Genomic DNA, 72,089 nt, shown 5'->3' with positions numbered 1-72,089 from the left:
TCTTCTTATTTTTAATCTCTCAAAATTTTTAGGCATATTATTTCTACATTGCCATAGTTTTTAATACTCATATTCTCTGCTTAAAGTTGTTTCACCTTGATTCTGTAGTTAAACTTATTCAATGATCAGAATAAGATTTAATTGGTTGGGACTCACCTTCAAGTCATTCTTTTCCCCTGACTATGTGTATGGGTCCTATATTACCTCAGTTTTGGACTATAGGCAGATTTATATCTTTGACCTTTCCAGTTTCACAATATCTTGGCCAAGTATAACATTACTGACTCACACTTTCTTTCTCTCAGAAACTTCTAGACAGTTTAGCACTGTCTTCTAGCATTGAGTGTGGCTATAGGCAACCAGAGGTTAACCTGATAGTTTTTCATGCTCGTAGTTGATTTGATGTTCTTGACATAATGCCTGCAGGAGTCTGATAACTTAATCAGGACTTGTCTGCTTTGTTAATACAGTATCATCCCTCTTTGAACATCATGTATTCTTCTAATCTATAGATTTTGGTCCTGTTTTATTTCTGGAGCATTTTCTTCTCTTAGACCATTGAAAAAAGTTATTTCAGTTTCAGATTTTCTAATCTCTTCAAACAAACACCATTTATATATGTTGGATCTCTGTCTTCCAAATTTGTTATTTTCTGTCTAAATTCCAGCTTAATGATCCCCATGTTACTTTCCATTTCATTTTGCTTCATTTTCCTTATTTTCTCATTGATTGTTCTCTATGTTCTTACTCTTTTTAGCAGGATTCCTTGAAAGTTTGAAGGAATTTGCTTGCAAACTTTTTGAGCTTTTATTTTGCTTTTAGTAGTCACTGCATTTTGGTGTCTACTTAGTACCATGTGAATCTATGAAAGGGGGGAGAAAACACCTGAAATGCTTGGCTCTGCTATTTCCTCCATTTAGAGTTTATTCTTTACAAACATCTCTGCTTTCCACGGTGGCTCAGGTGGTAAAGACTCTGCCTGCAATGCAGGAGACCTGGGTTCGATCCCTGGCTGGAGAAGATCCCCTGGAGTAGAACATGGCGAGCCCAGTATTCTTGCCTAGAGAATCTCAGGGACGGAGGAGCCTGGTGAGCTACAGTTCATGGGGTTGCAAAGAGTCGAACATGACTGAGTGATAAGCACACCGCTTTCCATGAGCATCTGTTAAATTTCAGGAAAGTCTTAAATATATATTTGATGAAAATGGTCAGTGATTTCTTTTTTCTGTACTCGGATATAGAAAATTTCTGTTTCATTTTATAGTAATGAAAGGAGGTTTATATTCTGCCTATTCTAAATGACTAAACATTAATTAAAAATGGCCAATTTAGTAGTTCGGGTTCTCATTTACTCTTCAGTAGGTAACACAAGGGGAAGTGTGTCTCTTCTTGCCATTACCTTTATATGCCATTTAATAGAATTTACAATAATTCAGTTCCTTTGAAAGTTGTTATATTTTGTTATGTTTAGCAATTCTTGTCCTTGTTTATATTATCAGCTTAAAGAAAAGCTGTAAATTTTTATAAGAAATGATTCTTTTTTTTTTTTCTTATTAAAAATAAGCCTTCTCAAAAAAAAAAAAAAATAAGCCTTCTCAAGAATGCTGAAGTTCATCTAGGTGGCAGATTTCACATACAGCTTTTGATTTTACAAGTGGTATTTGCACTATTTATCAGCATAATTTTTTCACTATTAAGTTAATCAACAAGTGTCACTGAATGACTATTTTGTGTCATGCAACATAACTGCAACTTGTTTTCCAGGGTATATCATCTCTGTCCCTGAAAGGGGTCATCAGCTTATTTTCAAACAATTGATTGGTTGTGTGCTTGATGTAATTTAGTCAATAAGGCAACAGAAAAGTCAAGCAATGACATCTGAATGAATCAGGCTCATACAATCTCCCCAAGATTCTAGCTAGGTTTTGCAATACCTAGCAATCTTGGATTGCTTTCTTTTCCTTTGAACTAATTTCAGAAGTGCTTCTATCCTTACTTCTTCCATCTCTCCCTTCTTTTCTTCCTCTCTTGTTTTTATATGGTTTGTGTACAATTCTAGGTTGTGTGTTACAATGTTTACGCATCAGTAAAATACATAAATGAATACTATGTTCAAAAGTTCAGTAAGACTTATGAGTTAATTTCACTAACAGAAAAAATACGCGTGTAGGTGTGTTTTTTATTTAGTGAGATTATGATCTTTATGTGGTCTTTTTCTGCTGAACTCCATGCCTGTCAAGTGTATTTTATCAAGTTACTTTCAATGGCGAGCTGGGAGTCAAGGGGCCATATAACTCACTGTTGAATATATTCTGGCTTGGGTTTGACTGAAATCTGTGGGTCTGGTTTGATACGACCAAATTCTGAAGACATTGGTGTTAGATATAGCATTCTGGTCAGTTTTAAGGTCTTTCTTGAGACTTAGGCTTTGACCCAATGTTCCTAGGGTTACAGCAGGGCTGCTGGTGGCGTCAAACCCTCAGAGATTCTGTGAGGGACTCATTTGCATTTAGCACCAGGAATGTCTTGGAACATGGAGAAAACTCCAAGAGCGATTGCTGCCAGTGGAAACACTCTTCCTGGGATCCAGGATTGAACCTTTTTTAAATAAAGCAAATTTTTGGATGTGACCAAATCACGTATAGGCTACATTTAGCTTTCCTAAATTGACTTTATATTTGCATCCCTTCTGGACCATGCTGAAGAAGGTAATTATATACACACAAATTAAATATGAACCATAAATAGACATAGAAGTGAGACTGAAGCCAAGCAATAACATAGGTAACAGAAACTGGTATTTTACTCATCTGTCTTCCCTTGTTCTATCCCTTATTTATCCTTTTGTTCTCATTCTTCTTTTTGCCAAATACTTTGTTAATTAAGTCTATTTTCAATAAATTGATAAAAAGGTAGAAGTTATTTTTAAGACTATGAATGCAGACTTGTGTATTCTTGCTCTGCTTTAACGTTATAAAATAAATTTTGACATTAGCAAGTAACATTTATTTATTTTATAGAAGAAGTTTCTCTTCTCCTTCTTATCTACAGAAATTGCTCAATTTTGGCAGGTCTGCCTCTAACCATGTGTGTGGTAGATTATGAAGAGAAAATATCCTCTCAAATCACTAGATGCAGAGAATACACTGTATCAGCAAGTATTTCTTACATGTTCATTCTGTAGGAGATACTGTAGCAAATGCTTTATGTTGATTATTTCACTTAATCTTAACCATTGTGAAATATAGGTACTATTAATAACCCTATATAATAGATGAAGAAACTGGGACACAGAGAGCTTAGGTGACTTGACCAAAATCACACAGCTAGTGATTGATGGAGGTGAGATTGAATGTAGGCCATCTGATAGGAGAATCATGCTCTTAAGTACCACAACTCCTCTCTCATCACAAAACCACTATGTATAATGGCCTCTAACTACCTCCTAGGAAAAAGGGCAAACATTTGAGAATGATGATAGAGTCTGAAGGTCAGAGTGGAAAAGACCTCAATTATTATATAATCCAGTCCTGTAAAGGAAGCAAAAGAGGATCAGGAATGCTCATTTATCTGTTCAAGTCCACCCAGCTTTCATGGGTGACTAGACGCTGTTCCTGCAAATCTCTTTCTACTCTAAGAGTTATAGGATGAAGGCTCATTAAAGATTCATGTTCTATAGATAAATTTCCCTGCAGTCCTTTATTTAATTTGGCTTAGTGCATCTAAGGAATTGACTAATGTCACTGTAAACATTAGAAGGCTTAGGACGCCAGTTATGGGAAAGAAGGAAATCATTATTGATGAGAATTTGGAAGAACTGAGCCCCTAATTGCATAGTGACATCCCATTGTCTCCAACTTCTATATTTCAGGTGAATTTGTGATATTCTTTCAAAGCAGAGGCATTCTGGAAGAAGATGCAGATTTTTTGAGTTGAGTTATAGAAACAGTTAATATTCTAGATGACAGAATACAGCCACTGATGTGAACATTGCAGTTCACTTGAGCTCCAGAGGCTTGTCTCTTCTCTGAAATCTCTTGTGTTGCACAGAAGAGGGCTTCCTTTTTTTCCTTTTTCCTCCCCAAAGGCTTTTATGATGGGCATTTTTAATTAGGACACTTCTGATGCACAAACAGGATCTACCCCTGACAGCTTCCATCTCAACACATGTTTTCCCTCTCATTCATCCATCTTACTTGTCAGCCTCCTTTTCCCTCTGTGACTATGTTTGAAATGCTGTCCCACACATCCTTCCATTACAGAAAGGAAATTTGACACCTGGGGAGGCAATATTTCCTCTTACTGTCTAACTGTGCAGAGGGCATACTGGCTATTTCTCAAAATACCACAGTCAGCAGTATTGAAAACATTAGTGCTTTGTAGAGGAAACCAACGAATTTTTTTTTTTTTCTGATGAGATGCAAATTGTACATTCCATATCTCCCATCAGTGAGAACATCATTTTGCCTTGAATAGTTACGCAAGCACCTTCAAATCAATTAAGGGGCCCTGACTGCTTTGACATCCCATTAGCCCTTGCCTTTAGTTATGTGTCTATTAAAGGCAGGAATAAAAGTGATTTTGCCAGTCAGAGGTGGAGTTTCAAATATTCTGGTGTTCCAACTCTGATGAAGAAGCATGAATTTAGCTGCCCTGCTTGTTCCATGGATGTTTATCTTATTATACGGCACCCTGTAATGGGCAAATATCAAAAAGATGTGGTTTCTGGTTTCAAGGGTCTTCTAGTATAGTGGAAGAAACTGAGTTTCAGAAATGTCCAGTGTCATGCCTAAAGTTACATCATTTGGGTCTTCTTACTCAAATACTTAGTGCTCATTTGAAACAGCATTATAGAAACATGTGACTGGAAGGTCATCCTCCTCATCTGGGATTCAAATTCTTCAACAATTGAGGTAATACTTATTTGTCAAATTGAATATTCATGGTGTATTGGGCAAGGGATAGAGTGGTTCAGTTTGTGCTTATAAACATCAGATGAATTGCTCTTAATTTTCTGCTTACTAAAGAGAATCAGACCTATTTTAGTGTGGTTTAAGTATAGGAGAGATCGGAAGTAATGGCAAAATCAGATGGTTTATGTGGTGTAATTTGAGAGGTATGGAATGGTCCTCTGAGTCTGAAAAAAAAAATATTCTTAGTGCTATGTTCATGTGCCTAAATTTCAACCACTATGATATTACTTTAGGTTTTCAGCTTGAGAAGGATGGGGCTGAAGGTAAGCTTTGATGTCGAGGGAGTAGGAAGGGAAAAGATAGTAGAGAAAGGTTAGATATTGCCCACATTTAGAACACACTAAGTACTCTATGATTGAGTGATTGAGAATTTTAAGTGTAAGTCAAGCTGCAAAGTACTACAGAAACACGAAAGAGGAAAGAATTCTTACTAGAGATAGAGGAAGGTCATTAACAAGTGACACTTTGAACATTGATGGTTTGGGTTGGGTTTTAATAAAAGGAAATTAAGGGAGAAAGAGCATCTAAAAAGAAGAAATATCATAACTCTAGAGTGAACTGATTTAAAAGCAAGGTGAAATTTACTTAAACCAGTGGTTCTCAAAGTGTGGTCCAGGAACTCTGGGGGTTCCCATGATCTTTTCATGATAATATTAAAGTGACATTTGCCTTTTTCACTTCCATTCTCTTGTGAACATACAATGGAGTTTTCTGGAAGCTATATTTTGTGTGATATTTCAAAAGATTGGATATGAATGCAAATATAAGAATTTACTTGTTCTCCATTCAACCGGCTATTAGAGATCTGTAAAACTGTAGAATACCACTCTTTTCACTTAATATATTTTTATTTCAGAAAATATGATTTTACAAATAATATGATATTTATATCAGCATATAGTGAATTTATTTTTATTTAAAATTTAATGCTATAATGTTTAAAAATTTTGTTTAATTTTTAATGTAAGAATTCACTCAGTGATATAAGAACCACTAAGTCTGGGAAGAGTGTGCTGGCTGTTTCTCAAAATAGCACTATCAATAGGACTGAAACAATACTTTGTTTAGGGAAAGGGCAGTTTGGGAATGTTTAATAGTTTTTACATGCTAGGAGGGGTCCCAAGGAGCTTTCTTGGTGGCTCAGTGGTAAAGAATTCACATACAAAGCAGGATTCAATCCTTGGGTGGAGAAGATCCCTGGAGAAGGAAATGGCCTGGGAAGGAGGAGCCTGGCAGGCAACAGTCTATGGGGTCACAAAAGGGTCTGACATCACTTAGCTACTAAACAACAAAGGGATCCTGAAATAAAAATGTTTAAGAACCATTGATCTAGTCTGAGTGTAGCGTAAAGTGTGTAGTGTAGCTGGACAAACCTAAAGAGAGTGGTTTGAGTCTTGAATGCCATTAGCAAAGCATGGCTTTTATTTTGTAAGCAAAGAGGAGCTGAAGAAGGTTTGTGTGGAAGAGATTGGATTGATCAGAATTGTGCTTTGGAAGAGAATTTTGGTAAGAATATGAAGAATGGATTGAAGGAGGGAAGGAAATGAAGACAAAAAATACCCAAGAAGAAGCTTTGGCAGTGTCTAGATAAAGACCTGACCTGGAACAGGAGCCATGGGAATGTAAAGAAGGTAATATATATATATATATATATATATATATATATAATATAATATATATATAAACACAAGACATTAGTGAAAATGGTCATTGCTTGAATGGAAGGCTGATGCATGCATGCTAAGTCACTAAGCCTACCAGGCTCCTCTGTCCATGGAATTCTTCAGGCAAGAATACTGGTATGGGTTGCCATTTCCTTCTCCAGGGGGTCTTCCCAACACAGGGATGCTCTGCTCCTTTACCTGCTCTTTACCACTGTGCCATAGGGGAAGCCCATATAAGGCTGAAGGAGGGATCAAAGGTAACTCCAGATTTTCTTGCTCTATCAACAAAATGATCAAACACATTATTTGAGGTCTTAAGGGCAAAGCTTTGAGCTAGATGCTATTGTTATAATGCCAGGCTGCCTGATGTAAAACCCCATCTCTAGTGGTTACTAGCTATGTTAGGCAAGTCACCTCATTTATACTTTACTCTCCTCACCTGTAACATGGTGATGACATTAGTACCTATCTTATAAGGTTGATGTGAATAGCATCATCAGTAATCAAATGCTCAGAAAGGTGCCTGACTCATAGTAAGTTCTTTGTAAATGTTTTTCAAGGAAAAGATGGGGTGTAGGAGAAAGGGTGATACAGAGCTGAGCATAAGAGGAGCCTTGCCTGGATGTGAGAGCACAGGAAGGCAAGTGATTTTATTGATTTGTATCATTAAACATAGGTGGGGTCCCCTAAATCAATCTTCAGCTCTAATGCTTAGTTTATCTGACTTAAGGCAGAGTTGGCTGTTGGAAATCTTAGGTAAATTTTCCAGAAGTTTGTTTTTGTTGATTTGAGCTTTTGCTGGCAGTTTGTGCTGTCATTCAGCCATGTCTGACTCTTTGAGACCCCATGGACTGTAGCCCTCCAGGCTCCTCTGTCCATGGGGACTCCCCAGGCAAGAATACTGGAGAGGGTTGCCTTGCCGTCCTCCAGGGAATCTTCCCAACCCAGGGATCGAACCAAGGTCCCCTGCATTGCAGGCAGATTCTTTACTATCTGAGCCACCAGGGAAGCCCAAGAATACTGAAGTGGGCAGCCTCTCCCTTCTCCAGGGGATCTTCCCAATCCAGGAATAGAACCGGGGTCTCCTGCATTGCAGGTGGATTCTTTGCCAGCCAAGTTACCTTTAGCCAGATGTTTCAATTAAGCTAGAATTTCAAAGAGTAGAGGATTGTGGTAATTCATGCACTTGGGAGGCCAATAGGAAGTGGTAGGAATGATAGAGGATACTGACTGGTGGTTTACTTAAAATGGTCTTATGTCCTATCTTTAAATTTATGTGGATTTTGCATTTTATTGACTTAAAGTGGCTTTCTTAAAGTGGTCTATGTTCTATCTTTAAATTTATGAGAATTTTCATTTTATTCTGTAATACATATGAGTTTATTTTGGTATGTAAACATGTTCTAAATTACCCATCATTAAGGAAAAAAGATGCTTCAGAAAGAGGCTCCATGTTTATTGAGTACCCCCAGCACACTGCCACATACCCTCAGCGGTACACTGATTCGAGAAGCTCTGATTTAACCCAATTATACAGCCCTGTAGGGAAAAAAGAATCAACTCTGTATATGCTTTAGTTCTTTGCAGGAAAAACAATGAATCATAAAGATTAATCGTGTCTTTTCTTGTGAGTTTAATAAATAATATCGGTTTACAGGAAGGATGAAAAGTTGATATATGTAATTAATGCTGAGTGAAAAATGCTACGGTCAAAGATTTGTACAAAATGCTGTCTTTTAAAATATATGGAGGGGGTGCTTTTATTTTAAAATTCATGAAGAGCTGATTTTAAGCTAAGCAACATTTTCTGCAAAGGTAATTGAAGACACCCCCTTCCCCAATGCAGTCATTCTCCTTCCAAAAGGAAAGGAATAAAGTTCTACAAATAAGCCAGCTTTCTGAATAGTGTTCAGTCCCAGAGAAAGGAATTTAAATTGGATTTCAATTATAAATAAATTTTCAATTATTATTATGAGTTCCTGCTAATACAAAGGGGAAAATGCACCAATATATAACAGATCAGGTGGTCAATCTTGATTATGTGGTTAATAGTGGCACTCCAAATTGTGAAGGAAATGACCTGTGTGCCTTCTGATAGAATGCAGTCAGAGAACACAGTTAACCTTAATCTAATCAAACTTTTAAGCCTAACTTCTAGTTTCCATCCATCCTAAAGGAGATCAGTCCTGGGTGTTCATTGGAAGGACTGATGCTGAAGCTGAAACTCCAATACTTTGGCCATCTCATGCGAAGAGTTGACTCATTGGAAAAGACCCTGATGCTGGGAGGGATTAGGGGCAGGAGGAAAGGGGGACGACAGAGGATGAGACGGCTGGATGGTATCACCGACTCGATGGACATGAGTTTGAGTAAACTCCGGGAGTTTGTGATGGACAGGGAGGCCTGGTGTGCTGCGATTCATGGGGTCGCAAAGATTTAGACATGACTGAGAGACTGAACTGAACTGAACTCTAGTTTCCAGATATTTGGGAACTAGAGGAACAAGTCAAATGATACCATAAGGAAATAAGCACACAAATCCATAATATAGAACCTTCTAGAAAACAATTGAATTGGTTATTCAAAACCTCAATGCAGAAAATTTTAACTGTGTATGTGTGTCTGTGTGTACTGGGAAGTGTTTTGAAAATCTTGATTAGATACTAGTTAATAAAAATAAAAGAACTTGAAATGCCAATTGGGGAAAATTGAAGGTGGTCTAGATATTGAAGAAGAGTAGGGAATTATCACTCATTTTCTTAGGCTGGCTAATGGTATTAAGATTATACAGGACGTATACCTTATTTTTAGGATATGTGTGCTGAAATATTTAAGCAATAAAGTATCATGAGATCAACCACTCACTTTAAAATGATTTAGGAATAGAATTAGAGAGATAAATGAAAAAGAAAGAGTGAGAGAGAGAGATATCTTTCCAAAAATTGGAAAAAATACTAACAATTGAATTTAGGTAGTATTTATATGGTTGTTTCTAGCACAATTTTTAATTCTTTTGTATATTTGGGTTTACCCATCCAATATGTGTTAATCATTGTGTTAAATGGGGGGAGATAATGGTGACAAGAACAAACAGGACCTTCTTGCTCTCATGGAATTTCAAATTGGTTGAGAATAGTTCAATAGTGAGATATGCATGTAAACGACTAATCATGTGTTGCAATATGTTACGAAGAAAAAAAAAAGAGTGAAATGTCATGAGAGTGAGTGATAGAGGGACACAAAATGGATAAGGATGGGGTAAGTGACCAGGAAGGACTTTCTGGGGAAGGAGGTTCTTTCAAAGAGGCTCCTTTGCAACATCTCTGACCCACAGGCGACTCTTGTTTTCACACTGTTCCTTCACTTCCCTGGGAAGCCTAGTAGCATTTCACTGGCCTTTGCATTAATTTTGGCATCTGAATTAGATGGTGAGCAATTTGAGGGCAGGCATTTGATTTATTCATCTCCAGATTCCTCAAAGCCTCATGTGACAGAGAAGTTTAATATTTATTAAAAATAATAATAATATTTGTGCAGCTCTTTATATATTTGAACTCCCTTTCCTATGGATGACTTCATTTGATGTGAACTTTAAAGTAGCTCTATGATGGTTAATTTTGGCTACTTATGGTGTCCAATTGTTTAGTCAAACACTAACCCAGATGTTGCTGTGAAGGTATTTGTGGATAAGGTTGATATATAATCAGTTAGAGCAGATTATTTTCCACATTCTGGGTGGCCATCATCCAATCAGTTGAAGGGAGCACGTTGACCTGAGGTTTTCCAAAGAAGTAATTCTGCCTTAAGACTGCAGCATAGACATTCAGCCTGAGTTTCCAGCTTGTTGCACTATGGAATTTGGACTGAATATTGAAACATCAATTCTTGCTTGAATTTCTAAATTGCTGACTTCCTGTACGGACTTGACTTGCCAAGCCTCACAATTGTCAATTCCTTAATCTCTCTCTTTCTCTCTCTCTATAGGTAGATGATAGATAGATAGATATTATCCTACTAGTTTTATTTTTCTGGAGAACTCTTGCAAACATAAACCTTGAGAAATAAGGACAGCCACCATTCTCACTTTACAGACAGCTAAAGAGAGGCACAGAGAAGTTTGGCTATGATTTCAAGCCCCATAGAGAGTATGTAAGACTAGAAAGAAGCCAAACCCCAGGCCTTTTAAATCAAGACTTAAAATGGAAGCAGTTTCTGGGTAAACGTCCATTCAACAGTCAAGAGCTCAAACATCCAAGACTGACATTTTAACAATATTGCCTCTCTGTGGCACTATATCACGTCTGGAGGTGACACTGAAGGGCTGCAGAGATCCACACACATATCTAACAAGCAATGTTTCGGTGGACTTGCTTTAGAGGTGATATAAACCTTCACCTGAATAAAGCAGTTACCTCACTGTAAATGTGTGTGGGGATACCAAGCCCTCAGCAAACTGAAAGATTTTTACCGTTTGCAATCAGTACTGAAAACCTGGAAAGGATTTCTCCTGAGATATTCCATTTTTGATGGATTTTCTTTGTTTACCATGAACTTAAATTTTGCAGTCTAGACTTCCTCAGCTGAACTAACTGAACCACAATATCTGGAACAATAACTTGAGTGTTATTTGAAGTATGTTGGTCCAAACCTTGACTCTGTTCACATGAGGTGAAAAATCACAGAAGAGACAGTTACAGGCTGGTGGCCCCCTTTATGGGAAGGGAGTTGGAATCTAACAGACACTGGGGGGAGGGGATTTGCTCCACCACACCCTTGGGTGGGAAAGCCCACTATTGGTGGTTTGGGGAAAGACTTAGTCTTCTCCTATTTCTCTTTGATGCCTGGGCTGAGCTGTCCCCTCCTGCCAAGGGTAGAGTTAGGTTCCATAGGCCAAGAGTAGATTTAGATGTAACTGAATCACTTTTCTGCTCATTTATCCAAAAAAAATCATAGGAGTCTGAGATTCACTGGAGAAGCTGCTACCTATAAGGGAGATAGTGTGCCAGAAATAACAAAGCTTATGTGGTCTTGTACAAGCTTCCTTTCAGTCTGTGCTTCATTTTGCCCATCTGTGAGATGATAATAATGCTCTTTTCCCAGGATTGTTAAGAAGATTAAAGGACACAATGCTATTCATTGACATATACTGAATGTGAAACTTGAGTCAGCACTGGATCAATCCTTATCTTGCTTATATGTCCCAACAATTCCATACAAGGAAGAGAAGTTTTTGGTCCTGTTTTAAAGATGAGGACTTTGGCGTTCAGCTCAGCTGGTTAAACCTCTTTCCTTGGTCACTAAATGAGTTGCCATCAGATAGTACCCTACACTCAATCACTGGAGAAGCTTGCCAGCCATTGGGTGCTCAGGACAGGATGATTTTCTCCTCCTTGTCTTTCGTCCCCACCTTCCTTTTCTTTTCTTTCTTTTTTTTTTTTTTTTTTTGGCTCTTCTTAGTGTCTCTAAAGTGGAATTCTAACCAGAAATAGCAGAAGGAGTGCAGTGATTTGCTCCAGCTAATGGGCCCTTCCTGAGGTTGGATCGAAAGCAACTGAGGACCCTACAATGCCAGATATGGGGTGGGGGAGGCTATGTCTAATGCAAAGAGAAATAAAATCTTCGAGTTCTGCAAGTGCCACCCTTGTTCTGTGCTTCTAAGAAATTGTATATTCTTAAGAAATTATGTATATGCTGGAGGTAAGGAAGTGGGTCTGTTAGCTTGCAGTAGACCTCAAGGTTTCATGTTAAATGATTTTTGATGAAGAAGTTGCCATTTCCTCTGACAATAATCTGCTATGTTCATTGCTCATCTCTTTGTCCAACTCAGCTTGTAGGACTTTGTTAGTCCTCATGAAAAGCTTTCTTTCCAGGCAGTGAGAAAGTTGAAGGTCAGAAGAAAGACACAGTGCTGAGAAAGTAGAAGCTCATGGAATTTGTTCTGTGATGAGACCCTCTCTAGTTCAGAGAAAAATGAAAAGCCCTTTCTTGCCATCAAATTTACACAGGAAAACTTTACACAGGAAAACAAACACAGGAAAAATTCTTCAGAAAGAATTATGCTTTCAGCCTTCTGATTCCTTTGAAAACCTCCATCAGAAGGGGCAGGGGAAGATGAATTCTGCAGCAAATGGAATGGGAAAGAAGGAACCACCCAGCATACATAGGAGAGGATTGAACCAGAATGTAAACTGGAGGCACTGGGTATTGATGTTGATGTTGTCCTTATAAACCCACTGGGTTGAAGAGGTGGTGCTCCAGCTTTCAACCAATGACTAGTGAGTGTCTACATAATGAGCAGCAACCCCTACTCTGTATCTAGAGATCACATATGTGGAGTAACAGCCTCTGCTGGGCATAGATGGCTAATTGTCTGAAGCCTGGATGAAGAGAGAGGATTATATTACATGCTCCAGCATATTACATTAAGCTGAGTCCTGATTCAGAGCCAATATTTTTGTTCAGTGATGCTTGGTGCTTTAGATCTCTCCCTGGTGGAGTTTATCTCCCTGAGGAAAAACAGTGATAGCTGTAAAGAGCAGTCCATAAACTATTTTTTTTTCTTTTTTTATTGGAAGATAATTGCTTTACAATATTGTGTTGGCCTGTGCCATACATCAACATGCACCAGCCACAGGTATACACATGTTCCCTCCCTCTGGGACCCCCCTCCCATCTCCCATCTCATCCTACCTCTCTAGGTGGTCACAGAGCAGTGGGCTGAGCTCCCTGTGTTACACAGAAAATTCCCACTTGCTGTCTATTTCACATATGGCAATGTGTATGTTTCCACGCTATTCTCGCAATTCATTCCACCTTCTCCTTCCCCTACCTACTGAAATAGGCTAATCAGTACCATCTCTCTAAATTCCGTACTCATGTATTAATATACAATATTTGTCTTTCTCTTTCTGACTTATTTCACTGTGTATAATAGGCTGTAGGTTCATCCACCCCATTAGGGCTGACTCAAATGCATTCTTTTTTTAACAGTTGAGTAATATTTCACTGTATATATGTGCCACATTTCTATATCCATTTGTCTGTTGATGGACTAGTTGCTTCCATATCTCTTGTAAAAAGTGCTGCAACGAACATTGAGGTACGTGCATCTCTTTCAATTATGGTTTTCTCAGGGTATATGGACAGTAGTGGGAATGTTGGGTAACACTGGAGCACTTTTCTACCTCAGGATAGAGACTTCTTCTAGAAAAAGGAGCACTGGGCTGAGAGTCATTTGTGCTAGACTGGGATACTCTAGACCTGGCACTGCCATTGGGCGGCGGGTGTTTGACTCAAGGTAAACCAGTTGTCATCACAGAATTGCCACTTTCTCATCCATAAACTGAGAGAGAATGAGAACTTTCTTCAAATTACAACCTGTCAGAAAACCCAATGTGTACAATAGGTAAACTCAGAGAAGCTTTGGTTGGATAACAGATGAGGAATGAAGAACCCATTGCTTACCGTTCCTCTGCTCCTTCCCACTTTGCCTTCAAGTGGCTTCACCAAACCTTTAGACATCCATAGTTCCCAAAATAGCCTCCCATGCTAATCCCCCTAGAGATCACATAGTAGAAATGTTAGTCTTTTATTACTGTGGTTTTAGACTTGTGTGTGTTCTAAAATTTCAGTAGGAGAATCACCCTGAAGGTGATTTTACAAAGAAAATAGAAACATGCAAGAGGATGTCTATGTCCTGCAATTCCCAAGTTTGTTGTTGTTGTTATTGTTTTTTAAGTTCAGTCCTTCTATACTATGTAAAAATCTGTAGTGATTTTGGTTCAAATTAAACCACATTGATACTATGCTACTGTGTGGGTTATGGTTGTATATTGTTGGTTAAGGAAAAATTCTCCATGTTGGTCAGTCTCAAAAGGAACAGTATGATGACAAAGGGATTCCCAGGTGGCTCAGCCATAAAGAATCCTGCCAGTGTAGGAGATACAGAAGATGCTGGTTGGATCCCTGGGTCAGGAGGATCCCTTGGAGGAGGAAATGGCAACCCACTCCAGTATTCTTGCCTGGAAAATCCTATGGACAGAGGAGCCTGATGGGTTAGTCCATGGAGTTACAAAGAGTCAGACACAACTGAGTGACTATGTACACACGCATGTGATGACAAAAGCTTATCTGTTAGGTGTTTTATCCTGACTAGGAGAAAGAAAGAGGCAGTGCAAATAAATAAATAAATAAAACAGAGGCTTATGGAAGGAGTTGTATGATATCTGGCTTTTGAGTTAGAGTTCTCACTAGACCAAACTGTCAGGTTAAAAAAAGAAAAAAACAAACAAACAAAAACAAAAACAGGAAGCAGAGATGTAGGCACATTTGACCTGTTGGTTTTTCATTTAAAGAATGTGTTTAAGTTAGGAAGAGATTTTATAGAATCATAAAGCATTGAAAATTTTAAGCTTGAAGGGATCAAAATGATTTTTATCCTAAGAGTGGCTTTAGTTTTTGAGAGGAGCTTTTCTTTTTCTTAAAACGAATGTTCATATATAAGCAAAGGATTTTGATCTTTTGACTAGCCACTTAGGGAATGTTCTTCTTTACAATATGTATGGGGTTTTGGAATGACTGGTAAAGCCTTTCTGGGAAAGAAAATGTAATAGTATGTTAGGTAAATTGAGAAATTGAAATAATTACCCTAAGTTTATTAAGGTAATTTCATTAACACTAGTATTATCAAATATTGTTGCTGAGATCACTAAAACAGTCCTCAGTTGAAATGGAATCACTTATGTGCTTTAGTGATGGTGTTTTTATTACATTTTTTTAAATTTGAAAAACAGAATGCAATCAATTAAGCCACATGTCTGCAGGAAAAAGGTCACATTTTTGCAATTATTTTAACATAAAGAAGTGTTATATATAGAGTCACTGTCAATTACTAGAAATAATTGTGTATTTTCTTGGGTAATTTCTTGGTAATTAAAGTGTCAGTGAAGCATAAGATGCTTTGTTAATGAAAAGATTAAAAAACCATACAAGAGTTTATCATATTTTGTTGAAATGTGGCTCAGTGTTTATTATCATAATTTCTGATTGTTATTGTATAACCTTGAATCATATTAATGCACAAGTCATGAGTGTAAGCCAAATAATAGCTCATGAAGTAAAAGGTACATCATATGAGGTGATTCAATAGCAATCAGAATTATGATAATAAACATTAAACTGTGTTTCAACAAAGAAACAACAACACTCTAAAAATATTTTTTCTTTTGATTTTGAAAGAATCCATGACACTAATCACACAAAAAATTACTGAAGAGGAAAAAAAGAAAAAACAAATTTTGCCCTATTTGTTTCCAAGTATTCTATACTGAATAGTATAAACACACAAAACTGCAAACAGAATTTTTATGAATAAAATAATTTCTAAAATCTTGAAAAAGACATTTTGAGTGAATTTTTCACATTGCATGTTGTATGTTTTTTGAAACTAATAATGCTAACCCATCCTTAGCTAGGCAAGACTTAACCTGTTACTTTAGAAGAAGGAGGTGGATTTAAATTGATTCATTCTTTTATTCCTATCCTTTTGGTGACCAGTAAAGATGTGACATGAGAGAGTAAACAGGTCAATGTGCCCTTCTTCTTTCCAGATGTTTCCTGGGAGGAGCAAGAGAAACACGAGAAATCTCACAGGGACACAGGCAAGACTGGGATGCTCCTGGATTCTGAACCTAAGAAGATAGGACATAAAACAAATACATTTCAAAGATGGACAATTAGGAGCTGTTGTAATGGTGTGCTAGATCTGGCTCTTAGAGTAGATTTTTTGAGAGTAGATTTTGTGCTATTAATGTGTATGTGCTGTAGGTGCTCAGTTGGTAAGTCGTGTCTGATTCTTTGCAACCCCAGGGACTATAGCACCAGGGTCCTTTGTCCATGGGAATTTCCAGGAAAAAGCACTGGAGTGGTTTGCCACTTCCTCCTCCAGGGGATCTTTCTGACCTATGGATCAAACCCACATCTGTATCTCCTGCAGTAGGAGGATTCTTTACCACTGTGCCACTGGGGAAGCCCAGAAAGGAGAGCTGAAATGAGATTTTGGGCATTTCTTTTCAACTCTCCTTTCAGTGACTTTCCATTTGGAAGATTGAAGTCAGCCTTGGTAGGGTTATTTACACAATGGAAATTGGCAAATGCTACCAATCAGAGCATTTTCTTTTCAGAAAGCCAATTTTTTAGCAAACTAGAAATGATGGGAAGAGAAATGGGCTGTGGATTTGAAAGTCACATTGATCAAAACAGTGACCACTATAGAGCTCAATTAGATACTCTTCAAGTAGAGGCAAAGATTTACATTTATTCACCTTGTTAAAAATGACCCCTTGTCTGATCTATAAGCCTGAATACATTTGGAAAATCTGGTCCAATGCTTTTGATCTGACTCTTTACCATTCACATAAAGCTTCTAATATTGACATGACCTTTGTTCCCTTCTGCCCCAACAGACTCCCATTAATCTTTTCTTCAAAGAACAAATGAAGTGGAGGCTCTACTAAGGGACTTTTGTAGGACAGGACCTGTGCTCCTTGTGACCTGATAGTCCTCTGATTTTCCAAGGAGCTTTCATTTAGTGAAAGCTCAAGCACCTTATGCCATATCAGACCTCCCGTATCTGGACCCCCAGGTTCTCTTTGCATTCCTATTCCCGAGTCTTCATCACACTACTCTCTTACTCTCTTGTGCATGTTGGATGTGTGCCTCTGCCAAGAGTTCTCTTCCTCTGCCTCACCATCTGTCTAATCCCCCAATTCAACTGGAATTATAGAAAAACTGTTACCTGCAACACCTCGTCTTATCCACAACAGTCATTGCATGACATATCTCCAAGAACAGGGGCTCTTTATTTTGCAAATATTTTTGAACAATTTGGAAAGTGCAGTTCCAAGCACACTGTGCACATTGAGCCAAGAGTTTCTGTTAACCTTGGAACAAGTCCGGGAGCTACTGTTTACATAACTGAAGGGACGAGGGGGGAAGTGAAAAGGAAAAGGCATCTTTTCAGGATGAGGTTGTACTCAAAGATCCTAGAACTCAAAGCTTGGGGATTAATATTTGCGCCTAGATTAGTTTACCTTAGAGCTTTCTACTATAGAGATGCGGGTCTAAGATCATGAACAGATTTTCTGGTTTATGGACAAGAACTGAAATTTGGGGAGCCAGATTAACATTTTTGTCTAATTGTCATGGGATGGAAGGCTGAAAGGACCAGCTGGGGGAATGCATCAAAAGCATGTAGATATATTTGCGATCCTAGTTCTTTAGTTTCAAGCTTTCCTGTTTTTCATCTTCCTATGACCACATTATGATTTATTAATAAACAATTACATTTTTCAAGTGGGGATATTTAAATAAAACTTTCATTGACATATCATTTTTATAAAATTGTCTGTTGGATTGAACCTAGGTCTCCCACATTGCAGGTGGATTCTGTACCAGCTGAGCCACCAGGGAAGCCTGAGAATACTGGAGTGGGTAGCCTATCCCTTCTACAGCAGATCTTCCCGACCCAGGAATAGAACTGGGGTCTCCTACATTGCAGACAGATTTTTTACCAGCTGAGTTACCAGGGAAGCCCTTTTCAAATGGGAATATTTAAATAAAACTTTCATTGAAATGTCATTTTTGTGAAGCTGTCTGTTTTGTTAATTTTTTTCCTTGAGAAATTAAGAGTGATTTTTTTTTTGTTTTTTTTTGTTGTTACTTCAAATTTTAAAATAAAATTATCTAACTCCAGACAGGGGGTTTTAGAGAGATTTACATGGGGTTTTGAAGTTGCTAGACCCACATCTGAACACCTAATCACTTTCCTCTCATCTTCTTGTGTTGTCAAAAGCCAATTTGTGTTCCTAGATAAAGTCTTGTTTTCATTTTGCTGGGGGATGGGATTGGGGGTAGCATGATTTTAAACATTTCTGACTCCTCTTTTTGCACAAAGGTGTTTCTCTTGGCAGGAATCCTAACTTGGCTGGATTCACTTTGGTGTGGGTGTGACACTAGTTTTCCTCCAGCCAATATTTTGCGTGGCCATGCCAGTTGGGAGAGCCAAACTCTCTCTCCTGACCAAAGATCATAAAAAGGCAAAGACAAGTGCTCAAGGCACTTTTCTGAGATGATGATTTAAATTATCATGCTCTCCTGGGGTCCTTGAGAAATAGGCCACTCTCTGATCATTTTTGAGCACTTGCCAGCATGCCTGAAATATGAGGAGAGGGAGAAGATGTGTCTGCTTTTCTAATTAGTTTTTTCTTCCACTAAGTCATATCCCCTTCCTTTTAAGTGACGGAAAACATTAGAGTTCTTAAGAGATGTCTATTTTCCACTGGGGTTTACATCATCATTTTATCTAATTATTTCCCAATTACGAATAATAATTAAACCAAATGGTGATGCAAACTGGCGTAGTAACAATCTATCTTTTTAGAAGAGCTTCCCAAAGGAGTTATAGAACACCAGGGTTGATCATTCTTTGTTCAGTCTCAAAAGTCAGCCTTGAAGAAAGCAAAAGTTACAAATCTTGATTTTTAAACCATGTCTGATGCCTTTTGTCCCTAATCTGAGAGAGAAGACTGATAAATTCAGTCTTCAACTCTTTTTGACACCCCAAGAGTGTTTTAATAGTTGCAATAAACATAGGCATGCTACAGAAGGAGATTTTGTTGACTGAGTAACTATTAATTAACCTGGAGTCAGGAGACCTGGATCTAGAGTGACTACGTGTCTGAGTTTGTCAGAAAGACCCTTGGTGAATGCCTCTTGTTTTTAGTATTATTGCGGCTGGTGGCTCCTTCCACTGTCAGAAGTGTCCTACTACAAATTCTTATATAACTTGCTAGATGGATAGGCAAAATGTCGACTTAGACATTATTGATATCTTATTGCAAGACTCTAAGACTTAAGTCAAATTGTCTAAGTGGTATTTCTCAACCTCAAACATCCTATTTAAGATCAAATAAGAAACTAATAGATGAAAATATACACTTTTCATGACAGCCCTGTACATGCAAGCTAAATTTATAAAATTTCTAGAAGAAAGAAGGAAATGTCTTTAAGATCTCGTATAGACAAAGATTTTTTAAATGAGACTTCATAAAAATTAAAAACTTTCTGCTCTTCAAAGAAAAAAAAACTGAAAAGCCACAGACAGGGAGAAAATAGTCACAATATATCTAAGAAAGGACTCAGAATAGCATTGAAACAGAAACAGATCACCAGCCCAGGTTGGATGCATGAGACACGTGATCAGGGCTGGTGCACTGGGAAGACCCAGAGAATGGGATGGAGAGGGAGGCGGGAGGGGGGATCGGGATGGGGAACACATGTAAATCCATGGCTGATTCATGTCAGTGTATGGCAAAAACCACTACAATATTGTAATTAGCCTCCAACTAATAAAAATAAGTGAAAAAAAAAAGGCCTCTTATTTGAAATATATAAAACTAATGAAACAAAGACAAATCATCATTTTTTTAAAAAAGTGAGCAAAAACTTGAACAAATACTCAAAAATATATTAGAATGACAATCATGTACATGAAAAGATGTTTAACATCAAAGAAGTGCAAATTAAAACCACAAGATATTTTAAGCCCATTAAAATTGTTAAAATTTAAAACTGACAGCACTAAATGTTAGTGAACGACTGAAAGTTTCATACTTAGCTAATGGGAATATAAAAGGGTAAATTGGTTGACAATGTATTGTAAAGTTAGACAGGCACTTACACTCTAACCTATCTATTCTACTCAAAGTATTTTTCCAGGAGAAAAGAAAACAGACGACCACAGAGGGACTTGAATAAGAATTCTGATAGCAGGTATATTCATAGTAGCTCCAAACTGGAAACAGCTCTGTGGATTGTCAACATGTGAATAGACAAACAAATTGTGACCTGTTCATAATGGAAATCTATGCAACAATGAAAAAAATAATTTCAGTTACATCTAACAACATGGGTGAATCTCATAGATGATATGTTGTGAGGAAGAATCTGGGCACAAAAGAGTATATGCTAGGTGATTCCATTCATATAAAGCTTTAGAAGAGGTGAAAGTGATCAGTGGTGATAGAAATCCAATCAGTGGTTATCAGAGTGTCTCTGTGTGTGTGAAAGGGGGCATGTTGAGTGCAAAGTGGACTGAAGGAACTTTCTGGATGAAGGAAATGCTAATTCTCTTTATCTGATTGATATATGCATGAGTGTTTACACATATTAAAATCATCACTGATGAGGTGTGTCCATGTCCTTTGTGCAAATTATACTCAATATAATACTGTAAAATAAGTCACACTATTTCTCAGTTTATCAAATGCATTCTCACACAATAATGTTTTCCAAATATTTCTAAGCATCACAATTCTTTCTTTAGACAAAATGTTACACAGAATTTCAATATACAAAATAGCAAAAGCCGAATTTCTGGAGTTGGGATGAGGAAGGGGTTCTGATCAATGGAAAGTATTAATAACTACAGGTGAGAAACCACTTCTAATTAGCACATAGGTGACCTTTCTGGTCATTTTAATAAATCAGGCAACCAGGTGGGTGCTGTCTTTTGCTCTTCTGATGGCTTGATTTTTGTGGATTCTTAGTAGTGGATGGAAATAGAGAGCTGATCAAGATTATCCTACGTTTTTTTTCACTGTCAGGTTTTAGGGAATCATCTACATGAAACTTTTTTTCATTTTTTTTTTTTTAAGTTTTCATTTTGATATGACCATCACTCTCACTGTTGCTTAAAAAAAAATCCCCTTTTCCCCAGAGGGAAAAGATGAGGGCCACATCAAAAACTTGGATGTTTTTGGCTTTTCCAGTTATCACAGCATGAGGAACCATGAGCAGCAAAGTCTCCTGCGACACATGCTATGAAGTGATGGGGGAAGTCCTGGAACCAGCACAAGTGTCTGCAGTGTTTGGAGATGGTGGCGCTTCAGATCAGCCTGAAGGCCTATGACCCTCAGAAGGACAAACACTTCTTGGGCACCGTCAGGCTTCAGTCTACTCCCCGCCACAAATTCTCCATGGGTGTCCTGTGGGGCCAGCAGCATTGTGAAGAAGTCAAGGCTGTGGCTATCCCCCACATGGGTATTGAGGTATTGAGGAAACTCAAGAAGAATAAGGAACTGGTCAAGAAGCTGGCCAAGAAGTATGATGCCTTTTTGGCTTCAGAGTCTCTGATCAAGCAGATCCCATGAATCCTGGGCCCAGGCCTGAGCAAGTCTGGCAAGTTCCCTTCCTTGCTGACCCACAATGAGAACATCAGGGCCAAAGTTGATGAAGTGAAGTCCACCATCAGGTTCCAGATGAAGAAGGTGCCGTGTCTGGCAGTGACTGTTGGCCACCTGACGACGACAGATGATGAGGTTGTGTACCGTATCGTCTTAGCTCTCAACTTCCTGGTGTCCTTGCTCAAGGAAAATTGGCAGAATGTCAGGGCCTTGTGCCCTAAAAGCACCTGTACTAAGGCACAGCTTAATAAATCATACTCCACTATCAAAAAAAAAGGAAAACTTGGATGTTTTTGGATCAGTTGATGCTGAGGTTTTCATTCTCATCAATGTCCTACTCACACATTTTTGGGTTTCCCATCCTATAGCAGCTGGTTTGATTCATTTATTTATTTTAAAGTTCAATTTGTGATACAGTTAGAAGAGACTGTCAGCAAGGGAGAGTCAAATGGAAAGTTTATTTTTTTTTCTCCAGAGGGTAAATGGTGGACAAGTAGGGGACTGCTGGCATGGGGCTTATTGGATTTATTTGGTTTATTTTTTTCTAAAATCCTTCCCTCCAAGAGGACAAAGTTCTTCTTTTCTCTTTAAGTGCAAAGCCCAAAGTGAGAAAAATTTGAAATTTGATTAAAATTTTTTTTGATGTGGAACAGACTAAAGAAAACACTGAGGCTGACTGAATTTTCTTTAATTTAAATAGGAGAGAGATTGGAATTCCCACAAGAGGACTGATTGTTGAAATTCATATTTATTTTTTTTAAATCTGTCATTGGGGATATGCTGATTTTGAAGGATAAAACAGAGAGTTAGGAGCTCCAGAAATATGTGTGAGACTGGGCCATGAAAGGGTGAGACAGAGCTGAAGCCAGTGATAGCCGACAGCCCCACCAACAGAGTGAGACTGGCTTGTGAAGCCACCTGCAAATCCCCCGTCTCAACTATTGCCCTGTTAGGCTTTATATTTCCACCACTAGAAATATTTTATGATTTGAGTATGAGTTATACAAAGACAAAAAAGAAACAATAAGAGCCCCGAACCAAAAAACAATTAAGGAAAATTCTTGAGGTAAAAAATGCTTAGCAAACTGGAATAAACAAAGGAAACTGTTGTCTTTATTGTAGGATTTCTCTGGACCTATAATATTCTCATGTGCATTTTGAGTCTCCAAGAACAGCTATAGGATTAGCCATGTAAGAAGTCTTAACTTCAAATGAGAGGAAAATTTTACCCGTTTACCTCCCATCAACATCAACATTTTAGGAGGCTGACCTCAAAATTAAAAAAAAAAAAATGTTTTGAGGAAAGCATTGAAAAATTACTGTTAAAATGCAAATCATAACATAATATTTGAAAGCATTATTAACCAACTTAACTCCTCAGTTTAGTTTATCAAATTAACTGCAAGTGCCTTGTAAAACTCTTGTCGGAAGGAGATTGGACTGAATTAAAGCATGACAGGGGACAGAGGATATCAATAATCTAACCAGAAGGCCAGGAATACATAGCAGATTGACCAAAGTGACAATGTTTCTGAATTTTAAATAATTATCAGCTTCAATCTGTGTAGCAAACATCAGTCAAGGACCATGTAAGAGAAAAGAGACGTTCAATTTATTTAAACACAAGAATCATACAAATCAGATTCTAGCATTTCTATATTAATTTAAAACATAAAATAAATGATTGCCAGCAACAAATGGAAATGTTTACAGTTTTCTCTGGATGCAAATTTGTTTTTTGGTGTATGGAAAACTGACATTGAAACTCAAGGTTTAGCTGGTTTATGTTGACACTACCAGTGGCACCAAATCTATTTCTTTTCATTTCCTTTTCATTTTTTTAAAAAAAACTTTTTGTTTTTTGGCCGCGTAATGAGGCATGTGGGATCTTAGTCTCATGCCTCTTGAAGTGGAAGCATGGAGTCCTAACCACTGGACCACCAGGGAATTCTCTCCTTTCCTTTCTGTATGCTCACTTAAGTGAGATTTCCCTGTCTTTCCTCCAAGTGAATCTACCTGATTGGGTTCTGGCCAGTGCAATGTGGGCAGAAGTGGTAAACTCTGCCTCTAGTCTTGGTGTTTACAGAAAGTCTTGCTGATCCTCATTTTCTGAACTCTCCTATCTGCTACGTATGTGATACCAAGGCAACAAGAAGGCAGAGTCATGCGATGATAACAACATGGGTTCCTGAATCACCATCTGGAGGACAGTCACACAAGCATTCATACTGAATTTTGTATAGGTTATAATTAAAGTTTTATTTTGTTAGGTCACACGGGTTGCTAGAGTCGGACATGACTGAGCATGCAAGTACCCACTGAGATTTTGATTTTGTTTTGGTTAGCAAATTTCACCTTAATTGCCCTGGCCAACACAAATTCAGGGAATAAGAGCATGTTTACTTGTGAAAGCTGAATCTAGAAAGTTACTGGTCATAACTCATTCTTTTCATAGTGGCTGTACCAACATGTATTTTGTGCTGCTCCTGCCTCATCCCATGGAAATTGCTTTAAAGTCAGGTTATATAAGATTAGCTTTAAAGTGTTCCAGTTTTTTAATATCTTCCACTGGTATCCCTCTCTTCTCTCCCATCTGCTGCATTGACAGTGACCACCCTGAACTGAAGTGCTCCAATTCCACTGTGGTGTGTCTTGGGTCATATACAGCATATGTGGCTGTAGAAGTCACTTTCCCCAGCCATGAAGAGTAGAACTGCCCCACAGAGGATGCAGACCAAGCCCAGGCAGAGGACCCAACCAGGATCTGCTGACCTGGTAACCTTCCTCGTATTTACACACTTTGGCCCTTAACCCAGCGCAGCACAGCTGGCTGAAACAGTCCTCAAGACTTTAGGAACTCCTCCCAAGAGAGTTTCAGGAAAGTATGAACCAGTCAGAAAACAAAGATGAAATTGATGTAAACCTTGCTTAGGAATTAAATAAATTTTCTGGAACAGGAACTTCAACAAGCACGATAAGAATCAATCTCTAAACAGTCAGAGTGAAGAGGTTAAGGGATATTTGTAATGCAGATTTACATCTGGCGAAAGTCTCATTTGATAAAAATATATGTATTTGTTCAAGTCTGAGTGTGAATGACTCCTTTTGGGGAGTAAATACTATGGCTTTTACCCAGAGGAACTCATAAATCCATGTCCCTTTTTATAGCCAAAGACGAATTTCAATTGACAAGTCAGCTATTTTGAAGTCTGTAAGATGTAACCCTATAAACAGGGATAGATCTAGGTTTTGTGAGTCTGGAAGGCTATACAGTTTTTAAGACCTTCTTTCAAAAGTGAACACAATTTAGATATGGAGGCAAATATTTATTTAGAGTGGGAAATGAAATCACAGTGAGTTACACATTTTAGAGTTGACTGCCATAAAAGTCATGGTGTGATGCATGTGTGCTTAGTCATGTCTGACTCTTTGTGACCCCATGGGCTCCTCTGTCCTTGGAGTTTTCCAAGCAAGAAAACTGGAGCAGGTTGCTGTTTCCTTCTCTGGGGGATCTTCCTCACCCAGGTATCAAACTCTCATATCTGGTGTCTCCTGCAGTAGTAGGCAGATTCTTATCTGGTGAGCTACCAGATAAGCCCAGAGAAGTCACAGAATTCAGCAACATTATAGGTCTATTAGTAGACATGCTAGCATACCTCTATAGCACTTTTTCTTACATTTTTAGTTGCACACTCTGGTCATCTTGTTTTGTGATAATGTATGTAATATTTTCTCTATAGAAAATAAAAAGATAACTCAGTCTCTTTTTTAGCAATTTTAGTATTAATGGTTTAGAAGCTCCTTTGGCCTCACACTTTTTTTTAACTAGCTATTTTATGTGAATTATTAAGATCATTAAATTTAGGAAAAATTCTCTATCAATATTCCTTTCATACATGAGCTATTATGATTGAAAAAACTTTTTCATAGACTAAGTTCTGGCCCCCTGATTTTGAACCTTGCTTCTTGCCACTGCACACTGTCCACATTCTTCTGGTGCAAGTGTCATATCATGACACGACCTCTGGCCCTACACCTTTGTATCATGTTCTGGGTAAGTTAACACAGCAGATATTAGGAATATTCCTGAAAGCTGTTTCTGCATTGGGATGACTGGAATAATTTGAATACACATGGAAGTAATGGCAAACCAAATAAATATATTTCAACAAACCCTAACTACATATATCTTGTAAGTCAACATCCTTTGAACTACACATTAAAAATGCCATGACTAGTATTACCTATTGACTCTAGTGAGCCAGGCTGCCACACTCGATGCTGCGCCTCAGGGGACCCTGCACTTTTGAGTTCCTTCCTCCAAATTGCCCAATTTCTCTTAAGACTGGCTGGGACTGGCAGTGTCAAATGGATGGTATCCATGGGTCATATGGGTCATCTGTATGGACCTTGACCCTCCTTTAAACTATTGGGATGCTCTCTCACCTTCTACCTCATGTATGGGGTTGATTAGATGCCCTAATGATCTATAAGCCTCAGATTTAGAGTGTCTTTGTGGGTGAATTATACACATTAATAAGTGCAGCGTTTCCTTCATGAAAACTTGTGAAACTGGGCCACCAAAATAGTGCTAAAAGACTGATTTGAGGTGACTTTCACTCATGTCTGAAGAGTCTGGCACTCTGAGCTGCTGACAGTCCACTCTCAACCCTTAAACTTCAGCTATGGAGGTAGATCTATATATTGGCTCTCACCAGAGCTTGTTATAGCTGTCCTAAATGTATCTCACATAGGCCCTTGACTTTTCTAATATATTTTAATAAAACTGTTTATATACATAGAGGCCCAACAGAAAAAAATTTTGTCTGGGTCCCTGCATATCCAGTAAGAAGGCATGCTTATGGCCACTCCTGCACAACCTAACAACAACAAAAAAAAAGCAAAATGTGAAAGAGGGGAAGTTTGATGGAATGAGATGACAGTCTAGGCTGATTGAGGAAATAATTTTTTTGGTTTATTTTATAAAAACATATGGCCATTGAATATCATGTGGTGTGTGGAGCCCATGCAAGTGAGGGGCTTGGATTAGTAAATAAATCTACTTCTGCTAATGGACTTGATTTTGCAAAATGGTGGTATTCTTCTAAACTGTTAATGATACCTCATAAAGACAATGAGTTTAGAGTTTATTTAAAGCTTAAATAATTTAAAGAATTGTTGCTTTTGCATAATCCTCTCTGCTGCATCCTATTCCAAACCCTGCAGAAAGTGGCTTTTTTTTTCCCCCATACAACTGACCCTAATAGCAAATACAGTGGAATTTGATTAATTCATCTTATATGTCCATAATTAATGTAAAACGGCCTACACTCTCTCAACTCATTTCTCAGAAAATATCTAATAATGAAGTTCAAATGCAGTTTAATATGACCTAAATTTAAGAAATATATTGGCTGGAGAATTACTTTGAAAAGTTAGAAGTGCTATGCAAATGTAAAGTATCCTCATTAGTACTACTATTATTAGTGAAGTATCTATAAGCTAACATTCAGTTATTTTCTGCATTACAAAATTTAAAAGTAAAATAGTCTCTTGACATCTATCTCTCTGGGCTCCTTGAGAGACCATATTGGCCTTATTATCTTTAGTGTCTCTTGCATCTAACTGTGTTCTAGTACTTAGTGGGCACTTATAAGTATTTGTTGAATAAATGAATAAATAATTTCCAGTTGTATGTTTAGTTTTATGCTTACTTTCTTTTTTTCAGATTTTATGTTATAAATAAGCAGTTCTTTAAATACTAAATTTTACTCATACAAAGTATCTTTAAGGATAAATTTCCAGAGGTTAAATTTTGAGATCATAGACTTCATACATTTTTTTAAAGCTTTTGATACACATTTCCAAATGGCCTTCCAGGAATGTTTGTTCATTTAACAAGTATTTATTAAGAACTGATTAAGGTCCAGAAACTGTTATAAGTGTTGGGGATACAATAATAAATAAGACATCCAGTCCTCATTGAGCTTATAGATTAATCAAGAAGACAGATGATAAAAGGTAACTGAATAAATAAATAAATATATGATATAATTTCAAATAGTGATGAGAGCTATGAAGAAAAATAGAGGCACGAGGGTTTGGCAAATTTTTGTTACTATTTTCAAACACTCACTTAATTTTTCAGTTTACTGGAGTGACTATGAGAAAGGAGATGAGAAGAGGGAAATGCTGGAGAAAGGGAAAATACTTGTAAAGTAAGGGGTTGACATATACTATCTTTAAATTGAGGGCTAATTCCTAGGGGACCCAAAACAATTCTAAGGCCAGCCAGTCAACTGGGGGCCTGTGGTCTCAAGCAATAAATGAAATTTTGCCCAAGTATTTTTCACAGTTGGGTGCTATAGGTCAATGACACCTCATGTGGTTATTTTTCAGCAGCCTAAAATATAACTGGACTAGATATACTCAGTCATGTGGGCCCATCACCTGTGAAGTAAGGACTATGATGCTAAGTAGTGAGATTGATAATAGCTTCGACATCAAATATATCACCTACTCCACCACTCAGAAGCAACTGACCTGCTAGAATGGTATAATGACCAACTGAAAATTAAATTAATTTTTCAGTGAGGAGACAACACTCTGGGGTTCTATCTCATAGGGTAAAATCAGTGATGAGTATATGGTGCTGTTTGTCCCCAAGGCAAAATGCATGGGTCATAAATCAAGGATAGAAGCAGGAATAGTTCTTCAATCTTTTTTTTTTTTTTTTGATAAACTTCTTGCAGAATTTTTACTTTTTGTTTCCAGAATGTTGAGGTCTGCAGTCTTGATGGCCTTGGTCCTCAAGGGAGACTTCCACAAGGGGATATGTTGGTTTTGCTGAATTGGAAGGTAAGATTGGTCATTTTGGTGAAAAAAATGGGGTATCCTATTGGCTGGGGAAATTGATCCCAACTACCAAGGGAAATTGAGTTGCTTCTATATGATGGAGGCAGGGAACAACAGCCTCGAGTCCAAAGTCTTGGGCACTTTTAGTGTTTCCATGTCCTCTAGTAAAAGTCAAGGGAAAAACCATAGCAACCAAAACAAAAGTGAGACCGCTGAGAATCAGGCCCTCTCTAGGAAGGAGGGTCTGGGTCACTCTACCAACTAAAGAACCCCAACCACCTGTGGTGCTGGCTAAGGGCAAAGAAATGGAGAAGGGGTAATAAAAGGAGGAAGTAAGAGTAAAGTGAGTGTTTGAAAACAGTAACATAAACTTACCAAACTCTCCTTTATTTTCCTTCATAGCTTTCATTACTACCTGAAATTATATATTTATTTGGTTACCTTTTATCATCTATCTTCTTGATTAATTTATAAGCTCCATGAGGACTGGATGTCTTATTCTATTACTGTATTTCCAATACCCATATAATCTTGTGATCAATTTCAAATGAGGAAATGAGGACTGTAGTATATCTTCCAGATTCTTGGGAACTGTCCTGTTTTCTCTGAGAGAGCCTCTCCTCTTTCAAGCTTCTAACTCCTTCTAATCGACCTCTTCCCTTTTTACCCAAACCTGGGGGTGGTAGCTGCTCCCTCTCTGGTTTCTTAGTCTTCAAGAATTATTTTAGCATCATAATTCACTATGTTAAATCATCCTTTGTGAAAAACCTGATGTGATTTCTGTTTTCCACATGGGATCCTGACTGTTATGTAAGCTGTACATCTCATCCATGGCCATGTGGTTTGCTTGGCCTCCCATGGGTAGGTATATTTCTCTGTCTGTCCATATGATTTGTGTTGGTCAATGGAGTGTGATTAGATGTGATATGTGCCACATCTGATAAGTCAGATACTTTTCAAATACTACACTTTTAATTTTGAGATGGGTGGAGGTTTATATGCAGTTGTAAGAAATAAAGCAGAGTGACCCCATGGCCTTTTTATCATTTCCCCCCAATAGTAACATCTTGTAAAATATCATATAATACACAACCAAGACATTGACATTGATAAAATCGAGCATTCTTACTCAGATTTCCCTAGCTTGGGGCAGAAAGTTTTACAATGATCATGAGTTTTAGCTATTCTCCCCCTCCGTCATGTGAACAAGACGGTGGACCATATCCACAGATCTGAGCAAAGACACAGCTACTCTGCAGCCAGCCAGGGACATACATCCATATGAGCAAGAGAAATCTTTAGTTGTTAAGAACTGAGAATTTGAGGTTTGTGTTATCTTAGCCTGACTGCTTAGTAAAGAGAGAGATGAAAGAGGGGGATTCATTCTAGATAGAAGGGTTAGAAGGGACATTTGAGCAGGGACCTGCCTGGAGTAAGGATGCCACTCAGGGAAATGGCTTGGGATGATCATTCACACTGAGGTGGCAGCAGGTATGAAACCCTTCCGTGGAATAAGTACATGTATCAGAGAAAGAACAGAGCGAGCATGATGGGCAGAGGATGCCATGAGTGAGGATAAGGATGGGCAGAGAAACAGAGGGGCTGATATCATCTAGTCCATGGTCAAAGAATGGATTTTATTTTCAATGCCCTTTTGATAATAATTTTCAGAGCTTCATATTAATATCATGGATAGTTCTATTAAGGATGTCTTCCTCACACAAAGTTGAAATCTGCCTCTTAGCCACATCTTCCCTTTTACACTATTTCTGTCTTTTGTTTTTTGTAGAAACTGCCTTCTCCTGTGACCGGCCTCACATATTTGAGAATGGCAATGATGCCTTCCCAAGTCTCTTTACTTGAGTTAAACAGTTCTGTTTAGTTAAATTAGGTAACTTTGTGTTTCACATAGTTTTTTTTTAAGAGAACATTTTAGACTTAATTCTGTTCATTGGTTATTCAGATAATAATTATTTTTGTGATTCATAAGGTGAGAATATCTAGAATCTTAGAGATACCACATGTACTTGTGGGAGTATATCATTTATGTATGCTGTCTCATTCACTACATTATTCGGAAGATATGTCTCCAAGACTGGTATTTGTCAGTGGTTGTTTGACTGACTTAACATGAATTTCCCATTTAACGAAGGAATGGAAGGGAGAAAAGTGTTATAAGCCAAAGAAAGCAGTCCTCTAAAATAGTGTTAGCTACCCACACATTAATGTGTATACAAAACACTTGGGGATCTTGTTAAAATTCAGATTCTTAATTGGTAGGTCTGGGGCAGGACCCCAGATACTAGATTTTAGTGGATGCTGCTACTGTGTGGACCATTCTTCTGAGCAGCAAGGTTCTAAAGAACTCACCTGAGTAGAGAATTACTCTACGTGCCAAGGCAGGTGTAGTCACACCAGTCCATTGGCTGTGTAATATAAGCAGAGCTCTTTGATCATTTCCGGGTGTTCTCAGATGCCAGCAGAACCATATAGGGCACGTCAGAAATATCTTTAAGCCATTTCTAGACTAATACTTCAAGGACAGAGACTTTAAAGAAAGTGATTGGTTCTCAAATTGCTGTTGCTCAATATCCTGTGTAACTGAATGAGTGTTTCCATGGGACAGTGATGCGACTGATGGTAAGAGGCCTGTAGACATAGTTATAGAATATAGTGTATCTTTAATGGCAAAGGATAAGGAAACTGAAGCTTGCTACAAAAGCGGGAGACAATAAGGTATGTTCCCAGATGAAGGCATCTCAGGTCTCTTAGTCTCCATAGGAAAATAGATCAGCTGCTGATACCACCTGCATGGAGTTAGAGTTCTTGCATTGGTGACAACCTCCCACTTTCCATTGCTGGAATGCAGGTGTATTCTCATGTACTTTGCTAATGGTATTGAGACAGTCTACCTGTGTGCCAGCTCATGGTACAAGCACACCCTGAGAACCTTTCTGAGGGTCCTCTGTAAGACCAACCAAATCAAAGATCAGTTTCTCAGATGTGGCATCTCTCAGCACTTACACATTAGATCTGCCCAAGGTTCATTCCTGCACTTAACATGAGGAAAAATACAGGTAGATCATAGGATATGGTGAAAAATATCTTCCCCTAAGATAGCAAAAGACAGCAAAGTCAGTGTCTTGTTTCCCCTTTATTCCCTTATAAACAACCAATATGGCAACTGCTGTAAATTAATTATGATTTACCAGAAAAATTCTGGTATATAGAAATATTTCCCTAGGAATGGTTTTCCTCAGAGAAATGTTAATAACATTGAAATAATTCATAAGGTCATAGATTGCCAGAACTAGAAGTTAACTTAGAGATGTTCTAATTCATAAAGTTTATGAGGAAATCATTATGGCTTATAACTATTCAGAAGAAACAATATAAAAATTGGTCTCTCTGTAGGCTTCACCTGCAGCCATTTCTAAGCCAAAGAATGCTCAAACTACCGCACAGTTGCACTCATCTCACATGCTAGTAAAGTAATGCTCAAAATTTTCCAAGCCAGGCTTCAACAATACATGAACTGTGAACTTCCAGATGTTCAAGCTGGTTTTAGAAAAGGCAGAGGAACCAGAGATCAAATTGCCAACATCTGCTGGATCATCAAAAAAGTAAGAAAGTTCCAGAAAAACATCTACTTCTGCTTTATTGACTATGCCAAAGCCTTTGACTGTGTGGATCACAACAAACTATGGAAAATTCTGAAGGAGATGGGAATACCAGACCACCTGACCTGCTACTTGAGAAACCTGTATGCAGTTCGGGAATCAACAGTTAGAATTGGACATGGAACAACAGATTGGTTCCAAATAGGAAAAGGAGTACGTCAAGGCTGTATATTGTCACCCTGCTTATTTAACTTATATGCAGAGTACATCATGAGAAATGCTGGGCTAGAGGAAGCACAAGCTGGAATTAAGAAAGCTGGGAGAAATATCAATAACCTCAGATATGCAGATGACACCACCCTTGTGGCAGAAAGTGAAGAACTAAAGAGCCTCTTGATGAAAGTGAAAGAGGAGACTGAAAATGTTGGCTTAAAGCTCAACATTCAGAAAACTAAGATCACGGCATCTGGTCCCATCACTTCATGGCAAATAGATGGGGAAACAGTGGAAACAATGGCTGACTTTATTTTTCTGGGCTCCAGAATCACTGCAGATGGTGATTGCAGCCATGAAATTAAAAGACACTCCTTGGAAGGAAAGTTATGACCAACCTAGACAGCATATTAAAAAGCAGAGACATTACTTTACCAACAAAGGTCCATCTATTCAAGGCTATGGTTTTTCCAGTGGTCATGTATGGATGTTAGAGTTGGACTATAAAGAAAGCTGAGCACTGAAGAATTTATGCTTTTGAAGTGTGGTGTTGGAGAAGACTCTTGAGAGTCCCTTGGACTGCAAGGAGATCCAACCAGCCCATCCTAAAGGAGATCAGTCCTGGGTGTTCATTGGAAGGACTGATGTTGAAGCTGCAACTCCAATACTTTGTCCACCTGATGAGAAGAGCTGACTCATTTGAAAAGACCCTGATGCTGGGAAAGATTGAAGGCAGGAGAAGAAGGGGACAACAGTGGATGAGATGGTTGGATGGCATCACCAACTCAGTGGACATGGGTTGGGTGGACTCCAGAAGTTGGTGATGGACAGGGAGTCCTAGCGTGCTGCAGTCCATGGGGTTGCAAAGAGTCACACATGACTGAGCGACTGAACTGAACTGAACTGAAGCCAACAAACTGTAGTGAACTAACTGACTAACTCTTGAAATATTTTTTCCATGCCAGATCACTCTCAGTTTTGGTCTAGAATTGGATATGAGTCCTAAGTTGGCCTGGTTAGCCTGGACTGGAGGACAGTATTATAATGAGTATTGAAAGCCAGGTTTTATGCCTCTTCTCTTTTTCCAAATACAAACAAGGACAACCTGTGTCCACAAAGGAACCTTCTTATGGTGAAACCAACAATGCGTATGGCAGAACAGATAGATCAAATGAACTTAGGTCCTTTTGAATTAAAAACATTGATCACTGATTATAGTACCCTTAGCAATCATTCTGCTCTTGAACTTCCAATATTTTTCTCCATTATTTAAGCGAAGTTGTAGTTAAGTTTTCAGAAACTATAGGGGTTATAGGAAGGCCTCTGGAACTAGACTCAGTTCAATTTATTCGCTCACGTGTATTTGACTCTTTGCGACCTCATGGACTGCAGCACACCAGGCTTCCCTGTCCATCACCAACTCCTGGAGCTTGCTCAAACTCATGTCCATTGAGTTGGTGATGCCATCCAACCATCTTTCGTCCTCTGTTGTCCCTTCTTCTCCTGCCTTCGTTCTTCCCCAGCATCAGGGTCTTTTCCAATGAGTCAGTTCTTTGCATCCAGTGGCCAAAGTATCGGAGTTTCAGTTTCAGCATCAGTCTGTCCAAAGAATATTCAGGACTGATTTCCTTTAGGATGGACTGGTTGGATCTCCTTGCAGTCCAAGGGACTCTCAAGAGTCTTCTTCAAAACTGCAGCTCAAAAGCATCAATTCTTCAGTGCTCAGCTTTCTTTATGGTCGAACACTCACATCCATACACGACTACTAGAAAAACCATAGCTTTGACTAGACAGACCTTTGTCAGTAAAGTGATGTCTCTCCTTTTTAATATGCTGTCTACATTTGTCATAGCTTTTCTTCCAAGGAGTAAACATCTTTTAATTTCATGGCTGCACTCTCCATCTGCAGTGATTTTGGAGCCCAAGGAAATAAAGTTTGTCACTGTTTCCATTGTTTCCCCATCTATTTGTCATGAAGTGATGGAACCAGATGCCGTGATTTTAATTTTTTGAATGTTGAGTTTCAAGCCAGCTTTCTCACTCTCCTCTTCCATTTTCATCAAGAGGCTCTTGATAAGGGTAGTGTCATCTGCGTATCTGAGGTTATTGAATTCCTCCCGGCAATCTTGATTCCAGCTTGTGCTTCATCCAGTCTGGCATTTTGCGTGATGTGCTCTGCATATAAGTTAAAAAAGCAAGGTGACATATACATCCTGACATACTCCTTTCCCAATTTGGAGCCAGTCTGTTGTTCCATGTCTGGTTCTAACTGTTGCTTCTTGACCTGGATACAGGTTTTTCAGGAGGCACTTAAGGTGGTCTGGTATCCCCATCTCTTGAAGAATTTTCCACATTTTGCTGTGGTCCACACAGCATAGCATAGCAAATAAAGCATAAGTAGATGTTTCTAGATGGAACTAGACTGCCTGGGTCTGAATTATGACTCTGTAACCATATAGTCATGTAGTCTTGGGGAAGTTACTTAGAAACCTCATACCTCAGTTTTCTTGTTTATAAAACGAAGGTGTAAATGGTACCCAATGTCCTAGGGTTACTCTGAGATTAACTGAGTTAATGCATGTAAAGTGCTTGGAACAAGGCCTGGCTAATGCATAAACTAAAAAAGTGTTTGTTATTAACACTACTACTGCTATTACTACTAATATTTGCTGATAACAATCTAAAACTTTTCATTTATTTACTCATTCATTGGTTAAATATATATTGAGTGACCACAGTATACATAGTTTTGGATTGAGTTGAGATTGGGATACATTTATGACCACAATGTCAGCTTTTAAACTTCCTTCCTTCCTCCTTCCTCCCTCCGTCTCATCCTTCTTTCCTTCCTTTCTTCTCCTCCTTCTCATTTTATTCCTCTTTCTCTTCTCCTTCTTCCTATTCCTCTTCCTCCTTGTCTTCTTTTCTCTTTTCTCTCTCTCATTCTCTGTTCCTTCACTTTGGGATTATGAGGTTAAAATAATTTTTTTTTGGCAATCAATATATGAAAACATTGTAGGAAACTTATGGTTGATTTTAGCTTTTGTTTATTTTCCAGAAGTATGTTTTTTGTTTTCCGTTTTCCTGGGCCAAATAGTGTTTTTCTGTTGCTGCTGTTGCTAATTCGCTTCAGTCGTGTCTGACTCTGTGCGACCCCATAGACGGCAGCCCATCAGGCTCCCCCACTCCCTGGGATTCTCCAGGCAAGAACACTGGAGTGGGTTGCCATTTCCTTCTCCAATGCATGAAAGTGAAAAGTGAAAGTGAAGTCACTCAGTCGTGTCTGACTCGTAGGGACCCCATGGACTGCAGCCTACCAGGCCCCTCCATCCATCGGATTTTCCAGGCAAGAGTACTGGAGTGGGGTGCCATTGCCTTCTCTGAGTGTTCTTCTAGTTGGGATTAATAAAGACTTAGCTAGTGTGTGTGTGCTGTTCTGTGCGCTAAATTACTTCAGTCATGTCCTACTCTTTGTGACCCTGTGAACCGTAACCTGCCAGGCTCCTCTGTTAATGGGATTCTTTAGGCAAGAATACTGGAGCGGGTTGCTGTGTCCTCTTCCAGGGGTATTCTGAACCCAGGGATCAAACTGGAGTCTCCTTCATCTCCTGCATTGGCAGATGGGTTCTTTACCACTAGCGCCAGCAGGGAGGCCCTTAGCTAATGTGATTCACTCCCAAATTGATCATTTGAAAATGCATTACTTACCATCTAGAACACTTTGGATATGAAATTAGTAGGTGAAACTTCAAGAATGAAAATGCAGACAGCCTGGGTCCAGAGAACCTTAAAAGGAACAGCACAGGGAATTTTGATTAATGAAATACCTTTTATACTGATCTAATGTGTTATAAATGAAGATAAGTTCACTGTCTTTTTTTCTCAGTCTGTTGGTAGGTGTTCTTCAAAATGTATTAGTACATCCTAGTAGAGTCCCACCAAGCATGGTGGTTTTGTGGATCTGTGGCATCATCAAAGTGTTTACTCTGGAGGTCTAGTGACTGACTCTCTTAGATGAAGCAGAGAAACTCCATGAAGTGGAGCTCCTAGAATTTTGGACATAAAACTCACTCCTCCAGGAAATTAAAACATTTTAACAAAAGTGGTGCTAGGTAGCTTACCTCCAGTTCCTATCAGATGACATGCCAAATTTCCCTAGATTTAGAGAAAATAATATGAGTTTGTAAAGAAACTTCCTCTGGATTCCCATAGGAAATGTGGAAAGTCATTCTTGGACTGAGATCTTTTGGCTGTAGGTGTGTTTCTTTTTAAGGACTGTGACGGAGCCATGAGTCCAGCATACATGGCTTATACACCCTCTGCTTTCGTGAACAAGCTGTTTGAACTAAATTTTCTCATACTGTAGCAGTAAGAAAATGTTATTTTGAGTGTGGGAAAGTACTGAGTTGGAATCTGGAAGTCACGAACTCCTAAATTCAGTATTGTTCATTATTCCTAGATGTCTGCTTTTAGGTACTAAAGTAGATGTGACAAAGGTAGGTGCTGCAGTGTTTGAATTTCTCCTTTATTTCTTGTGGTGATGAAGCAATGGGAACAACTACTGGAGTCTAAATGAGATACCATATGTCACAGTGGCTGGTACTGTGGAACAGGGACTTGATAGTAAGAATCAACAAATCCTCACTTTTTAATTTTCCTTTATCATGGAATTTCCTGTCTTGGAGTAAAAATCTCAGATGTAATTTTCTTGCATTTCATGCCAGAGAAATCTTCTCAGTGAAAATTCATTTTTCTCTTTTGTCCTTGCCGGGGAACACATGCTATAGTTGTTCATTTGCTGAGTTATGCCTGACTCTTTGCGAACCTGTGGACTGTAGCCTACTAGCTTCTTCTGTCCATGGGGTTCTCCTAGAAAGAATACTGGAGTGGGTTGCCATTTCCTTCAGCAGGGGATCTTCTCGGACCAGAGATCAGATCCGCGTCTCCTGCATTGGCAGTTGCATTCTTTACCACTGAGCCACCAGGGAAGCCCATAAATTCTCCATTTCTCACCTTACATGAAAATGATTGAAGTTGACCTCTGGGCTTCACAGGTGGCACTAGTGGTAAAGAACTTGCCTGCCAAGAGACATGAGCTTGATAGCTGGGTCGGGAAGATCCCCTGGAGAAGGAAATGGCAACCCACTCCAGTATTCTTGCCCGGAGAATCCCAAGGACAGAGGAAACTGGCAGACTGCAGTCCATGGGGCTCACAGAGTTGGACATGGCTGAAGTGACTTAGCATGCTTGCACCCGTAAAAATGAAGTTGACCTCTAGGAAAGCATGTAACTGTTGTGGTTCTTTACACTCTGATATTTTTTGGAAGCACAGATAATGTTTAGCACTACTGATAATTTTTGCTGCTGATCTTTCTTTGCCTGTGAATAACTTGAAGACTTTAAAAATGGCTTGGAGGAATCAGGGAACAATGCTGCAACTGATTAAATAATTCAGTTGAGAGGAGACCAAGTTTAGGATCTTTTATTCACATTCTGGAGATGAAAGAACATATAAAATAATACTTTATGTAACTATTTAGTGCTTCCTATTTCTCCTTCATTGTGCTAAGCTTATAACATATAATATTTCATTCATGCTTCAAATGACTATATGAGTTTTACTATTATTAACTCTCATTACTACCATTATTATTAACATTTCAGAGATGAGGGAATTGAGATCTTGTGAGACTATGTGACTCACCCAACTCTCACAGCTAATAAATGCTAGAGTCAGAATTTCCAAAATCTATGATGTTCTTAAGCAGTATGACATACTGCTCCCCACTGCAGACACAACTGGTAATTTCTCTACCCAGTGTAAAAATCACTAAGGAAATCCACACATATAGCACTTTTCCTTTGTTATACTACTTGAATCTTATTATTATTATTATTTTTCAGTAACTGAAACAAACAAACAAAAAAAGGAATCTTTAGTACCTGTCTCCAATGAGGATGTGAAAAATTAATAACATTATATTACTAGGTCTATCTGCTTTGAAATTTTCAGTCTGCCTGATAAATGTTTTGGAGATATACTTGGTCTCATTCTGCTAAAAGTAACTCTAAGTCAAGTCAGTGTTTCAATCATGTAATCAGCACATTTTATCTGCAGATAAAACAAATGGTTAAACACAGCTGAAGCTGAAGCTCTAAAACTTTGGTCACCTGATGCAAAGAGCTGACTCATTGGAAAAGACTCTGGTGCTGGGAAAGATTGAGGGCAAGGGGAGAAGGGGAAGACAGAGGGTGAGATGGCTGGATGGCATCACTGATTCAATGGACATGAGTTTGAGTAAACTCCAGGAGATAGTGAAGGGCAAGGAAGCTGGGAATGCTGCAGTTCATGGGTTTGCAAAGAGTCAGACCCATCACAGAGACTGAACAACAACAAAGCATAGCAGAGAAGAGTTGAAATGGAGTTGAGGAGAGTAGTTATAGCTTTGAATTTGTTATGGGACTGTATATGTGAGTAGGGGGGTGTAAGAATGTACTAAGTAATGATGGAAAAGAAAAAAATTTAAATCATAACTGAGTTTAAATCATGACTACTACTGACTCACAAGGATGTGGGCATGTACCCTAATATCCGTAAGTCTTCATGTCTCTGTCTAGAACGACAATAACTAGTACTAACTAGATTGGATTATTCTGAGTGCTAGAGAAGATGCCAAAGGCATGGTGGCCAAGACTGGGCAATTGGGCTGAATTAATAATGTTGAAATCTATACTCTGTACTTTGGCATTTTTATAATATCATGGGGACATAAATGATAACTCTTCTTCTTGAAAGACCATTTCTAGTCATTGGATTGATTTTGTTTATTTCTGTACTGAGGTAGATAAACTATGAAATAGGTAAAAGATGGCCTTGGTTGTTATTGTTGTTCAGTCACTTAGTCATGTCCGACTTTTGTGACCCCATGAATTACAGCATGCCTGGCTTCTCTGTCTTTTATTATCTCCCAGAGTTTCCTCAAACTCATGTCCACTGAGTCAGTGATGCCATCCAACCATCTTGTCCTCTATCTCCTCTCCTTCCGCCATCAGTCTTTCCCAGCATCAGGGTATTTTCCAATCAGTCAGCTCCTTGCATCAGGTGGACAAAGTATTGGAGCATCGACTTGAGCATTAGTCCTTCCAAAGAATATTCAGGGTTGATTTCTTTCAGGATTGACCGGTTTGATCTCCTTGCTGTCCAAGGTACTCTCAAGAGTTATCTCCAGAACCACAGTTTGAAAGAATCAATTCAGCCTTCTTTATGGTCCAACTCTCACATCCAAACATGACTGCGGGAAAAACCATAGATTTGACTAGATGGACCTCTGTTGGCAAAAAGATGTCTCTGCTTCATAATGAACTGTCTAGGTTTTTCATAGCTTTTCTTCCAAGGAGCAAGCATCTTTTATTTCATGGCTGCAATCACCATCTGCAGTGATTTTGGACCTTAACAAAATGCAGTCTGCCACCATTTCCATTTTTTTCCCATTTATTTGTCATGAAGAGATGGGACTGGATGCCATGATCTTTAGTTCAATTCCGTTGCTCAGTCATGTCCAACTCTTTGCAACCCCATGGACTGCAGCATGCCAGGATTCCCTGTCCGTCACCAACTCCCAGAGCTTGCTCAAATTCATGTCCACCGAGTTGGTGATGCCTTCCAACCATCTCATCCTCCTCTGTCATCCCTTTCTCCTCCTGCCTTCATTCTTTCCCAGCATCAGGGTGTTTTCCAATGAGTCAGTTCTTTGCATCAGGTGGGCGAAGTATTGCAGTTTCAGCTTCAACATCAGTCCTTCCAAAGAATATTCAGGTTGATTTACTTTAGGATGGACTGGTTGGATCTCCTTGCAGTCCAAGGGACTCTCAAGAGTCTTCTCCAACACCACAGTTCAAAAGCATCAATTCTTTATAGTCCAACTTTCACATCCATACATGACTGCTGGAAAAATCATAGCTTTGACTAGATGGACTTTTGTTGGCAAAGTAATGTCTCTACTTTTTAATATGCTGTCTAGGTTGGTCATAGCTTTCCTTCCAAGGAGCAAGCATCTTTTAATTTCATGGCTGCAGTCTCCATCTGCAGAGATTTTGGAGCCCCCCAAAATAAAGTCTCTCACTGTTTCCATTGTTTCCCCATCTGTTTGCCATGAAGTGATGCAGCCAATTGCCGTGATCTCAGTTTTCTGAATGTTGAGTTTTAAGCCAACTTTTTCTCTCTCCTCTTTCACTTTCATCAGGAGACTCTTTAGTTTTCTTCGCTTTCTGCCATAAGGGTGGTGTCACCCGTGTATCTGAGGTTATTGATGTTTCTCCTGGCAATCTTGATTCCAGCTTGTGCTTCATTCAGCCTGGCATTTCACATGATGTACTCTGCATATAAGTTAAATAAGCAGGGTGACGGTATACAGCTTTGACATACTCCTTTCCCGATTTGGAACCAGTCTGTTCCATGTCTGGTACTAACTGTTGTTTCTTGACCTGCATACAGATTTCTCAAGAGGCAGGTCAAGTGGTCTGGTATTCCCATCTTTTGAAGAATTTCCCACAGTTTTTTGTGATCCACACAGTCAGAGGCTTTGGTGTAGTCAATAAAGCAGAAATAGATGTTTTTCTGGAACTTTCTTCATTTTTGACGATCCACAGGATGTTGGCAATTTGATATCTGGTTCCTCTGCCTTTTCTAAATCCAGCTTGAACATCTCGAAGTTCACAGTTCACATACTTTTGAAACCTCGCTTGGAGGATTTTGAGCATTACTTTGCTAGTGTGTGAGATGAGTGCAATTGTGCTGCAGTTTGAACATTCTTTGGCATTGCCTTTCTTTGGGATTGGAATGAAAACTGACCTTTTCCATTCCTGGGGTCACTGCTGACTTTTCCAAATTTGCTGGCATATTGAGTGCAGCACTTTCAGAGCATCATCTTTTATGATTTGAAATAGCTCAACTGGAATTCCATCACCTCCACTAACTATGTTTGTATGATGCTTCCTAAGGCCCACTTGACTTTGCATTCCAGGATGTCTGGCTCTAGGTGATTGATCACACCGTCTGATTATCTGGGTTGTGAAGATCCTTTTTGTATAGTTCTTCTGTGTGTCCTTGCCACCTCTTCTTAATACCTTCTGCTTCTGTTAGGTCCATACCATTTCTGTCCTTTATTGTGCCCATCTTTGCATGAAATTTTCCCTTGGTATCTCTAACTCTCTTGAAGAGATCTCCAGTCTTTCCCATTCTATTGTTTTCCTCTATTTCTTTGCACTGATCACTGAAGAAGTCTTTCTTATCTCTCCTTGCTATTCTTCAGAACTCTGCATTCACATGAGTATATCTTTTCTTTTCTCCTTTACCTTTAGCTTCTCTTCTTTCTCAGCTATTTGTAAGGCCTCCTCAGACAACCATTTTGCCTTTTTGCATTTCTTTTTCTTGGGGACGGTCTTTATCTCTGCCTCCTTACAATGTCGCAAACCTCCATCCATAGTTCTTCAGGTACTCTGTCTGTCAGATCTAAACCCTTGAATCTATATGTCACTTCCACTGCATAATCATAAGGGATTTGATTTAGGTCATACCTCAATGATCTAGTGGTTTTCCCTGCTTTCTTCAATTTAAGTCTGAATTTGGATAAGGAGTTCTTGATCTGAGCCACAGTCAGCTCCCCCATCACAGAACTTCCCCATCTTTGGCTGCAAGGAATATAATCAATCTGGTGATGTCCATGTGTAGAGTCTTCTCTTGTGTTTTTGGATGAGGGTGTTTTCTATTGCCAGTGTGTTCTCTTGGCAAAACTCTTTTAGCCTTTGACATGCTTCATTTTGTACTTCAAGGCCAAATTTGCCTGTTATTCCAGGTATCTCTTGACTTCCTACTTTTGAATTTCAGTCCCCTATAATGAAATGGACATCTTTTTTGGTTGTTAGTTCTAGAAGGTCTTGTGGGTGTTCATAGCACTGTTCAAATTCAGCTTCTTCGACATTACTGGTTGGGGAGTAGACTTGGATTACTATGATACTGAATGGTCTTAGTTAGCCGTGATCTTGGTTTTATGAATTTTGAGTTTTAAGCCAGCCTTTTCACTCTCTTCTTTCACCATCATCAAGAGGCACTTTAGTTCCTCTTTGCTTTCTACCTTTAGTGTGATATCATCTGCTTATCTGAGGTTGTTGGTATTTCTCCCAGGAATCTTGATTCTAGCTTGTGCTTCATCCAGTCCAGCATTTTGCAGTATATATTCTGCATATAAGTCAAATAAGCAGGGTAACAATATATAACCTTGGCATACTGCTTTCCCAGTTTTAAACCAGTCTGTTTTCCCATGCCCAGTTCTAACTGTTGCTTCTTGACCTGCATACAGGTTTCTCAGGAGGCAGTTAAGGTGGTCTGGTATTCCCATCTCTTTTTAATTTTCCACTGTTTGTTGTGATCCACATAGTCAAAGACTTTGGCATGGAGGTAGATTGTAGTTGGTTGTATTAAGTTCATATTCCAGAAAATAATTCTTGGCTGGGCAGAATGCTTAACAACAAAAGCAAAAAATAATAATAAAGCCTAGGGTGATACATTTTAGAAAGTGATAGTTCCTTCTTAAGATTTTGACTGAACACAATTTTCTCTAAGTAAGAAAGAGAGGTAGCTTTGCATGAGTTAAGAAGATGAGGAGGTCAGGGAACTGTGACTATGAAATTCTGTTTGCATAATTCTCCATTCTGTTAGATGCTTACTGGGTGCTTGGTGATGATGGTAGACAACTCGTCCCTTTGTATGTGAGACATCAATGGTGAGAGAGGAGCCTCATCTGCCACTTTCAAAGTATACCATGTCTCAGGGTTGATCAGGACTGGTCTGTTTCGTTTTCAAAAGTGGGAGCTAATGTTATTTTCTAAACTTTTTTTCCCTTAAAAATTAAACTAGAAGGTTACACCTCAAGAAATTGAGTTTGATTCATTCCAGAACAAAGAAAATTAGAAAACAAATCCTGCTGGGCTAAAAATATTTCATTAATTCAACAAGAGGTGAATTCCTTTAACTTGGAGAACTTAAGTCTATACTCCAGCATTGAGAGGCCAGTTCGTTGTCAGTGCACTCATATCCTTCACTCACAACCCAGTGGATTACTTTTGAGTCCATGAACTGAAACTTCAAATCTTTTTAATTAAATGAGATGCATGGGAAAGCACTCAGCATGATCTTGGGAGACAGCAGAGCAAATGAACTCTTAGTCTCTTTTATTTTCATTTCCCCTCTTCTTTGCTTCTAATCATGATTTAAAACTTTGATGTTAATGCATAACTGTTTTCCAAGATGATGTTTTACAACAATACTTCGAACAAACATGGAAGCAAAAACAACAGTCTTTCACTCTGAGCTGTTTTTGTAAACCCATACGATGCCTTGGGTCATTTATAGCTTCCTGGTGAGTTCTTCTTAATTGGATCCCAATGAGGCTTCATTTTTTTCAATTAACACCTTAGAGAGAAAATTATTTGTATCAATTTGTGACTTATTTTTCCTGTTTGTTTTGATAATCATGAACTATTTACAATTTGAAAATGTGTCATTGATTGATGGTGAACATTCATAAAAAGCAAAAAATTAATTATACAACACAGCAAAACATACTTTAATTTTTCTTCTCTTGGGAAGAATTTGACAAGATGTTTTTCTTTCATATTCATATTGGCAGGATATTTTAGAATGGTATAATAGAAAATACTACTTAAAATTGATAAATTTGTTCAAATCTCTTTCTTTCTTTCCCTTCCTCCCTTCCTTCATTTTTCCTTTCTTCCTTCTCTTCACCTGGCTCACTGCATGCTTAGAATCTAGTATAAAAAAATTAAAAAAACATACATTAACTACTCTTAATATATTGGCAAAGACAAGGCAAGTTCCCAACATAGCAATGATTAAAGAATGAATGTGTTAAAGGCCATAATGAAGGAATAGAGGGACTAATTGTTAAAGATTTAATGAGTGCTATTGTGTGCCAGACACATTATCTTGGGCATTATATACATACAAATTGTAATTTATTTCTTCCAACAACCCTATGATGCAAGCATTTTCCCTATATTTTATAGATAAGAAAACTGAGGTACAAAAATATAACCAAAACGAAAATAATGTTCAGTATCACATTGTTAGTCAGTGACAGATCTGGGATATAAATTCAGGTAATATTTACTACAAATATGCTCTTTCTATCACAGTATGATGCCTCGTGTATTCGTTTCTTACTGCTGCTATAACAAATTGCCATACACTTAATGTTATAAGACAACACAGATTTATTTTCTTTTTTATTGAAATATAGTTGATTTATAATATCATATATTTAAGGTGTCTAGGATAATGATTTACAATTTTTAAGGTTATACTCTGCTTATAATTGCTATAAACTATTGACTATATTCCCTGTGCTGTATGACATATCCCTATAGCTTATTTATTTTATACATAATAGTCTGTATCTCTTAATCCCCTACAAATTTATTATCTTACTCTTCTAAAGATTTGAAGTCTGAAAGGGGTCTCATTGGGCTAAAATCAAGGGGTCAGCAAAGCTGTGTTCCTTTGTGAAGGCTCAAGGGGAGAATGTGTTTTCTTGTCTTTTCTACCTTCCAGAGGTTGCCTGCAGTCCTTGGCTTGTGGGCCGCTTTCAGCTTCAAAGCCATCAATATGTTAAAATGTTTTTCTCATTGCATTGCTCTGACACAGACTTTTCTTCCTCCTTCTTCCACATTTAAAGACTCTTTTTAAAAAAAATTTTCCAGCCAAGTTGTGAATCATGTGGGTTATTACTTCCCTGACCAGGGACTGACCCACCTCCCCTGCATTAGAAGCACAGAATTGAGCTGCTGGACCACCAGGGAAGTCCCTTAAAGACTCTTGTGATTACTCTGGGCCCACCTGATAATCCAGGATACTCTCCCTATTTTAAGGTCAGCTGACTAGCAACCTATAATTTTATCTGCAACCTAAATCCCCCTTGCCATGTAACATAACATACTCCCAGGATCTGGGGATTAGACTGTGAGTGTCTTCATAGGGAGAGCATTACTCTGCCAACCACATCTCCCTCCCAAAAATGAGGGTATAGGAGAGTTTAGAGGAAAGGGAGATGTTGGGGCTAGGAGCATAGGAAGGTTCATGGAGAAAATGATATTGAGCTGAATCCTAAAAAACAGAGGAAAGAGGATTCCTAAGGGATCCCATAGCTAAAGGAAGCCATAGAAGCAAATACAGTATATGTAGGTATATACTGAATTTGAAATACCAGCCAGGTGGATATTAATAAGCAGAGGAATAACTGATTTTTTCATTTTTATCATGAAGTTTAAGTGAAGGTAGATAGAGCTTTGGGGAGTGAATGATGTGATTTAAAAACCTGTACACTGCTGATGGGGCTGTAAGATGATTTAGATCTTATGGGGAGTAGTTCAGCAATGCATATTAAGAGCTTTGGACTTTTACCAGTTCTGTGATCCTCTAATTCCACATGGCTATTTATAATAACTGGAAAGTTATAAACAACCTAAATATGCTATAAACGGAATTGTTAAAAAACTTGTCATCAGTGCAAATGATGGCATATTCTACAGATATTTAGAAGTTATGTATAACTTATGTATATGTATAAGTTATGTATATTTAGAAGTTATATTTAGAAGGATAACATTTATTAATATGGACAAGTGATCACTATATGTAACATCCAAAAAAAGAGACTACATACAGAGTAGTGGTTCTCATTTGGAGAATAAGAATTCATTGAGCCTCTTCTGTGTGGCAGGCCTTATACTGGACATGTTTATGAATATTCATTTAGTTCTCACAATAAGCTCATAAGATAGGCAATCTTATTAGCTGTTCTAGTGATGAGAAAACAAATAACTATTTTGGTCAAGATCACACCAACATGATAGGGTTAGATTTTTTTTTTTCATTTATTTTTATTAGTTGGAGGTTAATTACTTTACAATATTGTAGTGGTTTTTGTCATACATTGACATGAATCAGCCATGGGTTTACATGTATTCCCCATCCCGATCCCCCCTCCCACCTCCCTCTCTACTCGATCCCTCTGGGTCTAGATTTGAACTCAGGAAATAAAACTCATAGCCACTCATAGCCACTGTGCCAGATTTCCACCCACTATTTTACATTATTTCTGTGTCTCAGATTTGAGAAATGGATGCCATTGTTATGGGAATTGTGAATAAACCAAAGGCTATTTTTTTCAAGTTGCAGATCAATTGTCAAAATCTGGGAAAGCCCATGGGAATGTATTACCTGTAAAAATGTGGGTCACAGAAGGAAAGAATAAATGTCAAAATCATGGGCCAGATGAAATAAAAATGGAAATAGTGGATATCTTTGAGCAATAGATTTGGGGCAATTGTTATTTTATTTTTTTACTTACGTGAGTTTTCTAAACTCTGTAAGTGAAATTTCTAAACCCTTAGTAAATACATATTACCTTTTAAATAAGGGAATAGTTACTAGAAATAAACACCAGGAAAGGTTAAGAAGAGTATCTTAGAATGGAGTGCTGCCTATTTAATGAGGAATATCCACAAAGTCTAAAATGTCATAGCTGTAGTACTTCAATTTAGGGCCCCCCTTCTCATATATCAGGGCTTCCCTGGTGGCTCAGATGGTAAAAAATCTGCCTGCAATGCAGGAGATCTGAGTTTGATCCTGAGTCAGGAAGATGCCCTGGAGAAGGAAATGGCAGTCCACTCCAGTATTCTTGCCTGGAGAATTCCATGGACAGAGGAGCCTGGCGGGCTACAGTCCATGGGTCACCAAGAGTTGGACATGACTGAGTAACTAACACTTTCACTTTCTCATATATCAGTTACAGCTTTAGGACCATATAGACAGTGACTGAGATAAACTGTAATCCAATAAGGAGGTAAATGCCTATAAGTTAAACAAGTCCCCAAAAGTGCTTACTCTTCTCCAGGTGATGGGCTAATTTCCAATTGAGAAATCTGAAAAACATTCATGAAGTGAAGCTCTTATAGACAGAATCAATTAGAAGGGATATGGAAGTCCATGAACCATAGCCTTCTTTTAACAAGGGCCCAGCCAAAAGAGATTATTGCATTTTCAGTTTTACAAAGTTATCAACTGAAATCCTATTTTAACTTTGACTGTCCCAAGCATTATCTTTACTTTAGCAGAATTTCCACTCTAAATAAATGGAAAATATCAGGTCACCTCCATAAGGTTACCCTTAACGTAGGATCACCCCAGGTAATTTTTCAAGGAGGTCTTACCTTTCAACCTTGTGTGTTTTATGCCCCTCCCTCCACAACCTCCTGAAACTTTTACACTTCCTCCAAAACTAAGGAAAAGAATTACTGAGCCTAATTTAGAAAAATTGATGCTTTTGATCTGTGGTGTTGGAGAAGACTCTTGAGAGTACCTTGGACTGCAAGGAGATCCAACCAGTCCATCCTAAAGGAGATCGGTCCTGGGTGTTTATTGGCAGGACTGATGCTGAAGCTGAAACTCCAATTTTTGGCCACCTGATGCGGAGAGTTGACTCATTGGAAAAGACCCTGATGCTGGGAGGGATTGGGGGCAGGAAGAGAAGGGGACGACAGAGGATGAGATGGCTGGATGGCATCACCAACTCGATGGGCATGAGTTTCAGTAAACTCCAGGAGTTGGTGATGGACAGGGGGAGGCCTGGAGTGCTGCAATTCATGGGGTCGCAAAGAGTCAGACTTGACTGAGCAACTGAACTGAACTGAACTGTTTAGTAAAATATATTCCATTATTTAAAATGATCTGTTGGAAAGGCAGGATAGTGATGTCTATATCTCAGCATCACATGGATTGGCCCAGAGTGGGTGCTTGATAAGTATAATCAAATCAATATATGAATGGTTTCTTTTAAAAACTGAAGCACAGCTTTTGGACCAAGGTCATCATACATTCAAATCTGATTCTTATAGCACCTTTTGGGTGTTGTGCTGTTTTAAGAGAGTCCTCGGTCCTTTGTGTTTCTTCAGTTGGTGGCTCATGTTGTTTCTCCCCAGTGACACTCTCCTTCATTTATCCTTTTCATGTTCATTTCTCTTCATTTCTGAACACTCCTCAAATATAAAAAGGCATTTAATCTTCCAATGCGAAATGCCAGCCACTCTAGATTTGTGTCACCTGCAAAGTTTAATGTTGTACTAACTATTCCATCATGCAGATCACTGGCAGAAACATGGAATACCAATATTCTCAAGTCAAAGTCAAGAAGAAATCCACTAGTGATGTTCCCCCCTGCTCCTCCGGTTGACACCGATCTATTGATTATCCTTCTGAGAACAGCCTCTGTAATAACACAGTGGATTACTCCTGCTATCTATCAAGACTTGTGGTCTCCCAAGGAGTCACAGATGATGTATTAAAATAGTTTATTGGCATAGAACATCTTTAGCGAAGGAGAACAAGACATTTTACACAGTAAATGGGTGGTAAATCACATTTTTGAAAATGGAATTATTTTTAAATACTTTCAGATACTGTTTAGAGGAGGCCTATAATAAAGCCCATTGTCAAATGAAAAATCCCTAGGAAAAGTTAATAATTATTCCCTAAATGTATTTCTTTGAGATTGGCTATTTTATGGCAGATTTTCTCAGAGAAGATCGCCTGCCCTCATTCCACACCCTCCCCCCCCCCCCCCCACAATAAGCTTTATAAGATCTATAAGGCCCAATTGCTCTTGGAGCTGTATGTGACTTATCTGAGGATTAATGACTCAACCTCCTTTGCCGGTGTCCTGGGCTCCCTCTCAGACCTCACAGCCTTAAACGCCTTGAAGAAAAATGGCTCATCTACCCAAATCATCCATTACCAAAGCTAGAGCTTTCCAGTTGGCTAACCTTTCTTATGTTGAGACTTTGTTTAAATATTAGCACGGCTGGAGAAGCTGCTAGTAGAATCAGTTCTAATTCTGTGCACAGCTACTGGAAAACAGAAACTGACTGGATATGTTCCAGTGAGGTAGGGTGGAAGCATGATGAATCTGCAATTTCTCATTTAACACTAATTTAAAGCAGACACCTCTGTGGACATTATGAAACTCATAGATAAACTTTAGGAGATGTAGGAAATTATATGCAACATTTTGTGTGTCTGTGCTCCACCCAGCAGTTCTCATCAAATCCAAGGATTCTCAACCCAAATAACATTTAAGAAGGACTACATGACAAGTAGCTTTAGTCTTGAACTCCTTACTCCTAGACTCTATTTAATAGACCTTTCAAAAAATAAAATATCTTTTAAAAGTTTAAACTTTATTATAATCAAAGAAATATGAATATATTTATGAGATACTACATTTTAAGTTACCTCACTGTAGAAAATCACAAGAATGAAACTTAGTATTGAAAAAGACGTAAGAAAACACACACCCTCAATTTCTGCTGGTGGGAGTTTATGTTCTGTGTGGCAATTTGGCAAAAGTCTTAAAACATATATGCAATTGGATCGGCAATTCTTGTTTTAAGGAATTTGTCCTAAGGGAAAGAATTGGACAAGTATACAAAGATATTTATCTCAATGTTTATTACAGTATTGTTTACAATAGTGAAAAGTTCATAACTGTGCATTAAGGGGGTTAATTTAAGCCAGTTATGGTACACTCATTAAATGGATTTCCACAAAATAATATAGTTGTACATTTATCAGTATGGAGCCATACTTGTATTACATTAACTAAAAATGCTGGTTACAAAATAATATTTATAGTACTGAATGGAAACTATATTTCTTAGACACAAATGGAAAATATGTCTGAATATATACTGAAAAGATAGTCACAAAAATAATATTTGTGTTTACACTTAATTAGATTGTAGATGATTTTTCTTTTGCATTTATTGTGTCAACAAAGATAAACAATATAAATTTTAAAGCTATATGCAATAAAATAATAGAAGTTTATAGAGTTGTCAGGGGGAAAAAATGCTTTGGGAGCTGACAAGAATTTTCTACAATGATACAATGGGTAAAATTTAATCATCTCATTATAGACACTAATCATCCGCTTATTTAGCCACTGATTTTTAGAAAGAAGAACACTGCTTTCTGAAGAAATTCTAAATATTTTGCATTTGAGTGTAGAAATATCACCTGTTATGTGCTCTGTATAAGGTCACTAAATTCCTTACTAAAGGAGAGAAACATGACATGAGCTTCTTATCATTTTTTATAAAAAAATCCTTTTTTCTTCCTTATAACCCCCAGCACAGGGTGGCTAACTGAATTGGTGTTTGGTTGGCCTGTGCAAATAATAATTGGAAATTTACTTATTTCTTCATCAAAACTTTTATGCTATTTAATAGGTTCCAGGCACTATTATAAGAACTTTTCAAATATGAGCTTAACCCTCTAAGCCACTCTAGGAGTGAAAGGTTATTATTATTCCTATTTTATAGTTGGAGGAGGAGATGACTCTAAAGATAGTTAAACATTCCTTATATACAGAATCTAAAAAGAAATGACACAAATGGACTTATTTACAAAAAAGAAACATACTCACAGACTTAGAGGATGGGTGTATGGATACCGGTGGGAAGGATGGGGGAAAGGGATAGTTAGGGAGTTTGGGATTGGCATGTACATACTGCTCTGTGTTAAATGGATAAAAAAACAAGTTTCTACTGTATTAGCACAGGTGACTCTGCTCAAGTTTGTGTGACAGCCTGGATGGGAGGGGAGTTTGGGGAAGAGTGGATACATTATATGTATGGCAGAGTCCCTTTGCTGTCCTCCTGAAACTAGCACAACTTTGTTAATCGGCTATGAAAGTGAAAGTCGCTCTGTCCTGTCCGACTCTTGGTGACCCCTTGGACTGTATGTAGTCCATGGAATTCTCTAAGCCAGAATACTGGAGTGGGTAGCCTTTCCCTTCTCTAGGGGATCTTTCCAACCCAGGGATCAAACCCAGGTCTTCTGCATTGCAGGCAGCTTCTTTACCATCTGAACCATGAGAAGCCCAAGGATACTTCAGTGGGTAGCCTATCCCTTCTCCAGCGACTCATCCCAACCCAGGAAATGAACCTGGGTCTCCTGCATTGGGAGGTAGATTTTTACCAACTGATCTATCAAGGAATACACTATAAAATAAAAAGTTAAAAGAATAAAGACAGTTCAACTATCTTGTCTGTGATTAAGCAGCTGATTGATGTGAGTGATCATTTATCCTCAAGTTAGTAATTACTCGAGGATGTATACGATGTAGGAACGGAAATAACTTGAGGATCTTATGGTAGGGAAGGGTTATATTAATACAAATGATAACAAAGTTTTAGGTTGAAATCTAACTTGGCCACCAAAATAATTTCGATAATTTTTATTAGGGTGGCAAAGTTTCTAATAAATATATATATTATATAATTCAGATATATAATTGAAACAAAGCAATATCAAAAGTTTGTGCAAAAATGGCCAAATATATAAAATAGGGGGAACAAAAAGAGAAGTAAATATAACCAGATGTTGATGACAACTACATCAGGAGGAGTGAGACTATGGGTGATTTTAATATTTTTAAATCACTTTCTAATTTTCCAAAATGAGTAGAGTGAATATTGTTACTCTAAAATAAAAGTTAATTCATTTCCTTTAAGTTACTAGCTAGCAAGAAAAGTAACACATATAAGGAGAAATGGCAATAAGATTTAATATCTACCCACATGATGCTTGATTTAATGGAGGCACCGATATGTGTGACCCCAAGCAGATATCTTAGGAACACTGACTGTCAATGAATTTATGGATGGTCACTGAGTCCTGCCAAAACTCTGCTCTCTGGGGAACATTGGTCATTTCTTTCCTCCAGTGCTGAAATTCTCTGTTAGTCTCCTCACTTAGTAGAAGTGCAAAAATTGAAAAGTGCAAAGTAAGAATGAAAAGGGCTGGAGTAAATAGCACATGCTCAGCTAAAAGTCAAGAGCTTTAAAATTTGCTGGGAAAATATCTATGAAAAATAGAATGCATGATTCAACTATTAAATAGTCATTGGTTTGGTTGCTATTTCTGATCGAGCTAAAGTTCGGATGCATGCAAGCAAACCACAGCAGTATTTTGGTGGGAAAAATTCAACCTATTCCCAGTAAGGAACTGGATCTGTTTTTCTCTAGCCAGAAGGATAGAGAGCTGAAAATAGAAAAACTGAGAGTGGGTCACTTGCCTGAAAGAAAAAATCCCTCTTTCCCAGACAGGAATGAGAGTCACCTCAGGGACTAACATGCTGGGGACTCTCTCTGCTCTAGGGCTGGGTTGAAGAGATTGGGAGAGGTCTTTTAGACATATAGTATAGCTGGAAGACCCAGCTAAGAGTGTGGGTGTGTATGTATAAACATACAATTAAAACACAGTAACACCAGGAATACTGGGCCCAGGGGAAGAATGGAACTTTAACAGTTAATTGTGACTCTGCAGAGAAGTCAGGTTACTTTTTCTTTCCTGGGTGAAGAGAACACTAACTATAGGACTGTGGTAGTGATCCTTGGACTATAAACGCATCTCTTTTCTAGAGAGGGTTGGGTTAGCTAGAAGGTTTCAATGACAATGCTTAAACACACTAATAATTCATCAGCATGGGAAGGCCAGCTGCCGTGTTCAATGGCAGCACTGTTAGGCACCTATCTGGCACGAGTCGCTTTTGAACCCCATCTATGTCAATTTGTCTTGCCTTCCTTCCTTCGCTGTCAGGCAAACTGAATTAATCTTCACACAGGAACCCTTTAATTCTGTCCTTTTGAAACGCAGAGATAATTGGGCTTTTTGGATAGCTTAGCTGTTGTTTTGGGTTTTGTTTTGTTTTACATTCTCTTCCCAAAACATGAATACCCACAACTGACCCCTTGGGTTGAATAGACATTCCTCAAAGTCTTAGAGTCATCATGCAAGGAAGACTCCAGAGAAGAAGGAACAAGGACATTTCTAAAATCACTGGACATTAGAACTGTTAAACGGAAGTGGTTTCATTTTGTATTTTAGGTTCTTGAAAGGGTGCCAGCTGCCAAGGCAGGGAAGTTGTGGACCACCCTTCTAGACCCCTAATTCATACTTGATGACACTTTGTAACAATTCTGTTGTTGTTTCAAAAATCTGTTCTCTCTTTTCCCCTCTTTTTCCTTGGAGAATTTACCCAAATTTACAGCCTCAGCTAGGCTCTCTGGCCTTCTCTTTGGTCTCAAAATTCAACACTCAGTCCAAATGCCCTGATGTTTACTCATAGATGTTCTGCTAACTTCAAATTAATAATGCCCATTATGTAGCCTGACAATTCCACTCCACCTCCATCAAATGTTCTCAACCTCATTTTGTGGTTTATTCTCCTAGACACCAGACATGAAAACTCAGAATTGCTTTTGTCTCCTCTCTTCTCTTCTTCCTATGATTAGACAGTTCCTAAACCTCTTATGCTCTTCCTTTGGTCTACTTCTTTGCTGAATTAATGGAACACTTTCTATCTAAACCAGTAGTTAGCATACTTACAAGAGCCCTTGTTTTATTAATTTTCATTTAGAAGTAGCAGAATTTTGATATTGTGTGCCACTTAGATATGCCACATATCTAATGCATAATAGCATATTAACATTAGATATAGCCGAAGCTCCACTAACTAAGCCCCATTTATTCAACTTACTGGGGCTAACTAATGTTTTTTGGTTCCTTCTTACAAACGTTTGCAATGATTCCTGTGGTCTGCCGAAAGTTCAATACTTATTTCTGTTTTCCAAGAGTCAGTTGCTTTTCTTCAGAAAACCTATTTATACCCCTTAAACTTACTATTATAATTATGTGGATCAATGGGGTATAAACCCCCATCAAAAAAATGACTTGATGTTTGTAAAGCTAAGTGGAATGGTTTTGAAAGACTTGAAAAAAGCGAATTGCTAAAAAATGCTCTTTTAACTTTAAATTCATAGAATAAATGTTGATATGTATTTCGCTTTTTAATGACTGCTGGCTTTACCTGACTTTTTCAATTAATCGTATATAGCTACTGAAGCTGACCCTATAGCTCTGAAGTTTTTGGTGGGTGTCTTGAGGGATTACAGCACAGTGATCCCTGGCATGGACTCTGGAACCTGCCTGGGTTTAAATCCTGTCTCTATTTCTAACTAGGTGTACCTCATTTTCCCCATTTGTAAATAAGGGTAATACCAATTTCTACCTCCTATGAGGATCAAATGAGTTAATTCACTTTAAATAGTGCATAGCATATTACAAGTTCTCAATAAATAGCATTTATAGGTAAAAGGGGGAGATGAGAAAAGTCAAGGTGAAGAAATGATCTAGGATAAAAGCCAAGCAATGCCCCTGGTATCAACATGATTCACAAAGTAAGGAGCTATTTCAGCTACTTATCTGAGAAAATATGATTCAGAAGATAATTCTACCTGCTGTAACTAGTAATGACACTAACAAAGTAAATAAAAATAATAACATCATTTTCATGGCACATTAGTAGCTCTTGAGTGTTTGTATTATTTTGATCTTTCGGGATAAATATGGAAATTAGAATCAGGTACCTAGTTTTAATCCTAGTTTTGCCACAAACTACTTAAGTGGCTTCTGGCCAGCTACATTTCCTTTCTGGACTAAAGGGCACTATCTGGGTAGTTGGAGGTATGTGCCTGCCAACTTCATTAAGTATAGAGTAGCAGGGGTACAGAGAGGCAGGTAGAAAGAATGAATTAGAGAGTGGTTGGGGGCTCAGAGTAAGAATTAAGTTATGACATGACAGCTATAAAAGGGAGTGTTTCATCTGAGGGCTTTTGGGTGGCTGAAATTTAAAATTTGTTGTTCAGTGTCTGACTCTTTGTGACCCCGTGGGTTGTAGCACGCCAGGCTTCCCTGTCCTTTACTAGCTCTCAGAGTTTGCTCACATATTCATTGTATTTTGTAGGCCATAAACTTGTTCATGACTTGAAGTCTGTGTTCTGTGATTCACATTTATTGTATGAAAGGGAATGATTGGGGGTTTAAGTGACAGGATACAAAGCAGAAGAAAAACATAGAGGGGAGTGATCCGCATGGGATCTGGACTCATTCTGCATCTCTCTGTGGAAAAGTCTAAGCAGGGAATGGCTCTTCTGCCATCTTGGGTTGGAATTGCTTCAGATTTAAAGGTGTTGAGAAGCTTGGCTGCCCGTTGTTCAAATAAGGTATATGTCAGTGATGTCAACACAACGTGTTGAGGAAATGTTACATCTGTCTGCAATTGGCTACCTCTTGATAGGAGAAACACTGCTGGAAGCCTGGAGACCAGATGTTGCTTTCAATCACACAGAGGTCAAACAGCTTTAGATGAAGAATGTCTGCACCTCCCCATCCCTGGCCCTAACAGAAATATCCAAGGTGAATTTGGTGGAATCATAATTGTTTTAGCTCATGTTCCCGTTTTTCTTAGTGTATGACATTGCCGCCACTAGAACAGAGCAATCAGATTGGTGGCCCTTGGTTCAAGGGTTATGAAGAAGACATCAGAGCTGAGAGATTCCTGTTCACAGGGTCACATGACCTACATTCCAGCCTAGGTTTTGCCATTACAGATGTTGAAGGAGTCTGAAAATATCTCTTGTTTTCTCTAGTTTCTTAAACTGAGCAAAAATGGGAGCATTATTCTAAATGGCCTGTGTTATCCTTTCCAGTTTAATATTTTGCAATTATGCAGATATGAGGGAAGCCTGGTCTTGGCTAAGGCTTGGGACAACCACCTGGAAAATCAGTACAGTGGTGTTTCCAGAACGAAAACCTCCTCTGGTATTTCCTACTAGTCCATGTGGGAAAAAACAGTTAAAACAGCTGGTTGGAAACATGTCTTGAGCCAGAATGAGAAATGACTGATTGTGAACTTAATTTGAAAGAACTCTCTAATTAAACCTCTTACAGTCATTAAAATATCTCATCCTTTGACTAAACCTGTGTGCTAGGGGGAGTTAGGAATGAATATCCATTTCAGGAGGGTTTACTTCTTTCACATTTGTGCAGGTTTTCTGTTTAGTCACAGTATACAAAGGAAGACATCCAGGCTTCTTTCCAATTCAGCTTCATGCCAATAACTGCTTATATATGGAGCATCCATTAAATGAGAAATTTCTTTCTCGGTGCTGCTAGTGATGTATAGGACACTGTGAAGAAAGAAATGGTTTGTCCCCACTCCCGAGGTTTTCTTCCATGACCAAGTGTATCTCCTGGCTTCTTTCCACCCTATACGTCACTCTCCATCAATGAATGTGGGAGATTTATGGACTAGTAAATTTGGGAAGAATTTGAGCCTTGACTCTGCCCTTATTCCTAGAAGTCCATCCCCTTGCATAAAGCGTTTTCTTTGGGTTGTACCATCCTACACATGTCTTTTGCTACTAAGTGACAAATAGAATGAGTGATACTGCAGTTTTCAGGTAATAATTTACAAATCCTCCAATTTGTTTTCCATTGATGAGTGGCACTAAGAAATTAAAATCAGAGTGGAATTTAGGGAAGCGAATTACACTTACGGCAAGGTTTTGGTGGGCCAAGATGTATGGTTTCTGGCGATAAACTTAATGTAAGGGCAGGGTCTTTTGACATTGGTGATTGGAGGGTCATATTAGACTAGATGAGTTTTTATAGTTATATAGTTGGCATTTAGCGGCTCTGATCTGAATGAGAGTCTTAAAGACAGGTACACGGTACTTTGACATTGGTGAGTGATAGAAACTTTTGGAGGTTTTGTCCACAGGCAAAAAGCTATTTTTATATATAGAGTTATATGTATGAGTTACTTCAACTAGCCCATGTGGGTACTAGAAAATTACACTTTGGGCCCAGGCATGGTGTGGCTGAAGGGGATAAAGCTGAAACAGTTAAAGACAAAAGGGACTCTCTACTAGGCTTGGCATTGATGGGCAGAACAATACTGCTGCTGTTTCTGCTGCTAAGTCGCTTCAGTCGTGTCTGACTCTGTGCGACCCCTTAGACGGCAGCCCCACGATACTAGCTGCATTAAAAGGAGATGACAGCTAAATTCCATGCATGCTATGAAGCACTGATGTGGTTCTACCTCAAATTGTTAATACCAGGCCAGAGACACAGCGTTGAGTTGGCTATTATGAATCCCTCTCTGCATTTAGAAGTCAGGAGGAAACTGTAGAGACATAAACTCTGAATTCATGTGAGTAGCCCATGGGTTCAAGAGTGGAGAATATTTAAAGAACACCTGGGAGAGTTTCAAGGTGATTTGGATTTTTATAGGGGTACAGGCACCTTAAAAAATCGTGCCAGAGCATGTATGGAATTCAGGTCAGAGGAAACCATTGTTTTGAGGAACACTTGGGAAAAAGGATCTTGATTCCACTAGGTGCCTGAATGATTTCACTAGGTGCTGGAATGAGCACAGTGGTAAAGAATCCACCTGCCAAATGCAGGGGATGCAAGACATGCAGGTTCAATCCCTGGGTCTGGAAGATCCCCTGGAGTGGGAAATGGCAGTCCACTCCAGTATACTTGCGTGGAAAATTCCATGGACAGCGGAGCCTGGTGGGCTGCAGTCCACGGGATCACAAAGAGTTGGACACGACTGAGCACACATGAAGACAGGTGCCTGAATACACAGGCGTATAAGCAGCAATAGGGCTTTAGGAGTGAAGACAAAGATAGATGCAATGTATCAGAGGAAGGAGTGGTGGTGAAATAAAGGAAGATAATGATCAGAGCCATTTAAGGTTGAGGAATCAAGGCACACTTCATGGAGCAGTTGGTGTTTAAGAAGGATCTTGACAAAATAGCAGAGAATTTTAGGCTTCTTGTTCCAGAAGGGCCATGGCTAAGTCTAGTGCAGAAGGAGGAGATTTGGAAGTCCTAGCACCAACTCTGTTTCCCAGCTTCCTTCTCAGCTAGTGTGGATTCATTTAAATGATATATTTGTGTCAGGTGGGCTTTCAAAACAATCTCACTAAGGGTAAATAGCAGCCAGAAAAGGAAACATGGGCATGTATATTCTTCTATAGTTAAGATGGATAACCAACAAGGACTTACTGTATAGCACATGGGATTCTGCTCAGCTGTTATGTAGCAGCCTGGATGGGAGAGGGGTTTGGGGAAGAATGCATACATATATATGTATGGCTGAGTCCCTTCGCGGTTCACCTGAAACTATCACAGCATTGTTAACTGGCTATAACTCAATACAAAATAAAAAGTTTAAACAAACAAAAAAGGAAATACAATAGAACTATTCTCTGTTCTTTTCTGGACTTGTTCTTTCCTTATCCTTCTGCTATAACCCTCAGGAATTTGGAAGTTTTCAGCTGTGAGTTCCATTACAGTGAACTCTTCTTGGTTAAATTGAGATTCTTGGATTATCTCCCTCATTATTTGTCAAAATAATTATTAGGTCTCAGCACATGTGTCTGAAATCAACAGAGAAACCCCTTTTCCCCTGGCCCAATCATTTGGCATGGACAAATGTTTTATATCCTTCATGTTCTGATTTCTTATGCCAGATATGGGGACAGTGTAAATTTTGTGGTGTTTTAAACCCTGGAATAACTTTGTTCTTGTCAGGATTATCTGAGAAATTGCTCTATTGCAATTTGCCCCTGATATAGACCATTAGGCTTTTGCTACGTTTGCCTATAATGGGACTGGGACTTTGAACACATTGCTAAAGGTTAGTTTACAGACATGCTACCTTGGTGTGCTTAAATATGAAATATCTTAAATCTCATGAAAAATACGTGCTACTGGATATCTACCAATAGTAAGGGATAAAAGAGAAGTTCATCTTGCTGTATTACATAGAGATTTAACAGATGATAGGAGGAAAAAGGGCTCCATCAGCAAAGGAAAGCATGTTTGGGAAACATTGGAAAATCAACTTGGGCTAAAGAGTTGATTCTGAGTAGATGAGAACTAGAGATAAAACCATAAAGCTACCAAGAATAGAATTTTGAATTAGAAGAGTCCTTTGTGGTCATCTACCAGGTCTTAAAGTGGAATCAGGATAACTTTATTCAGACCAAATCTATGGAATTAGTAGGTATGTAACTTTATTCAAGTCAACATTATTTGCCTAGAGTTTGCTCATTTTAAAATGAGGCTTAAATAAAGTGAATATTGTAATATGGGAAAATGCCAGGTGAAATTCAAATGTATATTAGGTGTTCAATGAGTAACCTTTAAATATTCTGAATCCAAATATATTCCCTCTTCTAATTTAATACATGAGGTACCTGGGGCTCAAAGAAATTAACTTACCTATTTAAGTTTCTAGAGTTAATAGTGGCAGAGATGAGATTCAAATCTACTTTTCTCTTCCCTCCTTGTCTAGTGGGCTTTTGACTGCATCATGTTTAAAGTGGCATGATTATTTTAGTAATAGCCTTAGAGATAGCTAGTTAGATTATGATCACACCAGGGCCCTTGAAAGATAAGGAAAAGAATTGTGCTGCTTTTGTCAAATCACTGATGATTTTGGAGCTGAGAGGAAACATGAGTCTGGTGATCTGCAGGATGGATTAGGAAAAGGAAATTTTCTGGAAGACATTAATTTCTGTTCCATTTGTAGGCTCCAAGAATATGGGGTGGGGAGAGAGGCTCTCCCGTTACCCAGAATGTGATCAGCTTCAAGCAATATCCAGTTCATAGACGTAAACTTAATAAATATGTGTAATGAACAATTTTGAAAGAGTTAATGAAAAAGTCAATGGAATAAATAAATAAATGAAATACGTACATGAATGAATGAAATGATATTTTGATTACAAACTGGCCTTTCACTTTCTTATCCTAGTTGAACAGTAGAGTGTTCAAATTGGAACCTGAAAGCTCATAAGGATATGGTCAGTGTCTTCTAGGTTATTACTGTTAGAAATGGGCTAATTTGACCAAGACCCATTCTTTCTTGGGAGTAAATTATAATCCAGTAGATCCAGTCTAGTTAGGAGAATTAGAATCACAGTCAGATAGAATTGGATTTGAGTCATGGCTTGGTTGTAACACTTGCTGGGTGTTCCCTTGTGGCTCAGACAGTAGAGAATCTGCCTGCAAAGCAGGAGATCCAGGTTTGATCCCTGGATCCTAGAAGATCTCCGGAAAAGGGAATGGCTACCTACTCCGGTATTCTTGTCTGGAGAATTCCATGGACAAAAGAGTCAGATAGAATTGAATTTGAATCATAGATTTGTTGTAATACTTATTAGCTCTATGATTTTGAGGGGAGGAAGCAGAGCAGAAGAGGCAAAAAATAGTCTACTTAAGATGATTGATAGGGATTTAAAAAAAGAAAACATGCATTTCTAACCCATGGGGATTCCCAGAAATGTTTATGATCAGAGTTCTTTCCTCTGGGCTGGGCTCTATTTTAGCTGGTGAGAAAAGAAAAAGTAAAATGAATGTGAAAGTATATTTATGTGTCCACATACACTGAGAAGCAGAAATATGGTCAGGTTGTTACTAATTCATTAACTTTGCTTTACCCTTGTACCTTCCATTTTTTTGATATGGAGCAGAAACCATATTCAAATAGAGCTCAGTTGTCTATTTAGTGCAAAGTTCTGGGGAGAACATGTTCAGCAAAGAGAGATGTTCTCTCATTCATCTACATTCTCAGTGCCTTCCACCTCCTTGTCATGCTGAACTTTCTACCTCGTGGTTCAATTGTTTGCATTTTATCCTTTTTTTAACCTCAGTTTTCCTTCCCTCTTGGGCTTCCCCAGTGGCTCAGATGGTAAAGAATCTGCCTGCAGTGTGGGAGACCTGGGTTCAGTCTCTGAGTTTGGAAGATCCCTTAGAGAAGGGAATGGCTACCTACTCCAGTATTCTTGCCTAGAGAATTCCATGGACAGAGGAGCGTGGCAGCTGCAGTCCATGGTGTGACAAAGAGTTGGACACAACTGAGTGACTAACACTTTCACTTTCCTTCCTTCTTACTGCCCATATCAGAGGCATTCATGTCAGTTCCATCACCGATTTAAAGGAGAGCCTTGAAAAGGCTCGATTTAGCTAAAAATTATTTTTATTTATGTCTTTTTAATTTATTGTTATAAACTAAGAAGAATGCAAGGTATTTGCTTGGTGTACCTAAATTTCTCCTATTGCTGGAGAATTTGAACATCTAAATATGTGATTAGGGACCAGAGCCAACTGCAAACTTTCCACAATGGCAATTAATTAGCTACGCAAGGAGGGAGCGGGAAAGGACCTGGACAGAGGCACCCATCTCTTCTCTAGGTCATAAATATTATAGGAAAAGAAAGGAAAAATTCTTCAAGTATTCTATGCTGCTTAATGCATTTACTTCAAACTCTAGATGAGACTTTTCCTGATTTGGTCCTTGTCTCATTTTCTTGACTTTTTCCCATAGGATTTCTCCCCTATTGCATCATAAACACCCTTAACTACTGATCATTTCCCTAATTTTTCTTGCTTTTTCATACACGATGCCTTGCATATGTTTTCCCTGTCTGACATCCCTTTGGACAACTTAGTTTTCTGAGCTCATTTCATCAGTTGTTAGATAAAGAAAAAATTATCTACCTCATTGGGGCTGTCATGTGGATTAAATAAGATTATCCACATGATCCATGTTAAGGGCTCAGCACAATTTCTGGCACATCTAACTGTGGCAATTTTTCATTTATTTGTTTTCCTTTGTCTGTTTGATGAATTTCTACTCATACCCCCAAGAACCATCTCAAATATCCTTTTTGCTTTGAAACCTTCCCTGTTTCTGTTCAGGCAAACCATTGTTTTTGTTTTATGCTTCCATAAGATTCTACCCATATTTACATTACACTCAGCTGGAATTTGGGTCTTTCCCCGGTGGCTCAGCAGTAAAGAATCTGCCTGCCAATGCAGGAGACACAAAAGACACGGGTTCAATCTCTGGGTTGGGAAGATCTGTTGGAGGAGGCAATGACAACCCACTCCAGTATCCTTGCCTGGAAAATTCCGTGGCCAGAGGAGCCTAGTGGACTATAGTCCATGGGGTCTCAAAGAGTCTGACACAAGTTTGCAACTAAACAACAACTGTCTTCCCCAAAGGACTGTGACCTTCTGAAATGGGCACTATACCTTGGTCATTTTATTTTTTCAACATCTAACACAGTTCCTTTGCAAATAAAAACTTAACACTTGACAAATGATTTTTTGAGGAGATGAGCAAGTGAGTCAGTGAATGAGTGAATAAATGAAAGAAAGATTGTAAAACGATGGACCATGATGGAGTAATTGTTCCTAAAAGTGTAACTGAGAGACAGTAGGCTTTGCCTAACTAACTGGTACTTCATTCTTTGGAGAAAAGTCAGGCTGTTGTTTTTATGAGAATGTGAATAGAGTAAGTTAAGAGAGCTTACTGAGGTAAGCTCACCTTTCTAGACAAGAGATGGAGGAGATGCACTGGGAGAACCTAATCACCTTTGATGGTGGGGACAAGAAGAGTAGAGAAAGTAACAGAAAAAAAGAAGTTAATAAAGGGAGAGCTGGCGGAGTCTGGACACAGAGAGGATTGTGACAGCTGCTGGAAAGAGAAGAGATTTGGGAGAAGGTGAGGGAAAATTCAAAAGGCATTTTGGAAACTTTAAGCCAGCTCTCTTACCTATCTTTTGAAAGGATAAGACAGGGAAGTGCTAGTGGCTCAGCGGTAAAGAATTTGCCTGCAATGCAGGAGGCAGAGTTTGATCCCTGGATCTGGAAGATCCCATGAAGAAGGAAATGGCAACCCACTTTAGTATTCTTGCCTAGAGAACTCCATGAACAGAGGAGCCTGGCAGGCTATAGTCCATGGGTTCACAAGAATTGGCCATGACTTAGTGACTAAATAACCACCACCATACTGAAGACAAACCCCAATTTACCTATTCTTGAGACTAATAATATTTTTCTGTCATTTTCTCTAGAAACCCCCAGCTCAGAAACTGGGAAATCCTAAGAGTTGGCTCTTATCTAACACTTGGGAATGAATTATCTGAGGAGACGCACATGCTAACAAAGCAAAAGACTTTATTGGGAAGGGACACCTGCACAGAGAAGAGGAGGGTGAGCGAACTCAGGAAGACTGCTCCGCTACTTGGCTTGCAGTCTCAGGTTTTCGGTTAATGGGGTTAGTTTCTGGGTTTTCTCTGGCTAATCATTCTGACTCAAGGTACTTCCTGGTGGCCCATGCATCATTCAGCCAAAGCAAATTCTAGTGTGAGAGTTTCTGGGAGGTTGGCAGGACATATTATATCCTCTCTCCACCTGTTGACCCTTTTCAAATTCTTCTGGATTGGTTTTACATAATGTGGCTGGCATGTCCTCCCTCCTTTCAGTTCAGTTCAGTTCAGTCCCTCAGTCGTCTCAGACTCTTTGCAACCCCACGGACTGCAGCATGCTAGGCTTCCCTGTCCATCACCAGTTTCTGGAGCTTGCTCAAAATCATTTCCATTAAGTTGGTGATACCATCTAACCATCTCATTCTCTATTGTCGACTTATCCTCCTGCCTTCAATCTTTCCCAGCATCAGGGTCTTTTACAATGAGTCAGTTCTTTGCATCCGTTCAGTACAGTGGCTCAGTCGTGTCTGACTCTTTGTGACCCCATGAACTGCAGCACGCCAGGCCTCCCTGTCCATCACCAACTTCTGGAGTTTACTCAAACTCATGTCCATTGAGTCGGTGATGCCATCTAACCATCTCATCCTCCATTGTCCCCTTCTCCTCCTGCCTTCAATCTTTCCCAGCATCAGGGTGTTTTCCAATGAGTCAGCTCTTCACATCAGGTGGCCAAAATATTGGAATTTTCAGCTTCAACATCAGTCCTTCCAATGAATACCCAGGACTGATTTCTTTTAGGATGAACTGGTTGGATCTCCTTGCAGTCCAAGGGACTCTCAAGAGTCTTCTCCAACACCACAGTTCAAAAGCATCAGTTCTTCGGTGCTCAGCTTTCTTTATAGTCCAACTCTCACATCCATACACAACTACTGGAAAAACCATAGCCCTGACTAGACAGACCTCTGTCGACAAAGTAATGTCTCTGCTTTTTAATATGCTGTCTAGGTTGGTCATAACTTTCCTTCCAAGGAGTAAGCGTCTTTTAATTTCATGGCTGCAATCACTATCTGCAGTGATTTTGGAGCCCAGAAAAATAAAGTCAGCCACTGTTTCCACTGTTTCCCCATCTATTTGCCATGAAGTGATGGGACCAGATGCCATGATCTTAGTTTTCTGAATGTTGATCTTTAAACGAACTTTTTCAGTCTCTTCTTTCACTTTCATCAAGAGGCTCTTTAGTTCCTCTTCACTTTCTGCCATAAGGGTGGTGTCATCTGCATATCTGAGGTTATTGATATTTCTGCTGGCAATCTTGATTCTAGCTTCTGCTTCCTCTAGCCCAGCATTTCTCATGATGTACTCTGCATATAAGTTCAATAAGCAGGGTGACAATATACAGCCTTGATGTACTCCTTTTCCTATTTGGAACCAGTCTCTTGTTCCATGTCCAGTTCTAACTGTTGCTTCCTGACCTGCATACAGGTTTCTCAAGAGGCAGGTCAGGTGGTCTGGTATTCCTCTCTCTTTCAGAATTGTCTACAGTTTATTGTGATCCACACAGTCAAAGGCTTTGGCATAGTCAATAGAGCAGACATAGATGTTTTTCTGGAACTCACTTGCTTTTTTGATGATCCAGCAGATGTTGGCAATTTGATCTCTGATTCCTCTGCCTTTTCTAAAACCAGCTTGAACATCTGGAAGTTCACGGTTCACGTATTGCTGAAGCCTGGCTTGGAGAACTTCGAGCATTACTTTACTAGTGTGTGAGATGAGTGCAATTGTGCGGCAGTTTGAGCATTCTTTGGTATTACCTTTCCTTGGGATTGGAATGAAAACTGAACTTTTCCAGTCCTGTGGCCACTGCTGAGTTTTCCAAATTTGCTGGCAGATTGAGTGCAGCACTTTCACAGCATCATCTTTTAGGATTTGAAATAGCTCAACTGGATTATCTCCGCATCAGGTAGCCAAATATTGGAGTTTCAGCATCAGTCCTTCCAGTGAATATTCAGGATTGATTTCCTTTAGGATGGACTGATTGGATCTCCTTGCAGTCCAAGGGACTCTCAAGAGTCTTCTCCAACACCACAGTTCAAAATCATCCATTCTTTTGTGTTCAGCTTTCTTTATGGTCCAACTTTACATTTATATATGACTATTGGGAAAACTCTAGCTTTGACTAGATGGACCTTTGTTGGCAAAGTAATGTCTTTGCTTTTTAATATGAAGTCTACATTTGTCATAGCTTTTCTTCTAAGGAGCAAGCATCTTTTAATTTCATGGCTGCAGTCACCATCTGCAGTGATTTTGGAGCCCAAGAAAATAAAGTCTGTGACTGTTTCCATTGTTTCCCAATCTATTTGCCATGAAGTGATGGGACCAGATGCCATGTTCTTTGTTTTTTGAATATAGAGTTTCAAGCCAGCTTTTTCACTCTCCTCTTTTGTTGGTCTTTTATTGGACCGGAACCTGGTGGTCTGGAGTCGACGATGAGAGAGTGAAAGAAGGAAAGAGGCTAATATTCCTTGGGTTACGCAGCTGGCTTCCTTGCTCCAGAAATAGAGAGATAGAAAGAGAGAGAGAGAGAGAGAGAGAGAAAGAAAGACATGGGGGCCAAAGCTCTGATGGAGCAAAGGTGTTTTAATCAACATGGTGGTGTGGGCATATATACTGTCTTACAAGGTAGTTATTCTCAGCAAAGATAAAGATTAAAATTCCGAACTTAGAAAATACAAGGCAATCCCTATTAAAGAGAGAAGTGGATACTTATCACCATAATGAGAAACTAACAAAGGAAATGCCTGGATTCCTCAGCCCTGGGAAAGGCGTGCCTCTCCTCTTAATTCCTGAATATTCAGGAATTAATAAGGACCAAAGGATTCCTGACAGATCCAAAACAGCACACAGGAAGCCTCCTGTTAAATTCTTTCTGACACTCTTTCGCTTTCATCAAGAGGCTCTTCAGTTCCTTTTCTCTCTCTGCCATAAGGGTGGTGACAGCTGCATATCTCAGGTTGTTGATATTTCTCCTGGCGGTCTTGATTCCAGCTTGTGCTTCACAATGGACTTCCCTCCCTTCAGCCCCTCCGAAATTCTCCTGGTTAGTTTTCAGCAGTATGGAGTTCTTTACAGGGACCTCCTGTTGTGAGACCACTCAGGCAAGCTGTGATCACCTTTCCTGGCCAAGATGGGCTGTTTTGGTTCCCTAACACTTTTAGCCCTTTGCATGGACTTCCCTGGTAACAGTTAAGTTTTCATCTGACCCTCCTATATATCTCTGACCATGGCTTCTGAGGATGTGTCCTTCCCAAATACCGCCTGAGAGGACTTGCTCACTGATGAGGGTCTGTGTTGAACTTCAGCTTAACTATGTGCCTTCAGAACTGATTCCTGCCTGAGAAGAGGAGCTATCTCTGCTACTCTGCCTTTGCTATACTCCATATGATCCATCTCTAACTGCAGGTGGTGCTAGTGATAAAGAACCTGCCTGCCAATGCAGGAGACATAAGAGAGTCAAGTTCCATCCCTGGGTCAGGAAGATCCCCTGGAGGAGGGCATGGCAACCCACTTCTCTATTCTTGCCTGAAGAATCCCATGCACAGAGAAGCCTTAGGGTGCAATCCTTAGGGTGGCAAAGAGTCGTATGTGACTGAAGCATTTAGCACGCATACGCATACAATCCATCTCTAATCCTAGATGAGTATCCATCGAGTGTGTGGGGTAGTTGGGAGCACGGTGCATGACATTTGCCTTCTTGGAAAAAATTCAAAGCATTAACATCAGCCAGTCCCTCTCATAAAGCAATAATGTAAATATCTTTTTATTACTAGCCTATTTCTGCTTTGTGACAGAGGAAGTAAAAATAGAGGAAAAAAAGTTATTTTGCCCTATGTACCATTTTATTATGTTGAAAATAAGTGAGCTCTGAAGGAAATAACTAAAATGTGATGTACTTGGTTAGTAATTGATTCTTTAAATTGATCACGTGGCAGTCAGCACAATAACATGGGTGATTTTCCCATCAGTAGAAGGAGAATCACTACAGAAATATCAAAGGGCAAAGAGAGGCACAAGATTAACAGCCATAGGCTTTTCTGAGTTTATTAGAGAATGGATTTTTACAGGGGTTTGGGACAGAATCACTGATTTAGTAAATGATAAAATTACAAAATCAGACTGGTAACATGCTGAGCTGTTTACAAGCTAATGTTTATGAATGAAAAGTAGAGAACAGGGGTGACAATGAATTTATATTGTTTCTGTACCCTATTGTATGATTTCCCAAAGACTATCTTAACACATGACATGTATTTTCACTAGAGGAATAATTGGGTGTGCTGGTGGATTTGTCTTAGGCCCAGCTCCTGGTGGCCAGTAAATAGGGGTTTCCTTTCCCCTAGTATGATTCCAGAGCAGTAAGATCCTTTTTGTGACATTTGAAACACTAATGATTTACCCCTTTGGAGTGCATTGATCTCTTTATGTGACCATCTCAAAAAAGGCAATAATTTCTTCCTTGGTTTAGTAAGAGATTTTTGTTTCTAATACTAGACCTCAAAGATTTTATTGTGTGGTAGTAATGATGAAAAGGGCAGAACATTGAATAAATAAATTGTAATTTTATTCTAATATGAAGTTATTTGGGAAATTGATTCCTAAAACTGACACTTGAACTGTCAGCCCCAATCATTCAGGATATGTTTGATGAATTGATCTCATGAAACTGCTGGAGACAATACAAAATCAAAGATACCTTCAAACCCAAAACAAATGATGGACCCCACAATAAGACAGGACAGAGGAACAAGGTCCTTATTGCATGATTTTAATAACATTTTGCCCTTGAGCAAGACGTTTCCGTCTAAATGAAACTCTGAACTTTACCTGGAAATTGAAGTTGGGTAGGGAAAAGAAAGGGGGTTGGCTTAGGAGATCTTAGGTCGTGTAAAATGACAGCTATTCCCACATGGCTGTCTCCAAGAGGCCTGACTTTGACGCTCAGCTGAAACATCTGCAGAAAATATGAAGAAAACACGCCCACATACAACTCAAAAGAGGACCCTTCACATGTGGCTGTTGGAATCGTTAACCAAAGAGTCAAAGCAAGTCATAGGCCAAAAGTTCACTGTAAACATAAGATCACAGAACTAGGCCAATGCAGTCCATGATTTGTGTCAGTGCTAAATAATCCCCATAAATAATAAAAATAGAAACTTATTCTTTCTGGTGCTTTAGAATTTACAAAGCACTCTTCCTTTCAAGGGACTAAGGCTTTGAACTACTCTCCTCATTTTACACACGTGGAAGCTGAGGCTTCATGAAGCTAAGTCCTTTTGTAAAGTCACACAGGAGAGCCCAGGCTTATATGCAAACGTTCTGATCACAAACCCTAGGTAATCACACTAATTTTTAGAACCCAATTAAACATTGCCATGATATATTACCTTTTAGAAAATTATATCCTAGAGTTATCTTCCAAAGGTTCTATTAAAGGAGATCAAAACTAATGAACTAATCTAAGGACTACTGAATCAGTTGATAAAATAAACCAGCCTTGCCCTCTCCATTTGTCAGTTCTAAACAGAGAGATTGGAATGGAAGGGGCTGGGGTTTTAATGTCCATCTGGAAGATATCTTCTTTGCAACATTGCTGTATATCACCATATGGGTCAGAGAACCAGGCTCATCATCTATATAAATATTGTTGTTAAATTACCTCTCATTGTGAAGGTTTGAGCCTCATTAGATCTAGAATAGAAAGAACACATTAGCTCAGTGTTTACAGCTAACTACTGTTTTCCATTTTAGATTCAGTGTAATAAATTTAGCAAACAACACTGAAAACAGCCCTTACTTGCTTGAAAGATATAATTGAAATGTATTATAGCATTAAAATATTACAACTGGATACAGACTTTATCTATCAGTAGTTCATTTTCATTAAAAGCTTCTAGTTTGGAGGAGCCAATGGATACCACTTGGAAAGTAGAAGGAGTGAAATCATTAAGAATGCCAGTGACAGTGATTTTTTTTTTTTTGGTAGTTTGTTTCTGCTTTGTAAAAGAGAATTGTAAAGGGTTGAAGAATTTGAGAAAATTGCAAGTGAATTTGTGAAGTCAGTTTTAAAAGGCTAGGCTCTGCCACTTGTAATATTTATGCTGTGACTGGGCACCAAGTTTAATATGCGGGAGGTCTGCTGATTGCACAAGCAATGGACCACTTGCATTTGCAATTAGCCACTCACACCCTTGTTTTTCCTCACAACCCAAGAGGTTGATTATGTGATTGTTGGTATAACAATTAGTACACGTGAAGAGAAAAACTCCCCAGAAACCTCCTAAGACTGTTTTTTCACTGAAAGCCTCAAACACGAAGTAATTAGCTTAGAAAGCGCAGGAGATGGTCCACAACATATACGCTTATTGTGAGATAGAAATTGTGCCCCTGCAACCAGTCCTACATAGGGATGGTTCTCTGCTCCAGCACAGACAGGACGGTGGTGGTGGTGATGGTGGGGTGGTGTGATATGAAGGGAGTGGGAAGCCATCCTATTCTCAGATACATCTGCCTCACTATAAGCTGACACTGAAAATTTTAAAATACCTAGACAAAGGATAACCCAGAGGAATACACAGAAACTTAACCATCTTTCAGAATGACTTTTTCTCCTCCTCCCTCCATTCCTTCCTTCCTTCCTCCCTTTCTCCCCTCCTTCCTTCCCTTAAATTACATTCTGCTTCTAGAAGAATGGCAGATTAATCAAACAAATAAACAAATAAACCTTGAACAATCTTTCAGTACAACCACTTAGAAAAGTAGATAAAATATTTTAAAATATTACAAATATGTGGTTGAGGTGACAAGAAAGAAAGGGCAATTTTCATATACTTACCAGCAGTAATAAATTGTTAACTATATGAACCAGTTCAGATGCTTGGGGTTGGTATATTGACGGAAAGTCAGCAGAATTACAGTAGAATTTGACAAATGCTTTAACACGTAAGATTTTAATCCATTTCAAAAATCTAGGACTAATGTTTAGCAAGTACCATTTAGGAAAAATATATAGAGTTTTCAAACAGTGCGATTAAAAGTTTGATGTAATGGGCAATGGGCAATGCATATGGAACTTGCCATTCTGTATTTAAGAATCTCCATTCTTCAAACCTCAGGGAATCACATCATTCTGACTCTTCCATATCACCTTATGGCTTCTCAGCCACTTCTCTTTGTCCCTAGCCACAAGCCTAATAAAGGAATTAACAAAGGGAGAAAAAAAAGTATCTGCATTCCTCAGAAGTATGTGTGGAACTTTTATGAAAAATGACCACATTCTAGGCTACAAATATATAAAAAAATGATTTTATAGATTACTTTCTCTGACAACATGAAATAAAAATACAGCTAAAGAGAGGGAAAAATCTATCCTCTTTATTTGGAAACAAAAGAAAGACAGTAGAGTTCTAAATTATTTGTGAGAAAAAAATAAACTTAGGTGTGAGAAAAAATGAAAATATTGAGAACTGAATGGCGGTGAAACAATCACTTAAAAGCTAGTGGGATGCAGCTAAAGCAGCACTCAGAGGTAAATGTACAGCATTAAATGCTCTTATTAGAGAAGAAGAAAGGCAAAAATCTAATGATCCTATTCCAAATAAAAGAGTTAGAAGAAAAGCAAAGCAAGAATAAACACAAAGTGGAATGAAGTGAGCTTAATGTAAGAATAAGAAATAATGCATTAGAGCAAAGTTATGTAAAAGAATGCCAATAGAATCAAAAGTTGGTTCTGTGAATGATGAATAGTAGATAGGAATAACAATAAATAAAACTAATGAGAAACATAACATACATATTATATTAATAAATAATATTAACAATAAATATAAATACATAACTAGAGTTTAAAGAAATATAAAGAATATAATATAGAATGACTTTAGGATTAAAAAATATAGACCAAATGGAGAATTTCTTAGGAAAATACAATTTTCCATAACTAACTAAAGAAAAAAACAGGAAGCTTAAATAAATCAGTAAGTATTAAAGATATCAAACTGGTGCTAAAACTTCATTAGGTTCAGCTGGTTTTAGGTGATTTTTAGCAAAATGTCAAGAAAAGTAATAATTACATAAACTCTTTTAGAAAACAGAAAAATTTCACAACTAATGTAAGAGGCTAATATTATTAATACTTTATTACAAACCAATCAAAAATAATACAAGAAAAAATATAGATCAAATCTTACCTAAAAATATAAATACAAAAATATCAAATAAAATCTGGTGAATTAAATTCAGCAGTGTATGTCAATGGAGAAGGAAATGGCAACCCACTCCAGTATTCTTGCCTGGATAATCCCAGGGACAGAGGGGCCTGGTGGGCTGCCGTCTATGGGGTGGCCCAGAGTCAGACACGACTGAAGCGACTTCAGCAGCAGCAGCAGCAGTGTATATCAAAAATTAATCACCATAAAA

General features: G+C 38.6%; 1 pseudogene; it reads left to right on the top strand.

Annotated features, from left to right (window-relative positions):
- The first annotated feature begins 21,485 nt into the window (after positions 1–21,485).
- Positions 21,486–56,170, top strand: LOC122698195 (annotated as a pseudogene).
- Positions 56,171–72,089: the final 15,919 nt, after the last annotated feature.

Source organism: Cervus elaphus, chromosome 8, assembly GCF_910594005.1.
Source record: "Cervus elaphus chromosome 8, mCerEla1.1, whole genome shotgun sequence".
NCBI classification, from domain to species: Eukaryota; Metazoa; Chordata; class Mammalia; order Artiodactyla; family Cervidae; genus Cervus; species Cervus elaphus.
Note: the sequence above shows the minus strand (reverse complement) of the source record. Positions and strands in the feature narration are given on the sequence as shown.